Source organism: Oryctolagus cuniculus, chromosome 1, assembly GCF_964237555.1.
Source record: "Oryctolagus cuniculus chromosome 1, mOryCun1.1, whole genome shotgun sequence".
Classification (NCBI taxonomy): Eukaryota; Metazoa; Chordata; class Mammalia; order Lagomorpha; family Leporidae; genus Oryctolagus; species Oryctolagus cuniculus.
The window spans coordinates 3,225,457-3,293,448 of record NC_091432.1 but is presented as its reverse complement, the minus strand read 5'-3'; the positions used below and the strand labels follow the sequence as shown (position 1 = coordinate 3,293,448).

The 67,992-nt window shown below is 66.4% G+C and overlaps 2 protein-coding genes across 5 annotated transcripts; one reads left to right on the top strand and one right to left on the bottom strand.

Moving 5' to 3' along the window:
- The first annotated feature begins 43,541 nt into the window (after positions 1 to 43,541).
- Positions 43,542 to 49,649, top strand: CCND1 (cyclin D1). Its single transcript, XM_070063766.1, has 5 exons — positions 43,542 to 43,887; positions 45,097 to 45,312; positions 45,781 to 45,940; positions 47,985 to 48,133; positions 49,153 to 49,649. Exons 1-5 carry the CDS (start codon positions 43,690 to 43,692, stop codon positions 49,315 to 49,317), a joined length of 888 nt encoding a protein of 295 aa, XP_069919867.1. The 5' UTR covers positions 43,542 to 43,689; the 3' UTR covers positions 49,318 to 49,649.
- Positions 49,650 to 58,147: 8,498 nt separating this feature from the next.
- On the bottom strand, positions 58,148 to 63,866 carry LTO1 (LTO1 maturation factor of ABCE1). Of its 4 annotated transcripts, none has more exons than XR_011384354.1 (6): positions 63,734 to 63,866; positions 63,098 to 63,203; positions 62,092 to 62,159; positions 59,242 to 59,428; positions 58,961 to 59,104; positions 58,148 to 58,533 (listed from the first exon to the last, which is right to left on the bottom strand). XR_011384354.1 is itself a non-coding variant. In XM_070063776.1 (5 exons), the coding sequence occupies exons 1-5, from the start codon at positions 63,781 to 63,783 to the stop codon at positions 59,036 to 59,038; spliced, it is 480 nt and encodes a 159-aa protein (XP_069919877.1). In that variant the 5' UTR covers positions 63,784 to 63,866; the 3' UTR covers positions 58,148 to 59,035. The 4 variants fall into 4 exon arrangements, 2 of the variants coding, with proteins under 2 accessions (XP_069919877.1, XP_069919874.1); XR_011384366.1 differs by having other exon boundaries at positions 59,242 to 59,356; XM_070063776.1 differs by having other exon boundaries at positions 58,148 to 59,104.
- Positions 63,867 to 67,992: the final 4,126 nt, after the last annotated feature.

Genomic DNA, 67,992 nt, shown 5'->3' with positions numbered 1-67,992 from the left:
TCTGGCCACGCCTCTGGCTCGGGCGCCATCTCTGCCAGGTTTTGCCAGGCTGGGCCTCCTCACCAGCACTGCCCCCCAGCCCTGAGCCCCAAGGCAGCCGCTCGGCAGACCCTCTGCAGGCCTACTAAGTGCAGGCGACGGCGTGGACCAGCCGGACACCCCAACAGCATGGAGCTGTCGCCGCAGGAAGACCCTCCCGCCCCACAGGACTTGGCGCCTCTGGGCCAGAGGCTCCGCCCAAGACACCGCCCCTAACCCAGAGGCCCCTCCCACCACTCCGCCCCACTTCATTCATCCAGAATCCTCAGTGAGGCTTGGGGAGCGCCCTGGAGCTGCGGTTATGTCACAGCTGGGTGGACAGAGGGTGATGGCTCAAGCTGCAGTCCAGCAGTGGGCGGAGCTGGTGCCCTGCGCCTGGGGCTCCGGGAGGGCCCTTCCTCCTGCCTCCCGCCGTGTCTGCCCCGTGCGTATGGGGGGCACGCTGGGGCGGGGGCCCAGCTCCCTGCATTTTGATGCAATCTTACCACACCTGCCCCGGCCCTGTTTCCAAGTACGGGCACATTCTGAGGGAGGGCCTGGGTGTGGTGGGGACGCCATCCTACCCAGGACAAGAACGTTCTAGAAGCAGGCGCTGCTCCTGGCCCGGTCTTCCTGGACCTGGCATTTCTGGTGAGGGCCGTGAGTCTAATAGGAATAGAATGTGGGGTCCACAACAGAGACGAGGAAAGGCAGGGACAGGGTACCAGGTGACGGGGCAGTCCAGGAAGGCCCCTTGGAGGAGGCGACGGGACACAGAGGGTCCCCCATGTGGAGAGGAGGGCAGTGGGAGTCCCCGGGGACCAGCTCGGTGGCCCAGCAGCGGCTGTGGAGGGAGCGGATGGGGGCAGCACAAGGGCCGGGGTGGGGGTCTCTCCTGAGCTCGCCATGGACCTGGGAGTCGCACTGCGGTTTTGGGGGGCCTCTGGGGGTGGAGAATGAGCTGAGAGACAAGTGGGAACAGGAGGGGCCGTCTCACAGAGGTCACAGGTCGCAGAGGGCTCCCCGAGGACTGGACGCCAGGGTCATGGTGACCGCCAGGGGCTCGGCCTGAGCACCTGCTGAGCGGGGAGAAGGCGCGGAGCCGGCCCACGCGGAGCCGAGCCTCAGGGCCGGGATTTCCGGGCAGGGGTGCCCCAGGGGGGCCGGTCTCTCGGGGCCCTGCCTCGCCCCCTCCCCTGAGCCTGCAGCACTGAGGGGGGCTCTGCTTCACCCAGAGCGGCTCGGGCCGGACAAGCCCCCCAGCTGCAGGCAGACACAGCTGTGCACACCGGGCCCTGTAGGTCCCTGTCCTCGTCCTCTGCAGCTGTTGTCCCGCACCGCGGTGGGCGCTGGACACCAGGACAGATGTGGAGACCCCGGGAAGACGGGGTGGAGCCAGCAGGGACGCCACTGCCACGGCCACTGCTACGGCCACCACCGCCATGGCCACCACAGCCGGGCGGAGGCCTGGAACGGATTCTCCCTCAGAGCCTTCAGAGGGATCCACTCAGTGACACCTTGACCTTGACCTTGACCTTAGCCTTGGCCTCCTGGACTGGGAGACAGTGCTTCTGAGTCTGGGAGGCCGCAGTGTCATGGCCCTGTGTCAGGGCAGCCCCGGGCTCTAACCCAGGCCCGGTACTGTGCACCCTCCGTGCTCTGTAAGAGAGCCACAGAGGCCCCGCGGGACATTGTCCCCGAGACCTACAGGCTCCGCCCGGCGTGGCCGGCCGTGAGCTGGGGTCAGGGCTCCTCAGCCTGCAGCGGCAGAGGGGGCGCCAGGGGCCGTGTGCCGGGCAGATTCTGCCTCGCCGTGTTCCCGCGGATACTTCCAGGGCCTGGACGTCACCCGAGCTCGAGCGCTCACACTGGTCCTGCGAGAGGGAGGGAGGGGGTGCAGAGTGAGGACGGGGCGTGAACAGTCCTGACGCTCGGGGCGCAGCAGCCACCAGGGGAGACAGACCCCAGGGCTCCAGCAGGAGCCACACCAGGAGCCGACCCGGGGAGATAGCGGGAGGGGCTGCCCAGCCTGGCTGCCCCAAGGTGGGCGGTGGGAGACGAGGGGCGTGGCCCCCAGGGGCCCAGGGTGTCCTCGTGGGTGGCATTGTAGAAGCTGAGTTTGCTCCTGGGCTAAATACCGCTGACCTGGTGGCTTTGCAAGGCTGAGTTCCTGTCCGGGGACTCTCAACTCAGTTTGTTACAGAGTGTCCACCCCAGGGCACCTCGGACCCCGGGATGGGGGGGGGGAGGGGGTACAGGCAGAACCTCATCTTCTGTATCATCGCGATTCTCTCCGGCGCTGCTCGGGCTGTGGGAAGGGGCCGCCTGTCGCCAGCCACGGCAGGGAAGGGAGCCCCCGAGAAGGCAGAGTAGAACCAGGGGCCTCTCGATGGAGCAAGGGACTTGCGGGCGAGCCGGGGGCCCGCGTAGCATCCCTCACCGCCAGGGGTCAGGGCAGGAACCGGAAGGAGGTGGCAGCAGAGGCAGGAGCCCGGGCACCTGAGACGACTCCGCAGGAGCCCCAGGGAAGGCGCCAGACGCCGAGGTTCAGGTGCCGTCTGTACAGCGGCCTGGGAACCGGGGCAAAGCCCCGAGGCTCTCTCTGGGTTTGTTTCTTATCTGTCAAATGGAAGTGACCCCCAGCTACACAGGGCTGTCGGGGGCAGGGGAAGGGGGTGGGGTGGACACATGCATCAGTAGATGGGACTTCAAATCCAGCCTCAAAAATGGCTGTATGGGGCCGGCGCTGTGCCCTAACAGGTAAGGCTCTGCCTGCAGTGCCGCCATCCCATATGGGCGCTGGTTCAAGTCCCAGCTGTTCCACTTCACATCCAGCTCTCTGCTGTGGCCTGGGAAAGCAGTGGAAGATGGCCCAAGTCCTTGGTTCCCTGCACCCATGTAGGAGCCCCGGAGGAAGCTCCTGGCTCCTGGTTTTGGGTCAGCGCAGCTCTGGCCGTTGGGACCATCTGGGGAGTGAACCAGTGGATGGAAGCCCTCCCGCTCTCTCTCTCTCTGTCTCTCTCTGCTTCTCTGTAACTCTGCCTTTCAAATAAATAAATAAGGAAGGAAGGAGAAGGGGCTGGACACTGAGGGCGAGGACGTGGACCGAGGGAGAGGACGCGGACCCAGGGCAAGGACGCGGACCCAGGGAGAGGACGCGGACCCAGGGCAAGGACGCGGACCCAGGGAGAGGACGCGGACCCAGGGAGAGGACGTGGACCCAGGGAGAGGACGCGGACCCAGGGAGAGGACGTGGACCCAGGGAGAGGACACAGACCCAGGGAGAGGACACAGACCCAGGGAGAGGACACGGACCCAGGGAGAGGACACGGACCCAGGGAGAGGACGCGGACCCAGGGAGAGGACGCGGACCCAGGGAGAGGACGCGGACCCAGGGAGAGGACACAGACCGAGGGAGAGGACACGGACCCAGGGAGAGGACACGGACCCAGGGAGAGGACACAGACCCAGGGAGAGGACGCGGACCCAGGGAGAGGACACAGACCGAGGGAGAGGACACAGACCCAGGGAGAGGACGCGGACCCAGGGAGAGGACACAGACCCAGGGAGAGGACGCGGACCCAGGGTGAGGACGCGGACCCAGGGAGAGGACGCGGACCCAGGGAGAGGACGTGGACCGAGGGAGAGGACGCGGACCCAGGGCAAGGACGCGGACCCAGGGAGAGGACGCGGACCCAGGGAGAGGACGTGGACCGAGGGCGAGGACACAGACCCAGGGAGAGGACACGGACCCAGGGAGAGGACACAGACCCAGGGAGAGGACGCGGACCCAGGGAGAGGACGCGGACCCAGGGAGAGGACGCGGACCCAGGGAGAGGACGCGGACCCAGGGAGAGGACGTGGACCCAGGGAGAGGACACAGACCCAGGGAGAGGACACGGACCCAGGGAGAGGACACGGACCCAGGGAGAGGACGCGGACCCAGGGAGAGGACGCGGACCCAGGGAGAGGACACAGACCCAGGGAGAGGACACGGACCCAGGGAGAGGACACAGACCCAGGGAGAGGACACAGACCCAGGGAGAGGACGCGGACCCAGGGAGAGGACACGGACCCAGGGAGAGGACGCGGACCCAGGGAGAGGACGCGGACCCAGGGAGAGGACGTGGACCCAGGGAGAGGACACAGACCCAGGGAGAGGACGCGGACCCAGGGTGAGGACGCGGACCCAGGGAGAGGACACAGACCCAGGGAGAGGACGCGGACCCAGGGAGAGGACGTGGACCCAGGGAGAGGACACAGACCCAGGGAGAGGACGCGGACCCAGGGTGAGGACGCGGACCCAGGGAGAGGACACAGACCCAGGGAGAGGACGTGGACCGAGGGAGAGGACGCGGACCCAGGGAGAGGACACGGACCCAGGGAGAGGACACGGACCCAGGGAGAGGACACAGACCCAGGGAGAGGACGCGGACCCAGGGCAAGGACGCGGACCCAGGGAGAGGACGCGGACCCAGGGAGAGGACGTGGACCGAGGGCGAGGACACAGACCCAGGGAGAGGACGCGGACCCAGGGAGAGGACACAGACCCAGGGAGAGGACGTGGACCCAGGGAGAGGACACGGACCCAGGGAGAGGACACAGACCGAGGGAGAGGACGCGGACCGAGGGCAAGGACGCGGCCTCTCAGAGCGTGTGAGACGCAGCCGTGCCCGGAGGAGGCTCCGCTCTCTTAAATTATGTGAGAAAACCGGGCAGGTCTGAAACCAACAGCCCAGGGTTCCTCTCCCTTAAGAAACAGGAAAAGGAAGAGCACGGGAGTTAATTCCCTGACTGTAACACCTGCATCCCGAATCAGACCGCTGGTGGAGCCCCGGCCGCTCCACGTCCGACCCAGCTCCCTGCTGACGCGCCTGCGGCACACAAAAGCCCCCAACAAGAATCCAGCCCCCAACTCCACCAGGCGTAGAGACAGCAGCAACGCCGCTCCCTGGATTTGAGCCCCGGAACGCAAGGCTGGTTCAAGGCCAAGTCAGCGGAATCCATGCCCCAGGGCCGAAAGGCAAACCACGGGACCCTCTTAGCCGAGGCAGGAAACGTTGGCCAGAACTGGCGTCCATTCCCAGTGGGGTCCTCGGCGGGCGTTAGGAGAAGGGCGGGACTTCCTCAACCTGCGGAAGGCCCCTGCAGACACTCTCCAACCAGCAGCGGGCACAGAGCGAAAGTCGCCCCACCGCACACTGGAGCAGGGACCCCCCCACCCCCGGCCGCATCAGAGTGGACTCTGCCAATTCAACAAGGAGTAGAGGAGTAAGAGGCACAGATCACAGAGACAGGCCTGGCCACGGGAAATCCCGAGACGTCTACAGGAAGAAGCTTCTAGAACGGGCCTGTGGGTTTGCTAAAGTCATACGACACAAAGCCGCTGTTCAAAAATCAGCCGTACTTGTATTCAAGAGCAAGGCACAGCTGGAAATCAAAAATGTAAAAACAGTGCGAGTTACGGCTCCCAGAGTGTGAACCACAGCCGTGGATCTGAGGGAGCCTGGGCGACGCCCACCTGCCAAGGGCTGTGTCTACCTGCCGAGAGCGTGTCCCCTGCCGAGAGCCGTGCCCCCTGCCCTGCGCTGTGGACCGCGCGGGGAGAAGGCAAGACCTCACAGAGGGAGCTGACGTGGACACTGAGTCAGTGTGGGGGAGCTGCAGGCCCCCCCAGACCGTGCAGAGCTCACGCAGTTCCAAACCCCCAGCCCGACGCTCTGTAGCACAGCAAACTGGTTCCGACATCCATTTGCAAACACCACCAAACCAAAGCAGCCAAAAGTGACTTTGAAAATGAGAGCAAACGCAGGTGAATCGTCCCGCGCAGCGGTGGGACGCACGAGGAAGCTGTAGGAACGAGACCAGGAGCTGTTGACGAGGACTGGGAACACCGATCGCCGGACAGACTGAGAGAGCCCGGAAAGATGCTCACACGAAACAGCCCGACGGATATTTTGTAAAGATTTATTTATTTATTTGAGAGGCAGAGTTATAGAGATAGAGGTGGGAGGAGAGAGAGAGAGAGAGAGAGAGAGAGGTCTTCCATCTGCTGGTTCACTCTCCAGTTGGCCACAACAGCCGGAGCTGAGCTGATCCGAAGCCAGGAGCCAGGAGCTTCTTCCGGGTCTCCCACGTGGGTGCAGTGGCCCAAGTACTTGGGCCATCTTCCACTGCTTTCCCAGGCCATAGCAGGGAGCTGGATCGGAAGTGGAGCAGCTGGGACTAGAACTGGCGCCCATATGGGATGCCGGCGCTGCAGGCTGTGGCTTTACCTGCTACGCCACAGCGCCAGCCCCCTAGTCCTAGGGATTCTTTAAAAGGCACCAAAGACTTCTGATGGAGAAAGGATGGGCTTTCAACAAATGATACTCGAGTACCCACATGAAGAAAGCCACAAGCCTCAAGCAGAACTTCCGACCTGGTACAGAAATGAGCCTGAAGCGGACTCAGACCCGAATGCAATGCATCGAACCCTGAAACACCCGCCCAGGCGTTCCAGGAGCACCTCCCACAGAGACGTGGCCGTGGGAGAAACGGCGGGCAAATGGGCTTCATGATAATAAAAACACGTGCTCTGAGAATCACACTGTTAAAGTAAGAAGGCGAGATAAAGATTCGGAAAAAAACCATTTGCCTGAGGCCAGCGCTGTGGCGTAGCGGGTAAAGCTCCACCTGTGACGCTGGCATCCCATATGGGCGCCAGTTCGAGTCCTGGCGGCTCCTCTTCCGACCCAGCCCAGGTGCTTGGGCCCCTGCACCCCCGTGGGAGACCTGGATTGGCTCAGTTCCGGCCACTGCAGCCGTTTGGGGAGTGAGCCAGCAGGTGGAAGACCTCTCTCTCTCTCTGTAACTCTGCCTCTCAAATAAATAAATGAACTCTTTTATGAAGAGGCATGCAGTAAGAAATGAACACCACATGTGCACAGGGCACGTAAGTGGACAGAAGTCTCCACTTAGGGGATTACTGCGCAGTACATGTGCGGGATACATTGTAGCACAGCACGCATTGCACCATAGTTATGTGCCCAAAACCAACACACAAAATTCAGTCGCGTTATAAGGGGAAAGCAATTAGAAACCAAGTCAGAAAAGGGTGCAGTTGCAACAGCCACACACATGTGCACACACAGACTCACACACACACTCACACAACTGGGGAACGCATCTAACAAGAACCGCAGCCGTGCGGAGCGCATTCTTGGATAAAGACTCCCGACCACGGCCATGAAGTTGCTGGTTTCCCTCAACCACAGGCAGATCCAGTGCAGTTCTGCTTTAGAAAGTGTGGGGCCGGCGCTGTGGTGCAGCCGGTTAAGCCACCGCATCCTATGTGGGTGCTGGTTTGAGTCCCGGCTGCTCCACTTCCAATCCAGTTCCCTGCTAATGGCCTGGGAAGGCAGTGGAGGATGGCCCAAGTGCTTGGGCCCTGCACCCACGTGGGAGACCAGGAGAAGCTCCCGGCTCCTGGCTTCGAATCAGCGTGGCAAATTGGAGAGTGAACAAGTGGATAGAAGACTCTCTCTCTCTCTCTCTCTCTCCCCTCTCTCTCTCCTCTCTCTGCTTCTCCTTCTTTCTCTGTGTAACTCTGACTTTCAAGTAAATAGATAAATCTTTTTTTAAAAAAAAGTGTGTAGAAAAAAACTGGATTTGAAAAGGTAAATTTATTTAGGTGCAAAAAAATCTGGAAACCCATGTCTCTTTTTTTTCAAAATCGGCGTTTTCCACGAACTTTGCGGAAGCCCCCACCCGTGTGCCTCATCTCTCCCCCGACGTGTTTCAGGAATTCCGGTGGTGTAGATCGAAGAGGCTCTCGGCTCACTGGCCGGCGATCCCGGCCGACGCTGGGTTTTCTTGGCTGGGAAGTCCAAGGAGGGGAACAAAGCAGCCGTCCAGTCCCTTCCACAGCCGAAATCCAGAGCAGGAAGGGGCGGTGGGGACCGCACACCTGCTATGTCCAGGGGGCTCCTCCCGGGCGAGAGGCAGTGGCAAGCCGGGGGGGTGGGTCGGGGCTCCACCCAGCGGCCTCGGCACCGAGGCGGGAGGTGAAATGCCAGGCGGATCGTGACACGTCCTGGCCCTTATGCAATCATCGCAAATAGCGTTTACAGGATTACATAAACATGGAAAATATTCACGACACGCTAAGTGGGAAAAAAATGGCACGGATACTATAATTATGATTCTAGATGCAAACACAGGAGCCTGGCACAAGGCTGCCGCAAGTCTCAGGTTTCACCCAAAGACACGTTTTGTTGGGCCTCCATTTAATTTAATTTTATTTTTCAAAAGATTTATTTGAAAGGCAAGAGAGAGGAGAGAGAGAGAGAGAGAGAATCTTCCATCCTCTGAGTCACTAACTCCCCAGAATGGGCACACTGGGATCAGGGCAGGACTGAAGCCAGGAGCCAGGAGCTTCCTCCAGGTCTCCCACGTGGGTGCAGGGGCCCAAGGACCTGGGCCATCTTCCACTGCTTTCCCAGGCCACAGCAGAGAGCTGGATTGGAAGTGGAGCAGCCGGGACTTGAACCGGCGCCCGTGTGGGATGCATCGTCCTAGGTGCACCTGCTGCACCACCACGCCTGCCCTGCACTTGACTTTTCAATTTTTTTTTTTTTTTTTTTTTTTTTTTTTGACAGGCAGAGTGGACAGTGAGAGAGAGAGACAGAGAGAAAGGTCTTCCTTTGCCGTTGGTTCACCCTCCAATGGCCGCCGCTGCAGCCGGCGCACCGCGCTGATCCTGGCAGGAGCCAGGAGCCAGGTGCTTTTCCTGGTCTCCCATGGGGTGCAGGGCCCAAGCACCTGGGCCATCCTCCACTGCACTCCCTGGCCATAGCAGAGAGCTGGCCTGGAAGAGGGGCAACCGGGACAGAATCCGGCGCCCCAACCGGGACTAGAACCCGGTGTGCCGGCGCCGCAAGGTGGAGGATTAGCCTATTGAGCCACGGCGCCGGCTTTGACTTTTCAATTTTAATTATTAGCCTGCTTAAAAGCCTGCAGATTTCCCCTAAAAAAAAAACATATTTCCAGCTGCTTTAGAAAAATGTTTAGGTCAACCAACACCCGGGCCGAGTTCCCACACAGCCAGCTCTGGTGGGAACCGCGCTGGGGCTGTCCCGGGCAGGGGTTCGGGGGGGCTCTGCTCCGCTGTGCCCAGCGCCCTGCTGCCCTCACTCTGGGGGCGCGAGGCCGGGGGCCATGCCGGTGTCTCCACACCTCCACGCGTGGTTCACGCCTTTCCAACGTCCTCACCCGGCAAACGTGCCACTGCCCCAGGAGCCCGGGCGAGGGAATCGCTGCTTCTGGTATCATTTCTTCTGGTATCATTTCTTCCAGGACACGGAGCCGGCCCGCACCGCACACTTCTCCAGGCGGATCTGGTCGCACGGATGGAGGGGCCTGGCTGGCTGGCAGGCTGCTCGGTCAGCTCAGAGCCGCCGTGTCTCCGGGAAGGGCAGCAGGAGACGCCCACTCCAGCCTCTGGTCCACGGGAGGACAGTGAGGCCCACAGGGAGGGAGGCGCCTGGCTGCGCACCGGGGCCGCAGGGGGGGCTCGTGAGCCGGCTCCCGCACAGCAGGTGTGCACGGATGCCAACACCCCTGCCGCTCTGGGTCGTCATGTAGGGTGGCGTGAGGGTCTCACGTGACCTGCCCACGCCCTCCCGTGGTCTCTGCCGATGACTGCCAGTGCCCGGTGCAGTGCTAGGCTGCATGGTGGACGGCGAGAGCGGGGAGCCTGCCCACGTGTTCCCACACAGTGTTTCCTTCTGCGGCTGCGCAGCTCACCGTGGGCGGGATCCGTGGGGGCGGAGCCGTCGGACAGCGAGTGCCCACCCAGCCTGAGTCCTCCACCGCTCTGCGTCTCCCGTGGATGAAGACTCCCAAGCAGGGGTCTGACCGATCCTTCTTGGGTTCTCTTGTGGGTGCAGGGGAAACCCCTGCTTTATCCTCCGCTCCTTGCCTGCATTTTTTTTTAAGATTTTTATTTGAGAGGCAGAGTTACAGAGAGAGGGAGAGAGAGAGAGAGACAGAGAGAGAGAGAGAGAGAGACCCTGCATCCGCCGATTCACTCCCCCGATGACAGCAACGGCCGGGGCTGGGCCAGGCTGCAGCCGGGAGCCTGGAGCTCCATCCTGCTCTCCCCGTGGACATCTTCAGCTGCCTCCCCAGGCACGTTAGTGGGCAGCCGGGTGGGAAGTGGAGCGGCTGGGTTTGACCTGCTGTGTCGCAGCGCCAGCCCAGAACAGCTTCTCTGATGGGAGAGCGGGCGTCCCGTGGAAAGAACACGGATGGGAGAATGATCACGTGTCCCGGCCTCACGCCTGCATCCTGGGCTCCGCCCCCTCCCGGCTGTCTCTCTTGGATCAGCCCGGGCACCGGGGAGGGATCAGCCCGGGCACCGGGGAGGGATCAGCCCGGGCACCGGGGAGCGATCAGCCCAGGGCACCGGGGAGGGATCAGCCCGGGCACCGGGGAGGAACAGCCCGGGCACCGGGGAGCGATCAGCCCAGGGCACCGGGGAGGGATCAGCCCGGGCACCGGGGAGGGATCAGCCCGGGCACCGGGGAGGGATCAGCCCGGGCACCGGGGAGCGATCAGCCCAGGCACCGGGGAGGAACAGCCCGGGCACCGGGGAGGGATCAGCCTGGGGCACCGGGGAGGAACAGCCCGGGCACCGGGGAGGGATCAGCCCGGGCACCAGGGAGGGATCAGCCCGGGCACCGGGGAGGAACAGCCCGGGCACCGGGGAGGGATCAGCCCGGGCACCGGGGAGGAACAGCCCGGGCACCGGGGAGGGATCAGCCTGGGGCACCGGGGAGGAACAGCCAGGGCACCGGGGAGCGGTCAGCCTGGGGCACCGGGGGAGGAACAGGAAATGTGTCCGTTTTCAGGAGGGAAGGCGGCTCAGCTCTCGGAAGCTGTGCCGAGTGTCCGGGGCAGCCGTCAGCACTCCGGAGGTTCCCGGCCGGGTCTGCTGCTGCGTCGGCCAAAGATGACTACCCTGGGCAGGGAGTGGCCGTGGGCTTTGCGGAGGGCCAGGCTGGCTCACGGAGGGGACAGAAGACGTGCGGTTGGCCCCCCGCCCCGGCCCAGCCCAGGGCTGCTCCGGCGCAGGCGCGGGGACCTGCTTCTGCCCAGGGCCTCCTGGACGCTGATAGCATCACCCACAGGCTGCACAAAACCGTTGCTCAGAGGCCGACCTGCTGCAGGGGCACTGAGTCCAGAGGCGGCCCCAGTGGTCCCTTGGGTCGCCTGTTCCCCACCCCTGTCTTGGAGGAGGAGCCCGGGCGTTGAGGGCTGGGGGGCTCTCCTGGTGCACCTGGGCCTGCCCTGCTCCCCACAAACGGGCAGAGGCAGACTGAGCATGCCGGGACAGCTCCTGCACTTCCGGGTCTGCTCTCCTTTGAAATCCAGGCGGAGGTCACCCTTGGGGAAGGAGCTGCCGGCCACCTCTGGGTGCTGCCTTCCCAGACCACAGCAGAGAGCTGGATGGGAAGTGGAGCAGCCGGCGCTGGCCCCCAGCAAGTCTTCTTGTGCCCTGCAGAGCCTAAGGAAGGCTGTGGAGCCCCCCCCCCCCCCGCCACCCTGCGATGCTCTGTGAGACACAGCCCACCGCCCTGGCGCCCAGCAGCCTGCGGCCAGAGGACGGCTCTGGCCCCACCGGGGGCTTTGTGTCCACAGCTCCAGGCCCAGTGCCCCGTGCGCCAGCGAATGGAACTCGGGCTTCTCCCCCTACCCCTCCCACCCTAGATCACAAATTTGGTCTTGCGGTGATGAAGCCACCAGCCTCCAACAGCCAGGGCAGGCTCACTGCGCAAAGCTGAGCCCAGGTTTCTCCAGGCGAGTCCACCCCTAACCAGCCAGGCCTGGGGCAGAGCCCAGTGCCCCCGGGGGGGCTGTGACAATGCAAGTTCCCGGGCCACCTCGGAGATGCTAATCCACGCCGAGTCCGGGCAGGGGCCGTGAGACTTTGATCCGGGAACTTTGATCCGGGGACCCCACTGCCGTAACTTTCCCAGCGCTGTCACCAGGGCCGACGGCGTCTCGGGTGCGTCTGGAGTTGGGGCCGTGGGTCTGAGCCCAGGAGGCAGAAATAAAGACGGCCTTTGAGTTAGTGGGATCCAGTTCCCAAACCGCACGACGCTTCTGCACACCGGGTATTTGCGGCCAAGGATCTTACCTGCCTCTCACCCCGGCAACTAAAAATACAGGGGCTGGGGGTCCTGCCCAGCGCCCCCCACCCCGGGGCCAGCGGTGAGTCACTCATCTGGGGTCACCTTCATAATTTCAACTGGAGTGGTTCAGAAGGTCGGCCGCCCCCCAGCACAGCAGGGCTCCTCACGCCTGTGCACTGTGCGTGCCCACGGCAGCGCCCGCGCCACTCACGCCCCTGCGCAGGCCGCCACGGGCCCCCCTTTCCGGGACATGCCGCACACCTGGACCCGCACGCCGCCCTGCCCCGTCCTACGATGGCTTCTCCCGCAGATCCGAGCGTCTCCTCGCTGCCGCTGAGCAGCCGTCGTCCCTGGCGGGGTGGGGCCACGGTTTGGTTGCCCGTGCCCTGGCTAGGGGACGTTCTGCATGTCCAGTCGAGGGGCTGGCAGTGCTGGGGGCCTGGCCCAGGGCCAGTGTGGCCTGGGTGGGGTGGATGCAGAGCCTGGGGCCAAGCCCTCAGTGTCCACGGTAGCTGAGCGGGGGCTCTGGGGAGAAGCCTCGAGGGTTGGGGGGTGGGGTGGGGAGCAGCAGCCGGGCAGGACTGTGGTCTCCCTGTGCGGTTAGCTGTCCCAGGCCGGGGGCGGTGGCCTGTGTCAGGTGGCTGTTACAGTGGACTGGCCCTCGCCAGGGGTCAGGGCAGCTGCCAGCCACCTCCAGCCCAGTGGAAGCCGCTGTCGGCCGCTGAGAGCTGGGAGCCACGCCCACGGAGCGGGCCACACAGTCTGGGCTCCACCACCCAGATGGCCTCCTCACTCCCCAAATCCGTGCCAGGGCTGGGCCGGGCCAGGCGGAGGCAGGAGCCTGGAACCCAGTTCAGTCCCCACATGTGCCACAGGGACCCCTGCTGCCTCCCGGGGCACATGTTGGTGGGGAGCTGGCGTTGGGGCAGAGGTGGGACTTGAACCCAGGCCCTCCCACGCAGCGTCTGAAGCCCCCGCTGCTGCACTGCCCACTGGTGGGGCGCCCGAGCTCCTGTCCTGTCGGAAACACAGCGCCCTCCCCGGTCTTACGTCTGATCGTAGTCAGGAGTCTTCCAGGGAGGAATCCCATCCTGGAGCCCCGCTCCCCTAGAACCGCCCCTGACGCCAAAGTCGGGAGCCATCCAGGTTCCCCAGAGACACACGGACGGACGGACGGATGGACAGACAGACGGATGGACGGATGGACAGACAGACGGACGGACAGACAGATGGACAGATGGACAGACAGATGGATAGATGGACAGAAGGATGGATGGACAGACAGATGGATGGATGGATGGACGGATGGATGGACAAACAGACGGACAGACGGACGGACAGACAGACAGATGGACAGCCAGGTGGGAGGGGGTCCCTGGAGGAGCTGGCTGCCATGTTTCTGCTGAAAACCCCGGAAGGTCTGCCAAGGACGGCGGCCGTGTGGCTGCGTCCAGCCCTGCCGGCCGGAAGACCGGGCGTCCTTGCGTCCTGCGGCGGCCGAAGGCGGCTCCCAGCCCCAGCAAGGCGCAGGCTCCCGCCGGCCCCGCTGGCCCTCAGCCGTCACTGGGGCCGCCCATGCGGGAGAGGCCGGGCCCTGCTGGACTCCCTGGGCCCGGGACTGCCCTCCCCGCCCCAGGCCTGGTGGCCCCTGGCTGTCCCTCTGTGACGGGGGCGTGCAGTGAGGAGCTCCGCGCTCTGTGCCCTGCTTGGCTCTTGCTGGGGTGTGAGAAAGTTCTCGATCTTTCTAGAACGGCCGCTCCCAGATGCTGCCCCCTTCCAGTCGGTGCCGCGTGGAGGCGTGCACAGACGTCAGCGCTCTACACAGACACGCGTGTCGGTCCCCTCCGTGGGGGCTGCCGGGGCCGTGGGGGGCAGCCATGGTGTTGGGGCCTCCTGACCCGTCCCCGACTACGGCGGAAATGGACAGAGGTGACCGCTAGTCTCTGAGGGACGTTCGGGCTGTGACGAGGCGGCGTGCATCCCCCCTCGCTGCCTAGAATGTCCCGCGTTTCCCAATCAGACAGGTTTTAGCGAATGTCTGTGGAAACGACCCTGGTGTGGGCTCCTTCCCGCTGTGCCGGTTCACGCGGGGGTCCCCAGTGGACCCCCTCCCGCCCCGCACGGACCTGCCCGGCCGTGCTGCCTGCTTTAAAACGCCCTGCTCAGCCTCCCACCGACTCGCTCGGAATCCTGCTTCACACGTGAGCTACACACGTGCCGCAAGGAATGCGTGGAAGAACACATGGAAGGATGGGTCTCTGTGTTGTGCAAATGACTCTGGGCTCACGCACACAGGGTCCCCCAGGAAGTCCACGGCACCGCGCGCCGCGCCGACAAAGCCGTGCGTGGATTTCAGAAAGCCTGTGCCAAAATGCATTTACTGTTTAGTTCCCGTATGTGAGCTTTGTGAAGTACCTCGTATGGATGTAGTTGTCCCTTTTTTTAAGTTTGAAAACTTATTTGAAAGCAACAGAGAGAGAGAGAGAGAGAGAGGTCTTCCATCCGCTGGGTCACTCCCCAGATGCCCACAGCAGTCAGGGCTGGGCCAGGCTGAAGCCAGGAGTGGGAGCTTCTTCCAGGTCTCCCACGTGGGCTGCCGGGGTCAAGTTCTTAAGCCATCACCACTGCCTCCCAGGATGCGTCCGTGGGAAGCTGGATCCCAGGTGGAGAAGACGGGATTCAAACCGACCTCCGGTGAGGGCTGCCGGGGCCCTGAGCCGCAGCTCGGCCCACTGTGCCGGGTACCTGCCCGGCAGTTTCGGTTCAGCTTTGCTCTTGAGTGACTTAAGCAGGCGTTCCGTCCCCGTCTGGTTGGCGTGGTCGGAACTGCACGGGGCCTGGCGCTCGCCTGAAGGAGGGTGGGAGGGGCAGGAACCGGGCAGGGCTGTGGTTAGCTGTCCCAGGCTGGGGCCGGTCTGCTGGTGGTGGCCTGTGTCGGGCGGCTGTTGCAGAGGGCTGGCCCTCGCCAGGGCTCAGGGCAGCTCCCAGCCACCTCCAGCCCAGTGGAAGCCAGGACTGTCGGCCCCTGGGAGCGGGAGCCACGCCCACGGAGCGGGCCACGTGGTCTGGGCTCCGCCACCCCGATGGCAAAGCCAGCTGCCCGACCAGCCCAGCATCCTAGTGACCTTGTCCCCAGCTTGTCCCCTCACATGTGCTGGGCTGTCTTCCCCCCGTGCGTGCCTTGCTGGCTCCTCCTCCTGACTGTGAAACCGGCTTCGCATGTGCGTGTGTGCCTGCACGTGTGTGTGCCTGCACCCGTGTGTGCAAATGCATGGTTCGGGGCGGTGACGGTGACGGTTGCTAAGGAGTCCGTTTCCCGCATGGGTGTCGGAGGCTTTGCCGTTGGTGTTTTTCCCCACTGGGACGCATGCCGTCCCCAGAGCTGCCCGCTCACCGTCCCCGCAGCTGCGTCCCGGCCCCGGCTCTCACCCGTTCTTCTTTGATTTCTCAATAATGAAAGCGTCCAATTTGCCCCTAAACACGCCCGTGACCACATCCCGACATCCTGGGCTCTGGGATTTCAGTTTCGACTTCTGCTTTGACCTAATTTAGAAAAGTGCTTGGAGCACCCTAGGGTGGGTAACAGGTGTCAGGTTTTACTGTGAACCCCAAGCCCGGCTCACTGGGGTCCCTCTGAGAAGGGGAGCTGGGGCCGCCGCCGCCCACAAGCCCAGGAGGGGCTCGGGAGGAGCGGCCCCGGGACCCCCGGGACCCGACACGGGGCTGTCCATCGCGTTTGCTGTGGCAGCCGCAGCTGATGAAGGCTGGCGGGACCCGGCTGGCGGGGAGAACCTTGCTCCCGGTAGGGGGGGGGCATCCGTGAGACCCCCGGCAGCCCCGCAGGAAGCTGTTGCCTCTCCCCCCGGCCCCAGCGATGTCACCCCCTGCCTGGGCAGACCTGCAGGCCTGGCTGGAGCGTGGGAGCCCTGTGGGCCCTGCCGGCCACGCTGCCCTGCCCGGCCCCCAGCCCGAACCTCCCCCTCCTCCCAGCCTCCATCCCCACCGGGGCCGGGGGTCTGCAGGAGCCACGTGAGACAAGTGGAGGGCGGGGCTCCCTGGGAGGGGGGCCGGCTGGGCGGGAGCAGGACCCCGGAGCATCCCCCCGCGGCGCCCCAGGTTCTGGACGATTCTGGGGGAATCTAATCCTTTTGTTCCAGATCCATCCCACCGAGCTCCCCCAGATGTGTGCGTCTGCCCGGGGGCCCTGGGCGGGCTCCATCCAGCCGCGAGGCCCACTTAGCTCCAGGCCCAGGTGGGAACTCTGCAGAGGGCTGGGGGAGGCCGGCTGGGCCCCCGACCCCGGCCACATGAGGGGCTGTGCCAGAGGAGGGGTTCCACGACCACCCCCCAGTGCGTGGCGCCCCCTGGTCCAAGCTCCCCACACAGGGGCCGGGGCAGCTGTGGCTCCCCGCGGCCCTGAGTTCCCGCGTGCCTGTGGCCAGCGGTTTGCACCACGACCCCGCCCTCCTTGAAGGCCCTGTCTACCCCGCACTTCCCACCCAGAGCCGCTGGAGGCTGCAAAGGCCCCTGCTGAGAACCAGGTGAGACCCTGACGCCGCCCAGCTCCCTGCACGGGCAGCGCCCCCTGGCCAGGGCCAGCCAGGGTGCCAGCCTCCACGGGATCGCCTCGGGGTGGGGGCAGGTGGGTGTTTCCCCTCCCCGGCTCTGCGCCCCAGTGGGACCTGCAGGAGCCAAAGGCAGCCAGGTGCTCTCGGGACCAGCCCCCCCCGCCCCCGCCCATGGTGGGGGCAGCTGGGTGCCGCCTTGAGCTTCTCCTCCGTGGCTGCACTTTTAACCCCTTGCTTCCCGTTTCCCCACTCTCTCTTCCCAAAGGCAGGGACCACACCTCCAAGCGGTCGCCCTGGCCAAGGCCTGTGTGTCGGGGGCCACAGCAGGAGGCCACGGCCTCCAAGGGCAGCTCTCTGTGTGCTCCAGAGGCGCTGAGGGGTTCCTCCGTGAGAAGGGGGTGCAGGCAGCAGGTGACCGACCAGGTGTGAGCGGGAGCCCGAGCACATGGCCAACACGGCACGGCTGGCTCACCCGGCAGGTGCGTCGGCCCGACGTAACCAGCTCTCCCGCCGCTCGCTCCCCAGCTCCAGCATCTGCCGAGCCCTCGGTGTGTCGGAGCCCGACTCGCTCACAGCCTGCAGGGAGCGAGGCCTCGTGTGCCTGTCTCTCTGGGGCCCGCTCAGTCCCCGGCGTCACGTCCTCCAGGCCCCGGGGTGCCGTCACCAGGACGAGCAGCCAGGGCCCCGCCTGCCAGGTGGGAGGGACACAGGTCAGTCTCTTCCCGTGGATGGCTGGGCGGGGGAGGGGAGAGAGACAAGTGCCCAGCCACTGTGTTAGAACAGGTGGGCGTAAAATCTACCCTCGCCCCGGCCACAGACGTGGAGCCCACATGAGAAGAACAGGCGGGAGAAAGGGATCAGAGCCATGAGCCAGACAGACGGTCCCGGTCACGGAAGACGGCCGAGGCTTTGCCCTTGTCTTGGCCTGCCACGAGAGCCGAGTGGCACCCACCCCACCGTGTGACAAACGGAGCCCGCCGTGTCGGAGGAGGCGGGCCCCAGAGCCGCAGGGAGCCAGCATGGAGGAGCGGGGTGGCCTGGAGGGCCGACGTCACCCATCTGCACCGACGCCAGAGCTGCAGGCTGCTGCCTTGTGGGGGGCCCTGCCCGCCACCGTCCCGCGCCCAGGGGAGGCTGCTCCACACGAGGCCCCTGCTCCGTGTTAGCGCACACGCCGGCCCAGACCTCCGGCCGCCACCCCACCCCACCCCACCCACCGCCACGCCCAGCACCCACCCTGCTGTGGCTGAAATTCCAAAGAGCCCGCCCTCGCCAGATGTGCCACGCACTTCCCCAGGGAGCAGCCCGCGGGGACCACACGTGGCTGGGGTCGGAGTAGGAGAAGGGCTCTGGGCGGGGGCAGGGGCGGGAGGCGCCCTGCTCCCCCGCCCCACCCCGCTCCGCCCTGCCTGGCCCTGGCTGGGTGGGGACAGCGCCATCGATGTGTGAGCGCTGAGTGGCCGGGGTCCTGGGGACCCCAGATGCTCTCTCTGCACTCTGTGCAATGAGAAGTCAGGCGTGGAGAGCGCACCGGGCCGGGGCTGGGCTGCGGGGCCTGCAGCCGCGTCCCCTATCCCCTGCGGGCTCTGACACCAACACGACCGGCCCAAGGAGGGGCCGCTGCTCCAGCCGTGTGTGTGTGTGTGTGTGTGTGTGTGTGTGTGCGTGACGCTGAACTGGGTCTGCCCAGAGCCCAGCTCCCCAGGCCCTCCTGCAGCCCGGTGATAATAACACAGGGACACTGGTTCCTGTCCCGGCCGCTTCACTTCCAGTCCAGCCCCCTGCTGATGGCCTGGGAAGCGCAGCAACGGACGCCCTAAGTGTTTGGGCTCCTGACACCCACATGGAGACCCGGAGGAAGCTCCTGGTCCTGGCTCCTGCCTGGCCCAGTCCCGGCCGTTGCGGCCGTTTGGGGAGTGAACCAGTGGATGGAAGACCTCTCTCTTCTGTCTCTCAAATAAACAAATCCTTCGTTTAGAAACATGGCGCCAGCATCCTTTTCAGATCTCTGGGTCCCTGACAACAGCTGGTCCGAGGCCGGTGCTGTGCAGAGCTGTGCTGTGCCGCGTGGGGCACGTGACGACGGAGCGCACGCGCTTGTGTTCGGTGCACACGTGGTTTGTCTCGAACGTTTGCCGTTACTGGCGGTCTGAGCCCGGGGAGCCATGGCTACGGGGCCGACCCTGGCACGGGGAAATCAGCCGGCAGCCGACGGAGCGCGCGAGCCGGCCCGGCCCCGGCCGCACAGCCGCAGGGGGACAGGAAGTGTTTGTCAGGCAGGTCCCAGTGTGCCAGTGCTGACAGCATCACGCGTGACCCACACGAACGCCTGGGCCGCCCTCCCCTGGGGAGATCATGAGAGCAAGGTGAGTGTGAAGGGGGGCTCACTCTCGGGGCTCAGCACGATTCTGCCGGGGGGCTGGAGTGTGCCCCTCCCCAAGTCCACGCGTGGAAGCCCTGACCCCCGGCGTGGCTGAGGGGCCTTTAGGGGGTAGCTGAGGTTCCATGAGGTCACGGGTGGTCCCTGACCTGATGCGAAGGTGACCCTGTAAGAAGCAGCAGGAGCCCCTCCGCCCCGTCTACTGCTCGGCAGGAAGAGCCGGCACCGAGGCGGGCCAGGGCCTCGGCTGTCCAGCCCCCAGCTCTGTGGGGAAACTGCGCAGCTGGTGTCATTGAGACTTTATTTATTCCTTTGGAAGGCAGAGTTGGGGAGAGAGGGAAGAGCCCTAAACAGCCGCATCGGCTGGGGCTGTGCCAGTCTGAAGCCAGGAGCCCGGAACTCCACCCGGGGCTCCCACGCGGGTGCAGGGGCCCAAGCACGTGGGCCATCGTCTGCTGCCTTCCCAGGCCACAGCAGAGCTGGGGGTGAGGTGGAGCAGCCGGGACTCGAACCGCTGCCCGTACTGCATGCTGGCATCGCAGGTGGCGGCTCGGCCTGCTGCACCACAGCGCCGGCCCAGTCTCTGACTTCCCAGCCACGCGGTCTGCGGTGTCGTGTGCTGCCAGCCTCCCGTCGGATGTGTGCCGGGACTCAGGTGTTCAGAACCCGCTCCTGTCCTCACCCAGGCCCCAGATCCCGGATCCCGGACCCCAGACTGCAGGCCACGGACCCCAGACCCAGACCTCAGACCCGGACCCTAGACTGCAGGCCACGGACCCCAGACCCAGACCTCAGACCCGGACCCCAGACCACAGACCCCAGACCCCAGAACACAGACCCCGGACTCCAGACCCCAGACCCCAGACCCTGGACTCCAGACCCCAGACTCCAGGCCACGGACCCCGGACCCTAGACCCAGACCTCAGACCCGGACCCCAGACACCGGAGCCCAGACTACAGGCCACGGACTCCAGACCCAGACCTCAGACCCGGACCCTAGACTGCAAGCCACGGACCCCAGGCCCTGGACCCCAGACCCCAGACCCAGACCCCAGACCCCAGACCCCAGACCCTGGACCCGACTCTGAACCCCGGATCCCGGACCTCAGACCCAGGCTCCAGACCCCAGACCCCCGATCCCAGACCCCGGGCCCCGGGCCCCAGACCCCAGACCCCAGACCCCAGACCCCGGACCCCGGACCCTGGACCCCAGACCCCCAATCCCAGACCCCAGATCCCAGACCCCCGATCCCAGACCCCAGATCCCAGACCCCAGACCCCAGACCCTGGGCCCCGGACCCCAGACCCCTGGTTCAGCACCACAGGACCCACCCCCTCACCCACGCTCAGCACCCCAAGGTGTCAGTTACCCGTGCCCAGCGCAATGTGAAGCAGTACACGGGAAAGTTCAGAGATGAGCAGTCCGTGGGCTTCCGCAGTGCGCCGTTCCGGGTGGCGTGGTGATGCCTCTCCCCTCCGCTGTGTCCCCCACCCGCCTGGTCCCCTGCTGGCGGCCTGTGTCCGGATCAGATCCACAGCTGCAGAGCTGCAGAGCCCGTGCCAGGCTCTCCCTTATGCTGCTTCTCACCGGCCCCAGAGGCCCCGGAGCAGTGACACTGGCAACTCAGAGATTCCAAAGCGGGGCCGGCACTGTGGCACAGTCAGCTAAGCTACGCCAGCATCCCACATGGGTGCCAGTTCGAATCCCGGCTGTTCCACTTCCCATCCGGCTCCCTGCTGTGGCCTGGGAAACCAGCAGAAGACGGCCCACGTGCTTGGGCCCCTGCACCCACGTGGGAGACCTGGAAGAAGCTCCTGGCTCCTCACTGAAGCCAGATCCTGGGCCTGGTTCCACAAACAAGGACACCTCACGAAACTGATGGAAAATGGAATTAAAAGTCTGAGTGCCGGGGCGGGCGTTGGACCCAGCCCTCAAGACGCGCGAGTCCCAGCTCTGGTTCCCAATTCGCAGACCGCGAGGCAGCGGTGCGGGCTCGGTGCCTGAGCTCCCGGATCCCAGCTCCTGGTTCTGGTCCTGGCCAGGAGGCCGTGCCGGCATCTGCGGAGGGACCCAGCAGATGGGAGCCCCTCTCCTCTCTCTCTCTCTCTCTCTCTCTCGCTCATTTGCTCACTCTCTAATTTACTTTTTATTTATTTATTTATTTTTTTTTTGACATTTGACAGGCAGAGTGGACAGTGAGAGAGAGAGAGAGACAGAGAGAAAGGTCTTCCTTTGCCGTTGGTTCACCCTCCAATGGCCGCCGGGGCTGGCGCACTGCGGCTGGCGCACCGCGCTGATCCGATGGCAGGAGCCAGGTGCTTTCTCCTGGTCTCCCATGGGGTGCAGGGCCCAAGCACTTGGGCCATCCTCCACTGCACTCCCGGGCCACAGCAGAGAGCTGGCCTGGAAGAGGGGCAACCGGGACAGAAACCGGCGCCCCGACCGGGACTAGAACCCGGGGTGCCGGAGCTGCAGGCTGAGGATTAGCCTAGTGAGCCGCGGCGCCGGCCTCTAATTTACTTTAAGTGTGAGTTTGTTTCGGCACAAAGCCTTTCTGAGGCCTCGCGGAGCTGATTCATAACCCACGTCTCCCTCGCGCTACAGGAACGAACGAGCTGGGCGCCAAATCAGCTGCTGCTTTCATTCGTCCACAAACGGGCTGAAGCCCCCTTCCCCCAAAAAACGGACGAGAATGCCGGGGGAGAGGCCGGGAGGCGAAGCGAGCGCCCACCTTGCTGCCCCCCGCCCCCCGCCTGCAAGCTGATGCGTCTCACCCAGGGTGCCCGCCCGGCCCCAGCGCTCAGCCGCAGGGAGGAGGAGGGACGGCCCCGGGGTTCCCAGCCGCCCCGGAAACCAGACGCCTCCAGCCGGCCCTGGGATGCTTCTAATTCCGTGGCTCACATGCGCCTTAATTAGACCCTCACTTAACGAGAGGGCAGCCCCGCAAGACGATACTGCCTGGCCCGCACAGGTATCGCACTGAGGTCTCCAAGTCGTGGCTGCAACACAGGAAGTCGCCGGCTACGCAATGTGCCCGCTGCTCCTGGGCGGAGAGCGGGCACCCACTGAGTGTCTGGGTTCGGCTCACAGACCCATCGCCATGTTTGGTTCGATGCCCGGGGGGAAAGAAAGCTCTGGACGTTTGAATTCGGGGCTTGGTCTTTCCCAGATGTCTCTGGGCTCACGTGGTGTTGCGTCAGCATTTCCCTGTCCTTACTCTGTCTTCATGCCCACGTCCAGCCTTTACCAAACGAAGGGACCAGCTTTGGGCGCGGCGTGGCCGCCACCGTGTCCTGTGCAAGTCCCGCTGCACGCCCTGGGATTCCCCACTCCCGCGACGGCAGGCGAGTGGGGTGGGGCAAACAGGAACCCCTGTTTCCGCTGAATGCATGGTTTCCACAGCGAGCGCCGCCGTACCCCACTCTGGGGAACTGCTCCTCTTTTTTTCGGGAGAAACCGCCAGAGGCGAGCGAGCGAAGTCCTCCCTGTGGGAGGACGGGGCGGGCACAGGCTCCTCCGAGCCCTGCCGCAGTCAGGGGTAGGGGAGGAGGAGCCCGGGGCCCCTTCTCCGCTGTTCTAACAGAATCGGGCAGGAGGTGAGATGTCAGGGGCTCAGCACTCCCTCTGCCCTTCCGCGCCCCCCTCGGGGCCTGGGAAGGAGGTGGTGGGGTGATGAGTCAGTGGGTCCAGCTGCCTGCTGTAGCCAAGCGGCCATGGGGGTCCTGACAGTCACCAAGGCCAGAGCCCACCGCGGGTAGGGGCCCAGGTGAAGTCCACGCCGGCTGTGGGGGACACGGCTTGCTAGCCACGGATGCCACAGTACCTGTCTCTCCATGTAAGCGTCCCCTCCCTGCCCACGGCCCGGGCCACCCCGACGTCCGTGCATCCTTGGGAAATCCAAGGGTCACCCTGGGACACTCAGCGGCGATCGGAACAGAACCAGGAGACCTCCGCTCGGTCCGGCGGCGCTCGGAGCAGGTGCTGCCAGGGAGCCGCTCCGCCTCCTCCCCCGTCCGGCCTGGCATCCTGCGCCCTCCAGAGACGGCGTTTCCCGCTCCTCCACCCTCTCCAGGGCCTCCCAGGGCCAGCCAGGCAGGGCCCCACCTCGTCCCCAAGCCCCCTTGGCTTCTGGGAGCATCCCCCAGCCTCTGACGCTGGAGGGATCCGGAGAGACCCTCCAGCTGAGACCAGCCCGTGAGGGGTGCTCTGCCTCCTTCACCCCTCCCTCTGCGAGCCCTCCCTCCGCGAGTCCTGCACGCCCAAGCCCCGCCCAGGAAACCCACCCAAGACGGTGTCCACGGGCGAACGCCGAGGGCTTGACCCCCCGGAGCCAGGGTCTTCAAAGAGGGACCCAGGTCCCGAGGTCTGACTTGGAAGAAACGAGGACAGGGACCGGGGGTGACCTCAGGGGGCGCAGACAGACGCCACTGTGGGCCTCAGGAGGAGCCAGGCCCCGGACCCCGCAGGGCGGGCGGCACCGCCCACCTTGACACCGTAACACAGCGGCTGTGCAGACGGGCGCCCCCCCCACAGCCTGTGCCCAGCGCCCCCCCACAGCCTGTGCCCAGCGCCCCCCCACAGCCTGTGCCCAGAGCCCACACACACACACACAGCCTGTGCCCACCGCCCCCCACAGCCTGTGCCCACCGCCCCCCACAGCCTGTGCCCAGCTCCCCCCACACACAGCCTGTGCCCAGCACCCCCCCACAGCCTGTGCCCACCGCCCCCCACAGCCTGTGCCCAGCTCCCCCCACACACAGCCTGTGCCCAGTGCCCCCACAGCCTGTGCCCAGCGCCCCCCCACACACACAGCCTGTGCCCAGCACCCCCCCACAGCCTGTGCCCAGCGCCCCCCACAGCCTGTGCCCAGCGCCCCCCCACACACACAGCCTGTGCCCAGCACCCCCCCACAGCCTGTGCCCAGTGCCCCCCCCACACACAGCCTGTGCCCAGCGCCCGCCCCACACACAGCCTGTGCCCAGCTCCCCACACACACACAGCCTGTGCCCAGTGCCCCACACACACAGCCTGTGCCCAGCGCCCGCCCCACACACAGCCTGTGCCCAGCACCCCCCCACAGCCTGTGCCCAGCTCCCCCCACACACAGCCTGTGCCCAGCACCCCCCCACAGCCTGTGCCCAGTGCCCCCACACACACACAGCCTGTGCCCAGCGCCCGCCCCACACACAGCCTGTGCCCAGCACCCCCCCACAGCCTGTGCCCACCGCCCCCCCACAGCCTGTGCCCAGCGCTCCCACACACAGCCTGTGCCCAGCGCCCCCACACACGGCGTGTGCCCAGAGCCCCCCACACACGGCGTGTGCCCAGCACCCCCCCCCCGACAGAAGCAGGTGCCTGTGCCCCTCCCCCTGCACACACCCCCTCCCGCCACTCCAGAGGCGTGCCTTGCCTCGCGGATGCCGGACCTCAGAAGCCGTCCACCCCGGCCTGCCTGTGCCTGAGACACGGGCTTGGGTTGGATTCCACGCCTGCCCCGGGCGGGCCACCCTCCTCGCCAGCAGACCGAGTCCAGAGGCCGCCCAGATGGTATCGCGAGCGGGCGGGGGCACAGCAGCCCCCGCTCGGGTCTGACACTGGCCCCATTTAATCGCTCTGGGGACCGAGCACGGGAACTTCGGTGTCTGCCCGGGGCGGGGCGGGGGGGCCTCCGAGGAAGTCGCCGAAGACGCAGGTGAAACCCAGCACCCGTCTCTGTCTCCGTCCCCCAGGGGCTCCTTATCTGGCTTCCCTCAAGATCCCTGCAGAAGCCCGGCTTCGGGGAGCCTGCTCCCCCCAACCCCTACCCCAGAGGCCAATATCGGCTCTCACGGACCCCAAGCTGTCTGCACCGCAGACGGCCGCCCCCCTCCGAGAGGCTAGGTTTTTTTTTTTTTTTTCTGCGTTGAAATGGATCTTTTGAGAGCCAGCCAAGAGGAAAGAACGCAGAGGATGGAGGGCAGTGGGTACCATGGGCAGGGAGGTCCTGGGCCGTGAGGCTCGGAGCTGCCCCCAACCCCGCTGCCTCCCATGACCTCTGAACCTCGCCGCCCAGAAGCCACCCATTTGTTTATCTCGGGGACGTCCCTTCTAGGCCGGCGGGAGCAGGGTTTTGCAGTCAATGCACGGGCCCTCCCTGCCCCTGCATCCCTAAGGACACCCAGGGCTGTCTCACACCTGTTGGGCACCGGGCAGAGCAGGTGCAGAAGTCACAGGTAGACCGGGCCTGTGCACCGGAGACTCCCGGCCACACCCAGCCTTAGCCAGAGCCAGGCGCCCTTGGAGAGGGACTTTCGGGTCTCCTCCTCCCGCCTCCGACCCAAGTCCGCTCCGTGCGATGCTGGGTGCTGGGTGCTTTTGTCACGAGTCTTGCTACTTGCCGGACTCTCAGGAAGCCTAAGAAGAAAGGACGGGTGCAGCCTCCTGCTGGGACCGTGGCAGGTCCACCGCACACCTGCGGCTCCTCCGCCAGGCCCGGGGAGGAGCGGGTCAAAGTCCCCGGGACCAGCCTCCCGCCGCGTGATGTTTCAACACGGCTCCTCCCACGGACACGGACCGGTGTGGTCACGGAGAGCCCCGGGGGCCTGGTTTCGGGGTGCATTAGTATCCACGCCCGCCCACCCGCTCTGATCTGCTGGCATCCGAAGAATCTGGGCAAGCAGAGTCGGAATCCACGGCTCCGGGCCATGGCCGGGTGTGCCGGAACAAGCCTCAAATGACCCAGCTGAGAAATGGGTCTAATTACCCCTGCCGCCCCGGGCGCGGGTGGGGCTTCTTTAGCTCTCGAAAGCGGTTCTGAGAGCGGCAGATGGAGAGGGGGACGTCTCCCTCCCCACCAGCACAGGCGCGGGCGCCCCCTGCACGTCAGCCCTCGTGGCCACGCCCCCACGCCCCCGGGCAGGAGCCTGCGCCTCTGCCTCTGCCTGCAGCCGTGCGTCCTCCTGAGCTCGTGAGCGGCCCCAGCGCCACAGCACCCTGTGCGGAAAACCGCGGTCCTGGCGCCGGCGTCCGCGGCTGCCAATCAAATGATGCCGGCCGGCGCCCCGGCTCACTGGGCTAATCCTCCGCCTTGCGGCGCCGGCACACCGGGTTCTAGTCCCCGTCGAGGCGCCGGATTCTGTCCCGGTTGCCCCTCTTCCAGGCCAGCTCTCTGCTGTGACCAGGGAGTGCAGTGGAGGATGGCCCAGGTGCTTGGGCCCTGCACCCCATGGGAGACCAGGATAAGCACCTGGCTCCTGCCATCGGATCAGCGCGGTGCGCCGGCCGTGGCGGCCATTGGAGGGTGAACCAATGGCAAAAGGAAGACCTTTTTCTCGGTCTCTCACTGTCCACTCTGCCTGTCAAAAAACAAACAAACAAAAAAACGATGCCGCTCTCGGCTTCCCTTTCCCGCACCCTGGTACACGCAATGTAAAGTGCGCAATGGCTCTCGCCGACCTGGGTCCCTGACACGGGGATCCGGGACACGCAGAGTCCCACGTGCGCCCCCTTTTCAACACAGTTCTCTGGCGAGGATCACAGGAAGACGCCCCCCACCCCCACCCCACCCCTCCCCGGCACTGGTTCATTTCTCATTCCTATAACAAACCGCCTGGGCTCCCGGGTTCTAGTCCCGGTTGGGGCGCCGGTTCTGTCCCGGTTGCTCCTCTTCCGGTCCAGCTCTCTGCTGTGGCCCGGGAAGCCCCCCGCGTGCCACGCACCCCCCCCATGCCCTGCGAAGACCCCCACGTGCTACGACTCTGCCTGGGCCCGTGCAGCGGGCGGCCCTCGCCCACCCCAGCCCGTTGGGGTCGCCGAGGAGGCCTGGTTCTGTGTAAGCCGGGCTCCCGGGCCTCTCACTGTGGCAGCAGAACACCGACAGGGACCGGTGCACTCCTGTGTGGCCCCCGGGGGCTCTGCCGCGGGAGCTGCGTGGTCTCCGGGCAGGGCTGCTGCGGGGAGCCGCACCCAGCACCTCCCATTTTGGGGGGCTTCCTCCTGCAGTGCCAGGCCAGGGCACAGGGACCCCAAAACTCCTAGCCCTCCGTGGCTCACCTGTCAGAAGCTCCCACACTGGGGAGGCCAGGGCAGTCCTAGGGCCGCATCCCGGGGGAAAGGAGGGGAGGAAGGGGGACCTAGCCCTCCTCCCTCAGCCCTTCTAGAACAGTTGGCGTGGCCCCGCCCACCTGCGTGTTGGAACCTGCACCCCAGGTCCGCACCTGGGCGGCACGTGGGGGTGAGGCCAACTGCAGTTTGAACACCCGCTGGCCCCAAAGTCACGCGGAGTTGAACCCCCAACGTCAGGGCCGCTGCTGACCACGCCCACACACACGTGGGCGCCGGTTCCAGTCCAGCCCCCTGCTAAGGTGCCTAGGAAGGCAGCGGAAGATGGCCCAAGTTTCTGGGCCCCTGCAGCCACGTGGGAGACCAGGATGGAGTTCCAGGCTCCTGGCTCTGGCCAGGGCTGGAGGCCGTTGTGGCCATTTGGGGAGTGGACCAGTGGATGGAAGATCTCTCTCTCTCTCTCTCTCTTCTCGCTCGGTTATAAAACGGGGTGGGGGGTCCCAGCCTCTGCCTGGTTCCGCTGCTGCCACCACCAGCCCCGTGCACCACGGTGATGGGGCAAAGCCCGCCTCCTGTCCCCATGAGGAGCTGACTGGTGCTTTGTGGTGACTGACAGCTGGCGTCCCCGCGGCTTCAGGAGAGGAGGGGCACCCCGAGCCGGCTCACGGGCTCTGTGTCACCACCCAGGACCACGGGCCAAGAAAGCTTCCGCGCTCTGAAAGTTAGCACTCGGGGCTGGCGCCGCGGCTCACTAGGCTAATCCTCCGCCTGCGGCGCCGGCACACCGGGTTCTAGTCCCGGTCGGGGCGCCGGATTCTGTCCCGGTTGCCCCTCTTCCAGGCCAGCTCTCTGCTGTGGCCAGGGAGTGCAGTGGAGGATGGCCCAAGTGCTTGGGCCCTGCACCCCATGGGAGACCAGGAGAAGCACCTGGCTCCTGGCTTCGGATCCCGGTTGCCCCTCTTCCAGGCCAGCTCTCTGCTGTGACCCGGGAGTGCAGTGGAGGATGGACCAAGTACTTGGGCCCTGCACCCCATGGGAGACCAGGAGAAGCACCTGGCTCCTGGCTTCGGATCAGCGCGGTGTGCCGGCCACGGCGGCCATTGGAGGGTGAACCAACGGCGAAGGAAGACTTTTCTCTCTGTCTCGCTCTCCCTGTCCACTCTGCCTGTCAAAAAAAAAAAAAAAAAAGTTAGCACTCGGAGACTTTATCATAGCAACAGAAATGGAGGGAGACACCACCACTACCACCACCACCACCCCCCCACTGACGTGCACCAAGCTTGCAGGAATCGTGGAAGACGGGAAGACGTTAAGCCAACTATTGTATTTTCACAGATTTATTTGAAAGGCAGAGAGAGAGAGAGAGAAGGAGAGAGAGACTGAAACACAGGTCTTCCAGCCACTGGTTGGCTCCCTAAATGGCCACGACAGCCAGGGCTGGGCCAGGCCAAAGCCAGGAGCCAGGGCTTCCTCCGGGTCTCCCACGTGGGTGCAGGGGCCCAAGGACTTGGCCCATCTTCCACTGCTTTCCCAGGTCATTAGCAGGGAGCTGGATGCGAAGTGGAGCAGCCGGGACTCGAACCAGTGCCTGTTAGGGCAACGGCTTAGCCGGATGCAACACAATCCAGATTCCAAATCAATTGTCATAAAAATGAGCAAACAGTGGGGGGTGGGGGGCATTGTGCCACGTGGATTAAGCCACTGCTTAAGATGCCGGCATCCCATACTGGAGTCCCGGCTGCTCCACTTCCCCTCCAGGCCCCTGCCAATGCGCCTGGGAAGGCAGCAGACCATGGCCCCAAAAGGGTTCCTGGCACCCACGTGGGAGACCCGGATGGAGCTCCTGGCTCTGGCTTCAGCCTGGCCCAGCCCTGGCCGTCACAGCCATCTGGGGAGGGAACCAGTAGATGGAAGCGAAATTCCAAGATGTCCCTTGGAAGCAGGGAGAAAGTGTGTGTGCAGGTGTGTGTGGGTGTGTGTGCATGGGCAGAGGTGCGTGTTTGTGTGTGTGCACAGGCATGTGTGCCTGGGTGTGTGTGCATTGCATGTGTGTGGATGTGCCTGGGTGTGTGTTCACATGGGTGGACGGCTGTGCCGAGCACGTGTGCACACACGCGTGATACTTGGCTCGCCCCATCAGCAGCAAGCGCAGAACACAGTACAGAACCGCAGTCGCTGCACCGAAAGTTTCGGATTTTAAAGCAGGGAAGTTGGCCGGAGCGGATTGGAAGGTCCACACGGCGCAGACCAACGAAATCATGGGTGAAGCTGACCAGCGGGGGCGGGGGCGGGGGCGGGACGCTCCTCCTCCCCGGCCCCTGGAGGAACCTCTGCCCGGCAAGCCCGTGGGCAGGGGGCGGGCGCTCGGAGAGCCCTGGAGCGCCCAGGCTAATTTGAAAATGAGGCATAAACAGCCAGACCGTCTCTTAGCCCGGCATCTACATTTCACTCACAGGCTTCCCAGCTCAACGGGGGCGAAGTGGGCAAATAAACCCCGGCATAACGAGGGTGCGGTGCGCAACGTGGGGACCTGACGCCTGCGCAGCTGCCGCGCCCGATGGAGCGCGTCAGCCCCCCGCCCCTCCCCCCATCGGTACATCCTCCGTGGGGAGGGCCCTGCAGGTCGGGGCGCTGAGCCGCTCTCAAGCGCGGGAGACCGTGCTGTGAACCGCAGGCACCACGCTGGCTGAGAAGGTTCCAGAACCCGGGTTCCTGTGCAGCAAAAAAGTCCTGGGGGGGGGGGTCTGGAAATGTGGGTTATGAATAAATTATGCATAGATTAAAATAAATTATGCACAGGTTTCTTTAAAAGGATTGCACCAAAATAAGCTTATCTTTTAATCCATTTTCCACGAGTTTTCTCTTTTTTAAGGTTTATGTATTTATTTAAAAGGCAGAGTTACGGGGGTGGGGGGTGTCTTCCATCCGCTGGTTCACTCCCTAAGTGGCTGCAATGGCCGGAGCTGCGCCAGTCTGAAGCCAGGAGCCAGGAGCTCCATCCAGGTCTCTTATACGGGTGCAGGGGCCCAAGCACCCGGGCATCCTCTGCTGCCCGCCAGGGTGCGCATCAGCAGGGAACTGGATTGGAAGTGGAGCAGCCGGGACTTGAACCGGCGCCCGTGCTGGAGGCACTGTGCCACAGCGCCAGCCCCTGGTGAGCTCTCTGAAGTTCCCTCCTCCAACCCGCCACGCCGTGAGTGATGGCGGCAGGTGCGTCTTTCTTGAATTGTTTCGGTAACATGCACGTTAATTGTGTGACGAGAAAGTAAGCCTTTCTTCCAGTGTATTTTAATAAGCTACAATAAACGGAATCGCATGTCCCCATCTGTGGAGGGAAGCAAACTCCGACTCAAGCAGCGGGAGCGTCCGTAGGAGAGAGATGGAAGGGGCTGAGTGTGTCACGGAAGTTAACTCTCCCACGACCGCACGCTTAACACAGAGCGAAACTCTGCATGAGAGCGTGGGGAACGCCGGCACATGGTCCACTCTCCACGAGGCCAGCGTCCGGGGAGGACCCACAGCGCAACCCGGGGCAGGCTCTGCTCTGCACCCAGACATCGCATCCCACACTGCGGCGCCGGCCTGGACTCCCGCTTCCCGCGAACGTGCACCCCAGGAGGCAGCGGCGGTGGCTCCGACACCTGGGCCCTGCCGCCTGCCGCTGCGTGAGCTCCCAGCTTCAGATCTGACCTGGCCCAGCCCCAGCTGCTGTGGGCGTTTGGGGAGCGAATCGGTGGGTGGGAGAGCTCTTGCTCTCGCTCTCTTTGTGTGTGTCTCTCTCTAAAAATAAGTGAATACGTGCATTTTTAGGATAGTGATTAGAGGGACCGGTGCTGTGGTCTAGCAGGTGACACCCCCACTGCCTGCATCGCCAGCATTCCATATGAGCACTGGTTCGAGTCCCGGCTGCTCCACTTCCGATCCAGCTCTCTGCTGTGACCTGGGAAAGCAGTAGAAGACGGCCCAAGTCCTTGGGCCCCTGCACCCACATGTGAGACCCGGAAGAAGCTCCGGCTCCTGGCTTCCACCTGGCCAAGGCCCTGCTGTTGTGGCCATCCGGGGAGTGAACCAGTGCATAGAAGATCTATCTCTTTCTCTAACTCTGCCTTTATTTTATTTTATTTTTTTTTGACAGGCAGAGTGGACAGTGAGAGAGAGAGACAGAGAGAAAGGTCTTCCTTTTGCCGTTGGTTCATCCTCCAATGGCCGCCGCGGCCGGTGCACCGCACTGATCCGAAGCCTTTCAAATAAATAAAAACAAAATCTTTTTAAAAAGTGATAAGAGAATATAACTTATGCACCAGAAATTCAGGGAACAAGTCGTCACGTGGAATAAAGCGAAGTCTCACTAGCAGTTAAAGAAGGCGAGAGGACAGCAGCGTTGTCACTGGACACCTGCTAGCCAGGGAGGGGGAGACCCTGTGCACGGGGCTGCCGGGGAGCAGCGGCCCACGTGGCCCACGTGGCCCACGTGGCAGCTCCCTTTGCCGGGAGTGTCCCGACAGCCAGACTATGTACACCCTTTTATACCACTGTGCAAAGTGTGTTCCCCAGACGGTGTTCCTGGAAGGTTTCCAAGAGGTGCCGGTGGGCAGCGCCGGGCAGAGCGCGCCGTGGCCGGGAGCCAGTGCGATCCGGCCCTGCACCCGGGAAATCATTGGAGCCCACAGCGGGCACCGGGCTCACGCGACCTCAGACTGCTCTCCGTGAACCGCCCCGCAGAGCCCCGGGCAGAGGGCAGGGAGAGGGGCGAGTGGACGCAACTGTTCAAATTGAGGGCCCCGCAGAGCCAGGGTTCAACGCATCGGCTGCTCAGGTCCAGGGCCACATCCTGGCTTCCAGGAGCCACAGGCCTGCTCGGCTCGCCCGGAAGGACCAGCCGTGTTTGCTCAGGGGTCGGTGGTCAGAGCTCAGAAGCCGGCAGCTCCGTTAGCACTGGCCGGGTCACGTGACCTGCCGCAGCCAAACCGGAAAGCAGCCCACAGCGGGGCCAGCGTGTGCCACCCTCGACCCTCAGAGAGGGGAAGAGGCCGGAGCTCGGTTCCTCCCCGCTGGGGTCAGCCCGGCCAGCCGAGCCCGGTCAGTCCTGGTCAGAAGGAGGGCGGGCTGGGCACGCCTCGCCCACTCTCCCAGCCTCGCGGTCCGGCCTCAGACGCCCCAGGAAGTGTCCCCCCCACCCACTATGGTCACGTCGGGTTGGGAGGAACTAGAGAAATGTCCATGAACCCGGAGCCTCAATGCGGCCCAGACACCAGCGTATGGCACACGGAGCACACAGACTCCGCGGGGAGCGCAGGCCCAGGGGCCCTGCAGGGGTGCAGGGGGGAGCAGAGCCCTCTCCCTCCCTGCCCGCACCCCTATCCTCACCCTCCAGTCACTTCCTCCTCATGCCGCCTAATTCTGCACAGCGTCTGACACACATATATGCACGCGTACGCACATACACACGTAAGACACACGTATGCAATGCACGCACATAAGACACACTGACACATGCAGACACACACATGCACACACTTGAGTACACAGAAGCACACCTACACAGACACACACGTGTGCACAAGCACACACTCACCATGGTCTTTGCCCGTCTCTCTGTGCTTTCGGAAGCGACAGAGGTGCCCAAAAGCAGTCACCAGCCAGAGAGCCGGGGGTTCCTGGTTCCGGCACCCCCGACACCGCCCTGACCTGGGGCAGAGGCGGGGGGGCCTTCCCCCTGCCGCCCCGACAGGTCTCTAACCCCCTTCCACCCATTTCCTCTCCCGGGCCCCCGCGTCTGGTAAGACCCCTGGGCGGGATCCCCGGGTCCCCCTCTTGCCGCCGCACACCTGTGGCCAGGGCATGGGGGACACCAAAGACGAGGCCCGGAGGCCCCGGGCGGGCGGAGCGCTGGCGGGAGTCCCATGCCTGGCCAAGCGCTCTGCAGGGGGATCTCCAGAACTGCGCCAAATCACAGCCTAAGGCCTCCAGACCATCTCCCCGGCAGGGACCTCCGGCGGCCGCCCCTCCCCGGAGGGAGCCCGCACAGGGAAGGCACCGACGTCTCCAATTCGGCAGAGGCCCTCGGCCGCCTGCCTCTAATTTTCCCTTTCATCTTCTCCGGGGGAGGTTTTGTGCAGGGCAAACAGCACACAGGGATGCACACAGCGGTGGCCGCGGTGGCCCTGGGACCCCTGGCCCTGAGCCTCCACCCCCCACCGCCGTCTCCCTGGGACTCCTGGCCCTGAGCCTCCACCCCCCACTGCCGTCTCCCTGGGACCCACGGCCCTGAGCCTCCACACCGCCCCCCGCCATCTCCCTGGGGCCCGCGGCCCTGAGCGCTCCACGGCTTCACCGTTTCCCACACCCGTCTGCACACGCATACACGCTCCCTGGGCCCGCCCCCTGTGTGTCCTTCAAACCTCAGCTCCAGTCCCCGAGGTGCCGGCCTGGGGTGGGGTGGACACTGGACAGCACACCCTGGGGGTCCCCAGCCTGCTCATGCAGAGACCCCGCCCAGCACGGGGTGACGCCATGCGGTGGGATCACGGTGGGCATCGTCGGGGGCCCTGGCTCAGGCCTCTCACCGGCTGCGCTCCCCGTGGCCCTGGGGCTGCAGCCGTCTCAGGACTGACCCCAGGGGCTGGCTCACACAGCTGTGGGCGGGGCTCAGGGCCCGGCTGGCTGCTGGTCCGGGGCATCAGCTCCTGGCCACCTGCCCCTGTGCACAGGACGGCCACAGCCCGGCAGCCTCTCCACGGAGCCAGCGGCAGCCGTCTCATCGCACCCCGACCTCGGACCAGCAGGTCCTCCCCACTCAGCGACAGGGGACAAAACACCCAGGCGTGGGGAGGGGGTGTGGCCTGATAGGCCATCCACCACGTCTCCTAAGAAAATAGAATGTCTGGGCCACTGCCGTGGCTCACTAGGCTAATCCTCCACCTGCAGTGCCGGCATCCCATATGGGCGCCAGGTTCTAGTCCTGGTTGCTCCTCTTCCAGTCCAGCTCTCTGCTGTGGCCTGGGAATGCAGTAGAAGATGGCCCAAGTGCTTGGGTCCCTGCACCCACGTGGGAGACCCGGAAGAAGCTCCTGGCTCCTGGCTTCTGCCTGGCCCAGCCCCAGCTATTGCTGGTGTTTGGGGAGTGAATCAGTGGATGGAAAAATCTCTCTCTGTCACTCTGCCAATCAAGTAAATAAACAAAAGTAAACTTCCTAAAGGAAGACCCAGCTAGAGGGCCGCGTCCGCCCGTGGATCGATGAAGCAGTGGCTGTTTATAAAGTGGCAGCTCTGCCCGGGTTAGTCTTGAGCCTCAATGCAATCCCAGCCGGAACCCCACGCGTGTGGAAACGGACTCAAATCCACACGGAAGCCACAGGGCCAAGAATCGCCGAGGCCGTCAGCAGGGGGACCAGCTGGACGGTGCACACGCGCCTGTTCTATGAGCCAGGGGAGCAGCCCGCCCCACGCCGGCCTCAGCCATCTGGCCCCGCCCCTTCATTAACCGCCTGGGGCAGTCCCCGCCCCCCTCGGGTCAGGATTGGTCCATGCAACAATAGCGTGGGCGGAGAGAGGGTCGGGTTATAAAGGAGGTGGCTTAGGTCCTGGGCTCTCCTGGCTCTGGAAGCCACCCCTGGTGCTGTGGGCACTGAGCCACAGAGGGGACAGCGTAAGGCAGACCAGGGTGCTTCAGAGAGTTTGCGGGAGGATGGACCTAAAAGATCAGTTTAGGGGCCGGCGCTGTGGCGAAGCGGGTAAAGCCACTGCCTGCAGTGTCCGCATCCCATATGGGCGCTGGTTCGAGTCCCGGCTGCTCCACTTCTGATCCAGCTCCCTGCTAATGCACCTGGGAAAGCAGCAGAGGACGCCCAGGAGCTTGGGGCCCTGCACCCACGTCGGAGACCCAGAAGAGGCTCCTGGCTTTGGCCTGACCGGCCTGACCACTGCAGCCATCTGGGGAGTGAACCGGCGGGTGGAAGACCTCTCTCCCTCTCCCTCTGTAACTCTTTCAAGTAAATAAAATAAATCTAAAAATTAAAAAAAAACACACACACACACACAGGGGCTTTGCAGATGAAGTCGGGTTAAGGACCTCAAGGTCGTCTTGGGTTACCCAGGTGCCCAAATCCAATGGGCATCCTTGAAGGAGAATAGAGGAGACAGACGCGGTGGAGGGGCCGAGTGAGGGCGGGGCGGCGTGGACGACGCTGCCATGAGAGGACCTGGGGGCCAGGGAGGCTGGAAGACAAAGGAGCCCCCGGAAGGCGGGTCCCACAGACACCTGCCCGTCAGAGCCCAGCCCCCAGAGGGTGAGAGTTCACAACCATGTGGGACGCGGCAGCCCCAGGAGCGTGGCCCATCTGACCCCCCACAGCCGTGTCCCCCCACCCCCAGCCCTGCCCCTCTGGGTCGGCCACTCTGCTGCGCCCCATTGCCAAGGACGACGCTACCGGGCTGCACCTGGCACACGGCTCTTCCTGGAGGGCTGGCTCTGCCGCTGCTGCACAAGCACACACACTCAGATCACGCGCACACACTCAGATCACACGCACACACACACACTCAGCTACACACACACTCAGCTACACACAAACTCAGATCACGTGTACACTCAGATCACGCGCACACACTCAGATCACGCACACACACTCAGCTACACACACACACTCAGCTACACACTCACTCAGCTACACACACTCAGATCACGTGCACATGCACACTCACACTCCTGCACGCCAGGGCCCCTCCTCGTGAGCCTCTCTCACTCTTTCTCCCTCACCACAGCCCCCAAGGCGCAGGACTGTCCCCTCACCCCAAGCCCTGTTAGCGCCTCCAGGGCACCTGCTGCCTCTGAGAGTCTCCCGAGTGCCGAGCGGAACCAGGAGAAGGGGTGGGAAGGGGCCCGGGCCCTGGCCTCTGCCACGCGGCCGGGCACTGCGACCCGGCTGCTGGTGCCTCCGGCTTCGCCTCTGCGAGAGAAGCGGCAGCAGCGGGGTCAGCTCTTGGCACAGCTGCTTCAGCCAGAACCTGCGGCGCCGGCATTCCATACACGCACCTGTTCGAGTCCCGGCTGCTGCACTTCCAATCCAGCTCTCTGCTGTGGCCTGGGAAAGCAGTGGAAGATGGCCCAAGTCCTTGGGCCCCGCACTCACGTGGGAGACCAGGAAGAAGCTCCTGGCTCCTGGCTTCACCCAGGCCTAGCCCCAGCCATTGCAGCCATTTGGGGAGTGAACCAGTGGATGGAGGATCCTCTCTCTCTCTCTCTTCTTTTCCTACTCTATAACTCTGCTTTCAAATAAATAAGTAAATCTTAAAAAAAAAAAGAAGGGGTAACAGGCTCCAGGGGCCACAGGGGTGCCCTCCAGGCTGACCTAAGCGTGCCCGACAGGAGCTCAGTGCTTCAGCTGGCTCCGGGGCCAGCGCCGTGGTGTGGCACGGTGGGTCACGACTTGTGACACTGGCATCCCATACGGACGCTGGTTCCAGTCCCAACTGCTCCACTTCCTAGCCAGCTCCCCGCTAATGCACCTGGGAAAGCAGCAGAAGACGGCCCAAGTGCTTGGGCCCCTGCACCCATGTGGGAGACCAGACGGAGCTCCTGGCTCCTGGCTTCAGCCTGGCCCAGCCCCCGCTGTCGCAGCCATTTGGGGAGTGAACCAGAGGATGGAAGATCCCCCTCCCCCTCTCTTTCTCCCTCTCCCTCTCCCTCCCCCTCCCCTTCCCCCCTCCTTCTCCCTCTCTCTCCCCCCTCTCTGTCTCCCTCTCCTTCTTCCTCCCCCTCTCCCTCTCTCTCCCCCCTCTGTCTCCCTCTCCCTCCTTCTCCCTCTCCCCCCTCTGTCTCCCTCTCCCTCCTCCTCCCCCTCTCTCTCCCCCTCATCTCTCTCTCCCTCCCCCTCCCCCTTCCCTTCCCCCTCTCTCTCCCCCCCTCTGTCTCCCTCTTCCTCTCCCTCCCTCTTTCTCCCTCCCTCCCCTCTCCCCTCTCCCTCTCCCTCTCTCCCCCCTCTCTGTCTCTCTCTCCCTCTCCCTTCCCCCTCTCTGTCTCCCTCTCCCTCCTCCTCTCCCTCCCCCCTCTCTGTCTCCCTCTCCCTCCTCCTCCCCCCTCCCCCTCCTTCTCCCTCTCCCTACCCCTCATCCTCCCCCTTTCCCTCCTCCTCCCCCCTCCCTTTTTCTCTCTGTAACTCTGCCTTTTAAGTAAATAAAAACCAAACATCTAAACAAAAACAGCTCCCCTGCTCCCTGCCCCGACTGTGGCAGATACGGAGGGCAGAGGCTGCCCAGGGCTGCGGCTGTGGCCTGAACACCACATGTCACTGTAATCAGAACTCCTGGGGGACCCCCCATGGCCCGGCTCTGGCAGGTGGGGTGGCGGGGGCATCTGCGAGCCAGGAAGGGAGAGAGCACCCAGGCCAACCTTGAACTCAAGGAAAAGAAGGCTCTCCAGAGTCTGGCCTCGATCAGCGCCCGGGACCCCGAGACCGGGGGCCCCGCCTCTCAGGTGCCCTCATTAGATCCAAGTTCCCGCCCCAGTCCCCCAGCCGTGAACAGGAGGGACATCAGAGGTTAAACAGCCGTGCAATCCGCACCAGCCCCTGAACCCGGGCAAGACGTTCGGCCGCCAAGCCATAAGCTGATGGCACTTAGCGGCCGGAACCCTGATCCAACCACGGGTGCCGCTGGGGTGGGGGCTTAGGGAGGTGGCTGTATTGGGCCCCCAGCCCTGGGATGCTCCAGGCCACGCAGGGACGGATTCTGCCTGAAAGAAGACCACCCCTCATAGCCAAGCCACTGCCCTGGGACCTGAACCTGCAACACCGCTCTCTGCGCTATTTCCCTGGAGAGACACGGAAAGCCACTGGCACCGCTGGCTTTGGCCCGGTGCCACCTGGCTTCCTGCCGTGCCACTCCATGTCCACGCCATCGGCTTCCTTTGTGACGGCCCCTTCCGCTGGGTCGGAGGGGCTCCTGCCGTGTGTGTGGGGTGGGGGGACAGGACAGCCACCGGGCCCCATCCCTGCAGCAGTGGGAACCCTTGGGCCGGCAGAAGCCCCGGCCTGACACTGCACCTGAACCCACACGCTGCTGCTCCAACGCCCCTGCAGAAAAGTCGGGGAAGAAGGAGGGAGGAGGGTCGTGCGGCTATGGAGCCCGGGCTGTGGCGCAGTGGGTTAACGCCCTGGCCTGAAGCGCCGGCATCCCATATGGGCGCCGGTTCTAGTCCCGGCTGCTCTTCTGATCCAGCTCTCTTCTGTGGCCTGGGAAAGCAGTAGAAGATGGCCCAAGTCCTTGGGCTCCTGCACCCACATGGGAGACCTGGAAGAAGCTGCTGGCTCCTGGCTTTGGATCAGCACAGCTCCAGCCATGGCAGCCATTTGGGGAGTGAACCATTGGATGGAAGACCTTTCTCTCTCTCTCTCTCTCTCTCTCTCTCTCTCTTTCTCTCTCTCTGCCTCTCCTCTCTCTACGTAACTCTGACTTTCAATAAATAAATATTAAAAAAAAAAAAAAAGAGTCGTGCTAACGCTTTTGAATTTCAAAGTTCCTTCCACGACTTAAGGCCACACCCCCAACAGCTCAGGAGCAGCCTGCGACGGAGGGGGCGGGGGGGGGGGCAGCAGCATACAGAGTCGTTCTAACACCCTCGTTCTGGTGGCCGGCGCTGAGCCGCAGCCTGTGACGCCAGCGTCCCATAGCCGAGTCCTGCTATGTCTCGGCTGCTCCATTTCCGATCCAGCTCCCTGCTAATGCCCCTGCCACCCACGAGGGAGACCGGGGTGAAGTTCCCGCCTCCCGCCCTCAGCCTGACCCAGCCCCAGCCGCTGTGGCCATTTGGGAAGAGAAGCAATGAATGGAAGATCTCTCTCTCTCTCTCTCTCTCTCTCTTGCTGTCTCTCTCTCTCTTGCTGTCTCTCTCTCTCTTGCTGTCCCTCTCTCTCTTGCTCTCTCGCTGCCTCTCTCTCTCTCTCTCTTGCTCTCTCTCTCTCTCTCTCTCGCTCGCTGTCTCTGCCACTCTATCTTTTCAAATAAACAACTGTTCTCTGCCCCTTCTCTGTCCCACAACAGACACACGAATGAATACATTGAACGGGACGGGACGTGCGCCAGGGCCCAAGCTGAATGCTCACGCCCACCGCCGCGTGGCGCTTCGCCATGGTCTCGCGAAGGCGCCGGTCACTCCCACTCCACACACACGGGGACAGAAACTTGCCGGGGTCACACAGCTACCCGCAGAAAAGTGGCACGGATTCTCGAAGCGGTGGACAATTTCAGGGTTCATGGAAGGCGCATTCGGTCTGACGGTGCCTATGCCGAGCAGGGGGCGCAGCCTCACGCCCGGGTGGGGGGGAGGGGGACGGTGGGCTCCGAGGGGTCATCGCCACGGCCGACCAACCACGTGACCCTGGAGCAGGGACCCAGCTTCCCTGTGCCTCACTCCCTCACCAGCTAGAGGCGTGAAAACATCGGGCCTGCGGAGGCCAGGAGAGGGGCGCGTGGGGCCCCTTCCTCCAGCTGCCCACGGAGACAGACCTCAGAGCAGGTGCGGCGTTGCCCTTAACCTGTAGGGACAGGTGCTGCCCGCCTAGGGTTACAGGTGCTTGGCCCTCTCCCTCCAGCCCCCCCCCCCCAGCAACCTTTCCTGCCCCGTCCCTGACCCCACAGGGGGCCCCTGGAAGGCTCAGGAGCACCTCAGAATCCCCGTGACCCAGCCACGCCTGGCCCCAGCGGACCCCAAACATCCCAGGAGCCAGGAGAGACGGGAAGCAGCGCGGATGCAGCAGCCCAGGGGCTGGCGGGGTGGCCCAGCACGCTAGGCCTCTGCCTGCAACGCCCTCATCCCGTATGTTGGAGAGTAAGTTCAAGTCCCGGCTGCCCCACATCCGATGCCGGATGCCCGTCTCTGCTACTGGGCCTGGGGAGGCAGCGGAGGATGGCCCAAGTGCTTGGGGTTGGGAGACCCAGGTGGAGTTCCTGACTTCTGGCTTCACCTACCCGGATATTTGGGGTGAGGGGTGGGGGTGTGAACCAGCCGGCAGGAGTTCTCTCGGAGCCTCTGCCTTTCAAGTAAGTGCATCTTTAAAAAATAATTTAAAGGAGTTCCCGGCATTTCAGCTCCTCCGTTTCCTGGGCTGCTGGCGGTCGCCCGTCCGGTTTTGTCGCGTTCCTCAACGTGACGCACCCAGGGGACACTGCCCACCGACTCACACTGGCACCACGACTCTCCCTACCACGAGAAAAGGCAGCCCCGGGGCCACGCGGGGAGCAGGCGGCTCCGGCACCCGGGCGGTCCGCGCGCACTCGGAGGCCGCGGGTGCGCGCCTTCTCCAGGCCTTACGGTAAGCGCGGCGCACAGGGCAACCACGTGGCGGCCGAGCCGAGGCCCGGCGGGAGCGCGCAGGGTGCACGGCGCGCACCCGCGCCTCCCCTTGGCTCGCGTGGTGGCACCGCAGGCCCGGCACGGTCACCCGGCCCTCGTGGGGACACCTCTAGCCCGGCGCCGCCACCCCAGCGGGGCTCGGGGACCGAGCGCGGCCCAGGCGGTGGTGGCTCGGGCCCGGCGAGCCCACAACCTTCCACGGGCCCCGAGCCCGCGGCCCGCCCTCCCAGCCCCCACGACGCGGGCTCCAGAGGCCTCGGGGCAGGGGTGCAGGCCAAGAGTCTCCTCCTATCTGGGGAAAAAGTTGACTTTTCCGCCACTTCCTTGAAAAGGGTCCGGAAACCCTCAGCGAAGACCCCGGCGCGGGGGCCTGGCAAGCGGGCTGCAGCGCGCGGAATGCGGACCCTTCCCCGGGCCTCCGGAATGGGCGGGGGCGCCGCGGGAGCCCACGAGGGCCGGAGCGCGAGTGTGGCCCCCAGGGGTCCCAGGGAGTGCGGCCAGGAGCCCCGCGTCCTCGCGGCGCGCGCGGGGACGGCCCAGCCCGGCAGGACCGCGGGACACCAGGGCTGCACGTGGCCTGCGGGGTGGAGGTGGGCGCCCACTCTGGGTCCGAGCCGCGCGGGGGTGCAGAGCCGGAATCTGGGGATCCCCTGGGGACGTCGGGGTGTGGGTGGCTCACGGGGCCCCTGGCGATGCGTTCTGCGGGGCGAGGAGCGAGATTTCCCACGGCCTCCAACCCCCCCTCCCAGCTTCTTCCCCCTTGGGAGCCCGTGGGCGTCCCTGGAGGCCTGCGGCTCCGGGGACAGCGGGAAAGGGCCGTCCCCGCCCGCAGCCTGCCCCGCGTGTTCCCGGGGCCCAGGGAGCGGGGTAGTCTGTGTGTGGTTTCAATTAATTGATCGGAGGCGGTGGTCGCGGCGCGGGGGGTGCGGCGTCGTCCGTCCCGGGTGGGCACCGGGACCTGGCCGGGCCGAGTCCGCAGCACGTGGGCCGCCATGCGCCGAGTGGGGGTGGGGGAGCCCTGCGCCCCCGGAACCGCGGGGCCTGCCTTCGGAAGCGTCCTCCAGGGCGACTTAAAGGCTTAACAATGGAAACCTCGCGGAGCTGGAGCCAAACAAGCCCTTTGAAGCCGCTGCCAGGTATGCGGCTGCAGGTGACCGCACCTGGGCGCGCCCGCCCGGGTCCGAGGGGGGAAGGGCAGGCGCCCGCCTCGGGGCGGCCCCTGGGCTCCGGGCCCCGCGCCCCGTCCCCAGCGCCGCGCGCCGGGCGGTGCGTGCTGGGGTCTGCGCCGCGGGACAGAGGTTCGCACAGCCGGGGACGGTGGCGCTCGGGCGCGGGGGGGAGCGGGCACGCGTCCCGAGTTACGTGGGGGCTGCTTCCCGGGGGTGGGGGGCGCCGGCCCTTTGTCTCCAAGTCAACGGGACGCCCAGAAGCGAGAGCTCTCTCGGGGCGCAGCTCCAGCTTCGTGGTGTGTTTTTTTTTTTTTTTTTTCTAACAAGTGCGGCGCTGACACCGCAAGAAAAGTTTTTAAGTTATTATTTGGAGAGGCAGACGATAAGTGCAGAAGCTGAACACCGCCTCCGTGCGCGCGGGGCCGCTCCCCGCCTGCCTGCCCCGCGCGCCCAGGCGCCGCGCCTCACGCCCGGCGGCCCGGCTTGCACTTTTGCGCCCGTCCCTGGCCCGCGCCGGCCGCCGAGTTCCGCGCGGAGATCTGCCGGGTCCGCCTAGTAACAGCGCGGCGCGGCGATTGGCTCATGCTAATTCCAGCTTCCTGCGGGGCGCGGGGCGCGGGGCGGGCTCCCCGCGGGGCCGCGGGCGCCCAGGGCCCGCGTGGGCGCGCGCCGCCCGGGGCCCCGCGCCGCCAGCCTGCGCGCGCCCACCCGAGCCCCGCCGGGCTGCGCGCGGGGCCCCGCGCACGGCCGCATGCTCGCCCGCGCCGCCGCCGCGTTGCGATTTTATGAATGAAACGGCGGCCGGCGCGGCCCGCGCCCATCCCCCCGGGGCCACCCCGAAGTCCCGGGGCTTCTCCAGTTAAGGAAAGCGCTGTTAAAAATAAAGAAAAAAAGTTTTAAAAAAGTCAAGAATGGGCAAAGTGTCCATTTAGCTTTTTAAAAAACTCAAAGAGCCCAATGGACAGACTACGCTCACTGCGTGATGCATTCTGCCCTGCGGGACCGGGGCCACGCACGCCCGGTTTCTGCTTCAAAATAGCCCGACGCGTGACTCCTCGTGGCGCCGACTCCTCGCTGTCGCCCACGGAGGCGGCCCCAGGGTAAACTCCGAGCCCCCCCACCCCGGTCGCCCTGGGCCCCCAGAACCGATGCGGGCGCGCCCGGGGGTCGCACGTAGTCCCCGGCATCAGCGACTCCCGTGCCCAGCGATTTTTTTATTATTTTTTTAATTTAAAAAAACTGGGGGGTGGGGGGCGGTTAGCAGCACCCGCATCGTGGCTTGGCCGCCTCGCAGTGGCCGCACGTGTGCTGGGCGCGAGGTGTGCGGGGGGACCCCCGCGAGGCCGGGCGGGTGCGGACACGAGGCGGCCCCGGGCGCCAGGGGCGGGACGGAGGCAGCGCCGGCCACCATTTTGGGCGGCTGCCTGTATTTTAACTATCCGAGCGAACGCGTGAGGGGCCACAGTCCCCTTGCCGCGCGCGGGGCTCGCCCCACGGGCGTGGGCCCCGACCCCCCGCACCAGCGCCGCCCCGCGTCCCCGCCAGCGCGCGGGGCCCCGATTCTACACGTGTTCCTGAAAATGAAAGGGGATGCGAGCGCCTCCCGGGGGTGCCCTCGTGGCGCTGCCCCCTCCACGCGGGTGGCCGCCCGCCCCACCCCGCCGGTCTCGGGGGCCACCCCCGCCCCCGCCCTGCGCCCCGCTTCCCCGGCGGGCGGCGGGGTGCGATTTGCATGTCTATGAGCACTCGGCTCCGGGACGGCTCCCGGGCTCGGCCCCTCGCGCGCCCGCCCCCGCGCGCGCCCCGCCCCCCGCCCCCATTCTCTGCCCGGCTTTGATCTCCGCTGAACAGCGGTCGCGTCACTCGGGCTGCTGGGGAGTTTTGTGGAAGTTGCAAAGTCCCGGCGCCTGCACAGCGCTGTCGGCGCGGCAGCGGACGGGCGGCCGGAGCCCAGCGCGCACCCAGCACCCCGCCGCCGGGCCGGCCATGGAGCACCAGCTCCTGTGCTCCGAGGTGGAGGCCGTGCGCCGCGCCTACCCCGACGCCAACCTGCTCAACGACCGGGTGCTGCGCGCCATGCTCAAGGCGGAGGAGACCTGCGCGCCCTCCGTGTCCTACTTCAAGTGCGTGCAGAAGGAGATCCTGCCGTCCATGCGCAAGATCGTGGCCACCTGGATGCTGGAGGTGCCGGCCGCGCCGCTGCTACGGAATCCGTGTTTTCCGAATAAATAACCCCGAGAGCGGGCAACTTCCGACCCGGGCAGGGGCGCGTGGGGGCTGGGGCGGCCCGGAGCGCGCCCCTCTGCAGGCGCAGGGGGAGGGGCGGCGCCGGGGGCCACCGCGGCGGGTGCGGGGTGCAGCCCGGGCGCCCTGCGCGGGCCCGGGGGGAGGGGGCGCGGGTCGGATCTTTAGGTGAATGCCCACGGACACGTATGCAAGTGCCGCTCGTGCCAGTGTTACGCGCCATCTTTGCTCTTTTATTGCAAAGCTAACGCGTTTATTAATCATTGGGGGCGGGGAGCGGCCGGCGGGGCGCGGAGGGACCGCCGCGAGGGTCCGCACGGCCGCCCGGAGCCTGCGGGAGGGGCGCGGGGCCGCGGCGCGGGCCGCTCCGAGGGACCCGGCTCGGGAATCCGGGGAGCCCCTTTGTCCCCGCGGCGGGCGCCGGGACACCCCACATGGGCGGCGTGGGCCACGCGGCGCGCCGGGCTGCAAGGTCGCGTGGCCCCCGAGGCGCCGGGGGGCTCGGCTCCGGGGGTCGTCCCGGGGCGGGCCGGGGGCCTGGGGCGCGTGCTCAGGCCCGAGGGGCGCGCGGGCGTCTTTGAGCCGCTTCTCGCAGCTCGGCGCAGTGCCCTTGCGCCCGAGGCGAAGGGGGGGGTCCCCGAGTTTGAGTTCCTGGGGCTCCCCCCGGGGCCTGCCGCGGGCTCCCGGCCCCCGGCCCAGGTAGAGCACCGCCCGAGGGTCATTTTCAGGGGTCTTCTGCGCGCCCAGTTATTTTTTTAATATTTTTAAATATTTTTTGAAAAGATGACGTCTGGGGAAATGCGGCGCGGCGGCCTGGGACGCCACCTTTGTGTCTCGCGGGCGCGGGGCGAGCGCTGCGCCGGGCCACCGCGGCCCCAGGCCCCCGGCCCCCTGCCCGCCCCCAGCCCCCGAACCCCAGCGGGTGCCGGCCCCGGATACCCCGCGCGGGCCGGGGTCCTGGGGGTCGTGCGTCCGCGCCGGTCGCGCGGGGACTTTCCCTTTCAGTTTCGGGGTGGGTGGGCCCCAGGCACGCGCGTGGCGGCGAGCGCACCCCGGGAAGCCCTCGCCGGCCCCTGGCCCGGCGCCCTCGGGCACGGAGACCCTGGCGCGGGGCGCGGGCGGCGGTCACGGCCCCGCGTCTTCCCGCAGGTCTGCGAGGAGCAGAAGTGCGAGGAGGAGGTCTTCCCGCTGGCCATGAACTACCTGGACCGCTTCCTGTCGCTGGAGCCCCTGAAGAAGAGCCGCCTGCAGCTTCTGGGGGCCACCTGCATGTTCGTGGCCTCCAAGATGAAAGAGACCATCCCGCTGACCGCCGAAAAGCTGTGCATTTACACCGACAACTCCATCCGGCCGGACGAGCTGCTGGTACCCGGGGGGCGCCCTGCGGGCCGCGGGATCCCCGCTGGGCGGGCGCGGGGAGGAGAGGCGCGGGCGGCCGGGCCGGGGCCGGGGCCGGGGCTGGGGGCGGCCCTCGCCGGCGCCCGCCGCTCGCGGTCCGCGGCTCCCACCAAGTTTTCGCCCGGCAGCGGCGTGGCCGGGCAAGCGTGGGCGGCGCGCGCCCCCTAGCGGCGCGAGCCCGGACGGCCTTCGGGCTCCAGGTGGCGGAAGGTGGCCTTTTTTTGTCCTTGCCTGCACAAGGTCGCCTCGCGGTCGCCTCCTCCCGTCTGGATCAGGGACCGTGTGCGGGTTCCTCTCCCCCACCGCGCCCCGCATTCCCTGGGCGCGCCCCTCCCTGTTCCGCCCTCCTCCCCAGGGCCCCCCCCAACCCGCGGAGGGCAGACCCCTGCGCGTGCGGCTCCTGACGCGCGCTGCGCCTTTCGCCCGCTCCCGCAGCAAATGGAACTGCTCCTGGTGAACAAGCTCAAGTGGAACCTGGCCGCGATGACCCCCCACGACTTCATCGAGCACTTCCTCTCCAAAATGCCGGAAGCCGAAGAGAACAAGCAGATCATCCGCAAGCACGCGCAGACCTTCGTCGCCCTGTGCGCCACAGGTGGGGCGCCCCGGCCAGGGCCTCGCGCCCCACCACCGCGCGCCGCCCAGGGGAGGTGGCCCCGGGGTCTCCCCGCCTGCCTGCTCTCCCAGCCTGCCTGGGGGCGGGGGGGGGCCTCTTCCAGCGACGGCCCCCTGTGCTGCGCTGGGCGCGCCTGGCAGCCGTGACCACTGCGTGCCCAGCCGGCTCTGCCTCTGCGGCCGGGCTGCCCGCCCCCACCCACCTCCACCCCTCCCCGTGTCCTCAAGGAGCCTGGACTGCGGGGGCCCCTCCTGGCCTCTCCCGGGCTGGGCCACCTGCCAGGGGCGCCTACAAGGGCGGGGAGGGGAGAGCGGCCGGCAGCGCCTGCACCACGTGCTCGGGTGGCCAGTGGCAGGCGCGCAGCCCCAGTGCGGGGGCGGCCAGCAGAGGAGCTTGGCCGCCTGAGGCCCCGCTAGGGGCGCCTGGGGCCAGCCCAGCTGAGCCTGGGAGGGGCCTCTGGCCTGGCTGCTCTTGGCGCCTGGTGTGGCACTGCCCTGGCCCCAGACCCTGCACGCCTGCAGAAGCCTGGAGGGGTCAGCTGCGCCCCCATGCAACCCCCAGCCCCACTGCTGAGTGCCAGAGGCCTGGAGACAGTGGGGGGAGGGCACAGACGCATCGCCCACCTGCCTCACCCTCGCCGCGCGCTGGGCTCCACCTCCGGCTCTGGTCCGGCCTCCCTCATCACAGCTGTCTGGGCTCACACCTGCGGGCTAGGGGTCACCCCAGAAGACAGGGGGACGGAGCCCCCCACATCTGGCGTGTGCCTCCTCCCTGGGGGTCCAGAGCAAGTCCCGGACCGGCGCAGCCATCTTCCTGGCCGGCCCCTCCCGCCTGCAGCCGTGTCCCACCCTAAGCCGCAGTCCTGCCGGGGGGGTCTCAGAAGCCGGCTCCTGAGCGTGCGAGGCCTCCCTGGCCAGGCGCGGGGGCAGGCGGGCAGGCGGGCAGTCTCCCGCCGGGGCTGCACGAGGGCCGCCTCCCAGACTGTAGGCGGCCTTTTATGGAGCTGAAAGTGGGTTTGGAGAGACACACTTCCCTGGAGATAATGGGAGGGCCGGCTCCCGCACAGCCGCCCTGCACGGAGACATGGCGGCCACAGCTCCCCGCCGGGACCCCAGGTGCTGGTGGGGAGGCGGGCGAGCTGGTGCAGGGGTGCCGCACAGGCCCCGCCTTTGGGGTGCGGTCAGCGGCCAGCAGGCCTGGGCCCCGTGCGGCACAGCTAGAGTGCAGCCTGTCCAGGTTCCCGCTGAGGTGGGGGGACGGCCCCCATGGGAGCTAGCGGGGCCTGGCCCTGGCCTCCACAGCATAGGGGGCTGGGCTGCCCAGTGCACAGCCCACGACTGCTCTGGGCTGGGCTGGGTTAGGTCAAGACGCCCCTGCAAACAAAGCCAGTTCAGGAAGGGGTCTTGCGCCCCTGAGCCCCGTGGCCACGGGGGCCAGGGAGGGAGGCGGGGACAGCCTGGCCCAGCTCCAGCCCAGGGCCCCTCACCAGTAACTCCTGGGCCAGCCAGCTGCCAGGCGCAGAGTGAGCACACAGGAGGCAGGGAGGCCCGCAGAGGGGCGCCCAGGGTGGGGGCAGCACTACAGCCCTCTGCTCTTTCCTGGACCCTGATCCCTGGGGTCCCCCACCCCCGCCTCCCAGGCCGTCCAGGGCATTGGGCCCAGCGTTGCTGGTGGTGGGCAATGGCCAAAAACCCGACCTGAGCCGAGGGCCTGGTGTGGGGCTGGCTTTACCCAGCCAAGGTGGCCGGGAGAGCCGAGCCCAGCCCTGCCGGGGGGACCGGAACCCGTAGGCCCCATCGCAGTGGCCTGGAGGGTGGCTGGTGCCTTGCACAGGCGGTCCCTCCGGGATGTGGTCCCCTGAGGGGCAGGTCTGGGGCTGACGCCCGCCCTACACAGTGGCTGGACTACCTGTTGTGAGCGCCACAGCACATGTCCCCTGCTGTCCCGCCCGCAGCCCAGGCTGCGCCCAGTGCTCGGGGGAGACCCCCCGCTCACGGGCCCCCTCCCTCTCCCTCTGCTGCAGACGTCAAGTTCATTTCCAACCCGCCGTCCATGGTGGCGGCCGGCAGCGTGGTGGCCGCCGTGCAAGGCCTGCACCTGGGGAGCCCCAACAGCTTCCTGTCCTGCTACCGGCTGACGCGCTTCCTGTCCAGGGTGATCAAGTGTGACCCGGTGAGTGGCAGCCCCGGGCGGCCCCCCTTCTCTTCACAGGGGAATCCCTCACAGAGCAGAGCTGTTGGCCGGTCAGGGACAGTTTCCCCCGGCGGGGGCCCAGGTCATCCTAGGGGGGCGGCCCTGGAAGGTTCTGGGAGTGTCCCCACTGGATGCCGTCTCATGTGCACCTGCCTGGCCCCTGTCTGGCGGCACCTGGGTCTCAGGGCATGGGGACAGCGGCTGCCCACCCCAGAGGGGCGGAGCTCACTTCTGCTGTGACCCAGCCGTGCCCCCACCCCGGGGTGGGGGAGGCAGGCCCCAGCCTGCAGGCAGAGCAGCCCCTGCCCCGGCTGGGAGCTGCCCCTCCTCTGCGGGGACCCCAGGACCTGCTCAGCTTCGCCGGCCAATACGTCACGGCCGTGCCAGCCGGCGCTGTGTCCCCGGGCTGCCCGTCCCGCCTGTGGACAGAGGCCGCAGTGACCCCGTGTGGCTCTGCAGATCCCGAGCTGAGGCTGCGCGGCCCCGGCTCCAGGCGCCGGGCCTGGAGGAGGCTGCTGTCTGGGGCGGGGCGGGGGGGCTCCCCGGGCCAGCCGCCACCCTCAGCGGGCTGGGGGGTCCACAAAGGACTCTGGTGTGGCAGAGGGCACATTCTGGAATTTTCTGTGGTGGGCAGAATGTCTAGCCCGTGTGTGTGCCGTGCCGCACACCCTCCTCCCAGCGGATGGCATGGGTTGGGGGTACGGCCACGCAGGAGCCAGATCCGGCTGCAGCCGGGTCTTGAGCCCAGCCAGGCCTCAGTTTCCCCATCTGTAAAGCATGGCTGAGCCCGGCCCCCGAGGGGACGGCTGCTTTCCAGGCCGGGGGCGGCATCCCCAACCCCCGGGGGCCCACTTCCCACTCCGGCCTTGCTCAGCCAGCGCTGAGAGAAGTCCCTGGAGCCCCGTGTGGGTGGCAGCCCCCTCCGCAGGTTGGGGGAGGGAGGCCGGGCGGGGGCGGGGCGGGGCTGCAGGCCCCTCCTCAGGCTCCGCGTCTCCCAGGACTGCCTGCGTGCCTGCCAGGAGCAGATCGAGGCCCTGTTGGAAGCCAGCCTGCGCCATGCCCAGCAGAACCTGGACCCCAAGGCCGCCGAGGAGGAGGAGGAGGAGCAGGAGGAGGCCGAGCTGGCCTGCACACCCACCGACGTGCGGGAGGTGGACATCTGAGGGGCCGCGGACCTGAGTCTCGGGAGGGCGCGTCCTTCTCCGCGTGGGTTTTTTCCCCCTTGCATCTCCAATGTAAGCAGAAGATGACCTGGAAACTACAGAGCGAGCGAGAGATAGTGTTCCGAACCCCGAGGCAGGGAGGGAGTTTTGCTACCAAAATAGAGGACTTTATACCCAATAATCAGCTAGTTTTATACTAAGTGCTTGTGTCGCTGTCAGGAATAGGCATTAACACGAGGCCAGGGTCTCCAGCAGCGGGGACTAGATTTGATTCTCTTTATGTGTTTCAGAAAAAGCAAAAAAAAAAAAAAAAAAAAAAAAAGGCATAAAAACGTTGGGAAAAAAATAGAAAAACTCAACCAAGCATCGGTGAGGTAGAAGAGAGAGCTTCTAGATAGGAACGCGGGTCCCCCGCCTCCCCCCTGCGCGGCGTGGCCGTGGCCGTGGCCTGGGCATGGACGTGGCCGGCGCGGCCACGCCCCTCCTCCCTGCATGTGGTCACTTTATAAGTCGCCTGTGTGTGTGTGTTCTCTCCTGTCCACTCTAGCCACGGTCTGTGGGGCGTCCAGCTTAGAGTAGCATGGGAGCCCCCCCCGTCCCCGAGGGGTCCCCGGGCGCCACCCCCCTCCCCTGCTCGGCTCCGTGGTCGCCTGGGCGCGAGGCGCTGGTCCGAGGCGGCCTGCTCACGGCCAGGCTACGTCCACAGCTATTTTTAATTTTTTTAATTTTTTGTGGTTTTTTTTTTTTTTTTTTTTTTTTGCCTTTTCAACCTTCTGAAACCATTCCATTTCAAGGCACTTTGGTCCGGTGGTTCCCCGGAAGCCGCCCTGCCCATGTGCGCGCGCAGGGCGGTGGCGGGAGGGCGTGCTTGGTTTTCCTGTTGTTGTTCGTGGAGTGGTTTGGGGGTATTGGCGTCCTTGTGGGAGCAGGATGGGAGGTGGTGCATGTGGCGTTGGTCGGTGAAGGGGACGTGGGGAAGGCTCCGTGCCCGCCCAGGAGGAGGGGGCTCTGCAGAGAGGCTGAGGCTCGGCCCCCGCGGGCCGCCCAGCGCAGCGGGAGGCTGTGAACACTAAAGTGTATAATTTATAGCTGCGGCTGAGAATATTTATTGCAGAACACGCTCGTGAGGCCAGTACGACGTATGGAGCGATGCCGTCCCCCTTGATGGGCGGACGCGGGCCGTGGAGGGTGGGTCCCCTCGTGGGCGTCTGCTTGGCGGTGAGCCGATGGCGGGCTGCAGGGATGTTAGGGTACTAGGAGCAGGTTCAGGTTCAAGTTCAGGTGCAGCGTGTCGTCCCCCCCCCCCCCTTTGCAAACAGATTTTCGCCCCACCCCCACCCCACCCCCGCGTGTCCTAGAATTTCTGTGCAGGAAGTAAGGGCTGGAGGGAGTTGGCGGGAGCGAGGAGGCTGAGGCGGGCGGGCGAGGACGCTGGGGAGCCCCCCGGGGACGGCGGCCCCGGCTTCCCGGCGCGGCTGCGAGACAGACCCACGGCGCTTCTCTGTGTCTCTCACGGTGTTTTGCTGCTATTGGCCGGTCCGTTGTTGGTTTTACGGTGTCAGACAAGCCGCCACGTCCTGGCCTGGACTTCTCGCACACGACTGTGGGGAGTCTGTCTGTCCGTGTCTGTCTGTCCCGCTGGGGTCCGTGGTGTCATTGTCGATGTTTCCTCCTTTCTTTGTATGTGATTCATTCTGATTAAATGTGATTATTACTGCTCTATTCCAAAAAAAAAGAGAAAGAAAAGATTCGTGGCTCACATACCTCATGCTTCTCAGCCTTGTGTAGACCCGGTGCCCGGCCGTGGGCCTCGGCGGGCGCCCACGCCCAGCCAGCTGGACTCTCAAGCCGCCTCCCGCGCCGCCACGGGGGTCGCTGTGACGCGTGGGGCTGCGCCCGTCGGCCAGGACGAGTGGAATCGCCTCTGGAAGCTGTGGGAGCTCCGGGTGTCGTCTCGGTGTGACGATGTAAAGAGACGCACGTCTCGGCAAGGCCGCACCCGCCCGTGGGCCCGCCCACGCTTTACCTCTACCGGCCGCGTCGCGGGTGTGTCCCGAGGCCGGGGCGGGTGGCAGGTCTCGGAGCGGACATGTACCCGGCACATTTCCAGCAGAAAACAAATGATGACCGTGACAAAAAGAAAAAAAAAAATGTCTAGAAATAAAATTGGTAAAACCCCAGCGTGAGTGGCACCTCCTTGGCATGGCGGCGCGGAGGGCGGGGTCACTCTGTCCTCCCGTGCTGTGGGTGGGTCGCCGGCATCCCCGGGCTGGGCCGCTGGGCTCCGCTCCTGGTCTCCGTGGCATCCGCGGTGCCGGTGAGCCCTGGGCCACAGAGAACACAGCTCTGGGGGGCCTGGCTCCGCCCCCGGAATTGGGAGCTTGTTCCCCGGAAGGCTCCGGGGGCCTGGGTCGCACCTGCCACCGGTCACCCCTGAGTGGCCAGCAGTGGCCGGGCTGGTTCTCCATCAGCTCTGGGGATCAGCGGTTCCCCCTGAGGGCGGGGTTCTAGGGCCTCTCCCACAGGGGGTCCCCAGGCTCAGTGGTGGGCAGCCTGCAGGTGAGTCTGAAGGACCAGCCGGCGGAGGTGCCCGGTGGCCATGCGGGCGGCTTGCAAGGGCTCCCGCTGCCAGCACCGCCCTTGGTCCGTGGCGGCTGTGCAGACTGCGTGGGGCCGGCCAGGGGGGAGGAGGAATCGGGGGCGGGGGGTTCCTGAGCCTGGGAGCTGTTGATTTTTTTTATCTGAGAGAGAAACATCAGGGAAAACCCCCCCCCCCCCGTCCACCGGCTCACTGCAGGCACCCAGGTCCTTGAGCCGTCACCACCGCCTCGCAGGGATGGGGGCTGCACCCAGGCCATCCCGGTGGGACACAGGGGTCCTAGCTGCAGACACCGGGGCTGATGGCGCGGGAGTGAAAGGCAGCAGTGGGCCAGGCACAGCAGGGTCAGCGTGGGGTGCGTGTGGATGCACACGGGATGAGTGGGCAGGACACACACGAGCACGGGGGACGGGTAGGGGACACGCATGGACACACGGGGACAGGCAGGATACACACATAGTCATGGGGACAGGCAGGGTACACGCATGGACACGGGGATGGGCAACGGTCACACAGGGACAAGCAGGTACACGCATGGACACATGGGGGCGGGCAGGATACACACATAGTCATGGGACAGGCAGGGGACACGCATGGACACACGGGGGCGGGCAGGATACACACATAGTCATGGGGACAGGCAGGGTACACGCATGGACACGGGGATGGGCAACGGTCACACGTGGGCACACACAGGGACAAGCAGGTACACGCATGGACACACAGGGACAGGCAGAGTACGTGTATGGATACACGGGGACAGGCGGGGCACACGCATGGACACACGGGGTCGGGCAACAGGGTACCAACGGAGCCAGCACACGGGAGTGGGCAAGCAGCAGAGGCCATCGGAGGGAGGAGGGCCCGAGGCCCCGTGGAGCTGCGCACTCGAATACAGAGGCTGCCCTGGCCCCGGCGGCTGGTCCCGAGGCTCTGTCCCAAGATCGTGCCGCCCGGGGGGGTCGCCATCGGGTCCCTGGGGCTCTTCCGGGGTTAGATGTCACCTGCCACTCCCAGGGTCTCACTCCCAACTCTGAGCTGCAGCGCCGTCGCCACCGGCACCTGTGACCCCACCGGGACCTGTGGGTGGCATCTGGATGTGACCTGTGACCTATGACCCCCCTGGGACCTGTGGCTGGCATCTGGCTGCCCCTTCACTGGGTGACAGTGTCCCAGGGTACTTGAGACACAGGGTCTCCCATGGCCCCCTTCCCGGGAGCCCCCGGCCCACGTGTGCTCACTGAGCAATCTCCTGGCAGCCGCGTCCGGCCCCCACCCTCTGGGCCTCCACGTCTCCTTCCCGCTCCGTCCAGTGTCCCGGGGAGCCGGCAGGCCCTCATCCCAGCCCTGGGCAGCAGACCCCCTGTCTGCCCTGCTGCTGCCTTTTCGCTCGGCCCGCGGGGGTCCCGGGGGTCTCCAGCTGCATGCCCAGGGCAGGAAGTCCCAACAGACGGTGGGTGCTGGCGACCTGGGCCCCGCAGAAGGGCCATGGGTGGACACCACAGGTGGGAGGGTCGCAAGGCTGAGCCGCAGTCGACAGGACGAGGGGACAGAGGCCCCAGGGGTGAGATGAGGCCCAGCAGCGTGGGCACAGGCGCCACCTTAGCTGCAGGAAAGTAGGTGGGGCTGTCGCACTGGTGGGCAGTTCCCCAGGGGACCCAAGGGCACCTCCGGTTGCCCCTCCTCGGAGCCCCCCAGGCGGCAGGGTCCCAGCCTGGCCACCGCAGCATCGGGGGCCTCCCCTCCCACCCCGGCAGCCCAGCGCTCGGGCTCCACACCGAGAGGGCTGGCGCTGAGAGCCTCCCCGTGAGGTGGGGGCTCTGTCATCCCAGGAATGCCTTTGATCAAGAGTTTATGCAAGAGGGGAAAGCCAGCCCAGGGCCTCTAATCCGTTCCCACAGCCCCCCTGGCCTGCCAGGGCCCCACGAGCCCAGCGCCACACCGCCGGGCCCCAGCAGACAATAGCCGGTGGACGGGTGGGCGGGCAGCTCCGAGGACATCCGGGGGCATTGTCACCGCCACTCCCGGGGGCACCCGAGGAGGACCTGGGAACCGAACGCGGGGGCCTCCGCCCAGGGCGCCCCGTGGGCCCTGGGCATCAAAGACGAACCTCTCCACAGCCGCTGCTCTAAGCCGAGCGGCCCCAGCGGGGTCAGCCCTGACGCGGGACCCGGGGCCCTCGGTGGGAGCAGACGGGCCAGCCAGCCCAAGTTCACAGCGCATGTGCTGTGCCGGGCATTGGGCTCAACGCCTGCCTCCTGGGGCACCGCCGTGGGCGGGTGACAGGCAGGGGCCACGCTGCCGTCCAGGTCTCTGCGGCGAGGCCAGGCCGAGAGGGGAGGTGGTCCCGGTGCAGCTTTGGGACAGAGGTGGCTATGGGCTGGACCCCGGCTGCCCTGGAGCTGGGGGGGGGGGGGGGAGGAGCCAGGCAGGTGGTGGTGGGAACCCGCGCTCCCACCACGCTCTCAGAGGCGACGCCGGGGCTTCCAGGACGGCTTTGAAGAAAGTGCACCACACCTTCCCTGCACTGCTCTCCCCCAAGGCCGAGGCACCCTGGGCTCGGCGTGGGACAGTGACCAACGGCTGTCTAAGAAGAAAGCCTGGGTGGGCGCTGTGGCAGCGCCGGTCGCCTGGTTCCAGCCCCGGCTGGCTGCTCCGCTTCCCATCCGGGTCCCGCTGATGTGCCTGGGAAGGCATTGAGATGCCGGCTCAAGTGCTGGGCCCCGGCACCCACGCGGGAGACGGGGAAGAAGCTCCTGGCTCCTGGCTTCAGCCTGGCCCAGCCCCGGGCCGTGGAGGCCGTTTGGGGAGGGAACCAGCGGATGGAAGATTCCTGTCCACGTCCCCCTCCCTCTCTGTCACTCTGCCTTTCAAATAAATGAAAACGAACTTCCCCTAAGCGTTTACTGATACGAAGGACAGAATGAGAGTTTTCCACCTGCTGGCTCACTCCCCAGATGCGCACAACAGCCGGGCTGGGCCGGGCCAAAGCCAGGAGCCTGGAGCCCCATCGAGGTCTCCTCTGCGGGTGGCAGGGGCCAGCGCTGCTGCCTCACCGGTGTGCACCAACCGGCACAGCGGCTGGGCCCAACCCAGACGCGCAGACGTGGGCTCGACCCCCTGCACCAGGACACCTGCCCCAGCTCATGTCGGGGCCCAAAACGCCTGAAATCCACACGTGGTTTTGTGGGTCACCATTTCCCTCAGTTTTCTGGGGGCCACTCGTGGGCCCTGCTGGGGACACAGCCTCTTCCCGCCTTCCCGTGCGCACCCGGCCTGCAAGGACAGAACCCCAAGGGCTGCCCGCGGCTCCCCAGGGCTGGCACCGAGGCCACCCTAGCTCGCTCCTTTGGCTCAGCAACGGACGGTTCCCGGTCTCCTTGCCGGCACTAATTCCCCCAGCAGCTCCCACCACAATGCCCGGCTCGGGCGCTCACGGGCGCAGATGCAACAGCATGCGTGGGCCCCTGGGATGAGCGGCACACCTGAGCAGGGCTGTGAGCTCGAACGGCGCCCTCGGGGCTCGGGGGGACCTTCCTGGAGCTTCCGGACAAACGCCGCCCCCTTCCCGGGGCTCCCAGCAGGAGAGCGTGGGCACCAGGTCGGCCCTGCAGGACGGCACGGGGCAGGAGTGGGTCTGCAGACCAGCTGCTGGGCCCCGCCCCTCCTGAAGTCCTCTCCCTTTTGTCCCAGGGGTCAATCACTGTCCTTTAAGACAGTCTGATGGGGGCCCTGTGTGTTGTGGTTTTCAAAGGTCCTTAACTTGGGGCCAGTGCGCTGGTCCGAGTCCCGGCTGCCCCACTGCTGATCCAGTCCCCTGCTAACGCAACTGGGAGGGCAGAGGAGAATGGCCAGAGTGCCTGGTGGAGTTCCAGACTCCCGGTTCTGGCCTGGCCTGGCCCAGTCCTGGCCATTGCAGCCATCGGGGGAGTGAACCAACAGAGGGAAGATTCTCTCTGTTTCTCCCTCTCGGTCACTCCGCCCTTCAGATAAGAGAATCCTGAAACCTACATCAATAAGTAACAGCTCCCGATCTGCGCCGGCTCAGGGCAGCCCCCACAGGGTAACTGCTCAGTCCCGGGGGGTATTTGTTTAAGACTGATTTATTTATTTGAAAGTCAGCGTTACAGTGAGAGAGGGAGAGACAGAGGAGAGAGAGAGGTCTTCCTGGTTCACTCCCCCAAATGGCCGCAACGACCAGGGCTGGCCAGGCTGAAGCCAGGAGCTCCATCCGGGTCTCCCATGTGGGTGCAGGGCCCCAGCACTTGGGCCGTCCTCACTGCTCTCCCAGGCGCATTAGCAGGGAGCTGGAGCGGAAGTGGAGCAGCCGGGACTCAAACCAGCACCCACATGGGATGACGGCGCTCAGGATGCCGGCTTTACCCACTACCCCACAGCACCGGCCCCGCAGTCCCAGAGCCTTCACTGGCCCTGCTTAGCTGGGCACTCCATGGGGAGACTTGTGTCTGGTCCACAGCGCCTGGCACGGAACCAGCTCACACGTGTGTGGAACCGCTCTACCTCAAGGGAACCGACGCTGCTAGCCAGGTCCCTCCATGTCATGGAGCACACGTGTGACCAACCTGGCACTCCGTGTCACGGAGCCCACGTGTGACCAGACTTAGAAAAGCTGCCTGACCACGGCCATCGCCCCAGGCCTGAGACGGGGCTGAGGCCCGGGGACAGGCTCAGGCCAGCCTCCCGGGTGCTCACCGTGTTGGCTCGCTGCAGGGCGTCAGCCAAGCCCCGGGAGGTGGTGGTCTGCAGGGGTGGGCGCCGAGGACTGTGCTAACATCTTGAGAAGCCAGCGCCTTCCTGGGGTGTAGGCGCCCCCACCACCTCTCGTTAGCTGGACGGCTCTGGGCTCACAGGGAGGGAGGGTCTCCCATCACTCCCTGGGGCTTCCCTAACAAACCGTCACACACCACGCAGCTGTCACACAAGGGGCTCCTGGAGGCTGAAGTGGAACAGGGGTCCCCACAGGCTCTGCCCTCCCCAGCTCCTGGAGGTGCCCGGGCACCCCAGTCCCTGCCTCTGTCACACGGCCTCCTCCTGGGCCACCACAGCTACACCTCACCTCACGTCTTCCTCACACGTGCCAAACCCCAGCTTCTGATACGGCCTCGGCCTCAGCCACGGCCACGCCACGGCCACCAGAGATCAGACCCCACAGTGGAATCCGTGAGGCGCCCGCCCGGGCTCTCACGTCCAGGCCCAGGCCCACGAGCAGTGCCCACTCCAAGATTTACCGGACACAGGGATTCCATGGGAACCAGGAGCCGTCTGGCCACGCCGCCAGGCAGGAACCCCGAGGCGAGCCAAGGCCCGGCTGGCCTGGGACGGCACGTGGGGGAGACATGGCCACCATGGTGTCACTGGGCTGCAAGAGACTGGCCGGGCCCTCGAAGCCAGCCGCGGAGTCTCAGCCGTGAAGAAAGTTCCGGCACAGGTCTGAAGCAAGGAGCGACCCTTCTGGACACAGACCCCAAGCCCCAGCTGGGCCCCGTCGCCCGCGGCAGCTGCTCCCCCACCGCAGGAGGCCTGTGTCCCGGGCAGCACCCAGCACCCTGCCCGGCTGCCCTCAGGGAGCCACACCCCCCTCCGTGTTAAGGACTGGGACGAACTCGCTTGTTAAGGACACTGCTGTCTCCAAACCGTGTCCGTGTGTCCCAGCAGGTGGACACGGCCTTGCTGCAGGACAGCAACTGCCCCGGGTGGGGGGAGGGGGACTCCAAGGCAGGCTTTGGTGGAGGGTTAGCCTCAGCTGTGCCCACCTGCTCACGTCCTGGGTCAACAGCCAAGGTCCAGCACAGCCAGGGCGGCTGCCTCAGGCCGCGGCGTCCGCGTCCCTGCGCCACCCATGCACGGATGCCGCACATCTCAGAACGCGACGCAGTTGGACACACGCCTTTAAGGAGGTGACTGACGGGGCCGGCGCTGCGGCACAGCAGGTTAAGCCCCCGCCTGCGGCACCAGCGTCCCGTACAAGTGCTGGTTCGAGTCCCGGCTGCTCCTCTTCCAATCCAGCTCCCCGCTAATGCACCTGGGAAAACAGCGGGAGATGGCCTGAGTGCGTGGATCCCTGCGCCCACGTGGGAGACCCGGATGGAGCTTCAGCCTGGCGCAGCCCCAGCTCTTGCAGCCGTTTGGGAGTGAACCAGGGACATCCCTCCCTCTCCCGCTCTGCCTTCCAATCAATGTCTTTGTTTCAAAAAAACAAGTCCCAGACAGTTTTTGCTTTAAAATATTCTATTTTTTCTCCAATTACAAAGCTAACACATCGTCAACACAGGTAATTCAGACAACAAAGATTAACCACTCTGTCATCCTGGCCGGGAGGAGCCGGTGCCGAGGGAAGACGAGCGGTGAGGAGCACTCACCGGCCACCGCCGGTCACAGTCGGGAGGACGGAGCCCGAGCCTCGTCCTCCAAATGCCACGCCGCGCCCGTTCCCGGCGCTCCTGGCGCGCCCGGCTCTCCCGCTGCAGACGCGCGTGGTGGTTGAGAGCCGCAGCCGGCTCCTCGCCGCCTTCAGCACCGGGTGGGCAGAGCTGGCCCGCGGGGCCCGTGGGAGGACGGGGCTCACACGCGACAGCTCCTCTGCCCGCCGCACCTCCCTGCGGGATGCGGTCACACCAGCGAGCTCCCCCAGGAGAAGAAACGCACAACCTGAACCCAGGGCCCCACGAGCAGGGCGCGCCGGCTCAGCCGCCCAGCTTCAAAGTGCTTCACCACCTCACCGCCCCCAACACCACGAAGCTCCCCCCGCACGGGGAGCCAGCCGGGGCCCACGCAGGCTCCGCTGGCCTCGCTCAGCCACGCGCACCGGGAAGCTCCAGGGCCAAGTGCCGCGTGGGGCGCACGGCCCAGCAAACACCCAGTGCTTCCGCACCCGAGGACACCCCGGTCTCGGCGGCCAGCGCTCGGCGGCCGGCGCTGCCTGCGTGCAGAGGCGACCTCGGGGAGGCCTCGGGGGACGGAGGCCCTTTCACGGCCACACGGGAGCGCTCCCTGCGGAACAATGAATGCCCAGCATTGTCTTGCCTTGGATCACGTGTTGAAGCACTCGGCATGTGAACATCTGTTCCCTGATGTCCCGCCTTTGTGGGTCTGTCACCCTCAAAATGAAAGTCCGGAACCCTCCCCAGGAACTTTAAAGTCCGGCTGGACGCTGAGCAGTGAACAGAGCTGGAGACAAAGGGAGAGGCGGAGGCTGAGACGCCGCGTTCGCCCTCGAATCCCGCCACTCGCGCCCGGCCGCCACCTGCTCGCTCTCCCTCCGCCGCCCGCTGGCCGGGCCCCAGGGAGGAGCTGCAGGGACAAACCTGCCGGAACTTGCCCCGGATCCTGTCCAGGTCCTCCTGGAGCCTCTCGTAGGCGGGGTCGTCGTAGGGGAACTGCTGCAGCAGGCCGATCAGCGACTCCAGGACTCTCCGCTTCCTGCCGCGAGGCACAGAACCACGTCGGTCCACCATGCCGGCCGCCTGCCCGACGCCCACAGGCGCTCCGACGCTGCGGGACACCCACAGACCCGGCAACGTGTCTCCCCCCTGCAGCAACTGTGGCCATAGCACCGTACGGGCCACGGCACTGCCCGGGCCACAGCTCAGCGGCTGTCCGGGGCACGGGGGCAGGGTGGCCGGGGCACACGCAGGTCCCTCTGCCTCTGGGACCTGTGGCTAACAGTAAGTCGCCCCCTGCACCCTGACGCCGTCACCACCGGGATGGGGAGCGCGGCGGCAGCCTCGCGGGGGACCCGAGGACAAATCCACCTCCGTGACACCTGCTCTGTCCCCAGGTGTGCCGTGAACGCCCCCTCCCCCCAGCTTCCACGGGCACTGGAGACCGGGGCCCTGAGGAGCAGCCCCCAGCCCTTGCTGGGCCACCCGCGTGGCAGTGTCAGGAGGAGCTGAGCCCCAGGACGGACCAACAGCAACACAGCGACAGGTCTCACGGGCTCGAGCTAACGGCTGCCACGGCCGACCAGCTACAGAGCTACCGTGGGGCCGGCGCTGTGGCCTAGTGGGTGAAGCCGCAGCCTGCGACACTGGCATCTCAGATGGGTACCAGTTCAAGGCCCGGCTGCTCCACTTCCCATCCAGTGCCTGCTAATGGCCTGGGAAAGCACAGGAAGACGCCCCAAGTGTCTGGAGACCCGGAAGAAGCTCCTGGCTCCTGGCCTCGGCCCAGCCCGGCCCTGTCTGGTGCGGCCATCTGGGGAGGGAACCTGCGGACGGAAGCTCTGTCTCTCTGCCCCCTGGGCTCTGCTCCGTGGCAGAGGGAAGGGCTGCGCCCACCGACTAGGCCAGGCCGCCGCCTCCCCTGGCCAGCTCACAGCGCGCGACAACACGGAAGGTGTTTTCCTGTCACTTGGAAAAACTAAAAGGAGACCCCTGTCCGCACCGCGCCCCTTAAAGATCAACCTGCTGATTTCTGAAAGGCAGCGAGAGCGAGAGAGCGAGCGAGCGAGAGAGAGAGAGAGGTCTTCCAGCTGCTGGTTCACTCCCCCCAAATGGCTGCGACAGCCAAGCCTGGGCCAGACACCAGCAGAGCCCGGCGCTCCACCCAGGTCTCCCACGCGGGGCCTGAGCCGTCGTCCTGCTGATTCCCTGCGCGGCAGCGGGACGCGGCGCCAGGACACCACAGAAAGACCGCATTGACCCACAGGCCACACCGTGCCGGAAGGCCTCAGGAAACAGAGCCCTGGCACTGCTGGCTGGGTGGGCGCAGCACAGTGGGCCCACGGGGCTCTCCTGAGCAGCCCCCACGCACCCGGTGACCCGGGAGCCCCGCCAGGGTGAGGGCTGGCAGCCTCCTGGCTGTGGGAACTCTTACACACATGCACACGTACACGCCCTCACGTGTGCACACACACACGCAGCACCCCGCCCCGGCCAGACTTGCCGCTGGGACAGCGGGGACAGCAGGCAGGGCCCTCCTCCTCCTGTGGACGGAGCCCAGAGCCCAGCTTGGCGCGGACTGCCACCCAGTGGCAGCAGGGCTGCACACAGCCGCCCACACGGCCCAGCCCCGCCCTGCACTCCCAGCCCTGGGGGAGTCCCCCAGGGTGAACCTGGGCCAGGACCCCCTCTCCCCAGCGGCAAGCCCCTCGCGCTGACCGTGAACACGGGCCGGCCCACCCCAGAAACTCAGGATGTGTCCACCAAGAGGTCGGTCACACGGACGGGTCACATGGACGGGACGTCGCCTTTCCTGCCTCCTGGTGCCCCTGCCGGCCAGGCCAGGCCACAGCGGGCAAGGAGGAAGTGCAGCCCAGAGCCGGGGACCACGGGAGGCAGCTTCCGAAGGCTGTGACGCCGCCCACGCGGCCACCCAGCACGTCCCAGAACCGCGCCCGGTGCGCTGCCTCGCTGCCAGGCTCGGCGGGCGGCGTGGGCGGGCGTTTGGCCTGCAGCAGAGGGCCTGGTCCGATCCCGCCGCCAGCCCCCGACCGCAGAGCTGTGCTAACGCGGCTCCCGGGGCAGCAGGGACGGCTCGCGCAGCTGGGTTCCTGTGGACAAGTCGGGAACAAATGGACGGGGCTCTCTCCACCTCTCTAAACTGACAGATCTAGAGGCGGGGCCAGCTTTGTGGCGCAGCATCCCACATGGGCGCCGGTTCAAGTCCCGGCTGCTCCTCTTCCCATCCAGCTCCCTGCTGTGGCCTAGGAAAGCAGTGGAAGACGGCCCGGGTGCTTGGGCCCTGCACCCACGTGGGAGACCTGGAGGAAGCTCCCGGCTCCTGGTGTCGGCCTGGCCCAGTCCTGGCCGTTGCGGCCACTTGGGGAGTGAACCAGCCAACGGAAGACTCTGTCTTTCCCTCTCTCTATCACTCTGTCTCTCAAATAAAATGAATATATCGAAAGAAAGAAAGAAGAAGGAAGGAAGGAGGGAAGGAAGGAGGGAAGGAAGGAAGGATTTAAAATAAATAAGTAAACAAAACCTAGCGGTGCGGGAGCCCCATTTCCGAGTGCCCACCACCCGGCGGCGGCAGTGGACGTCGGGGCGGGCCCACGAGAAGGCGGCACCCAGGAGCCACCTGGTATCGGTGCCGGCAAGGAGCAGATGGGCAGCACGGGGCCCCCGCGGCCACCGGCGCCCACCTCGCACACGCCCGACGCGCAGGCCTGGCCGCCCTCGGGCGGACACACAGCGGCTGCCAGGCCGCGCCCTCACCTGTCCTCGGCCGCACAGCCCCGCAGCAGGTGCCTCCACGCCAGGGCGAAGCCTCGATAGCAGCCGATCTGTGGAGCGGACAGCTGTGAGCGGGGCGGGGCCGGGAGCCGCGGTCAGCGGGGCGGGGCCGGGAGCCGCGGTCAGCAGGCCGACACCAGCGCAGCCCCAGCCCCAAGGCCCTGGCGTGTCCGGCCGCCCCCGCGGGTGGCCCACGGCCGAGCACCCAGGGCGGCTTCTCCCGAGTTCCGGACGATACTGGGCGCAACCGCCTGCTCCGTGGGGGCCAGCGTGGGCCGCGGAGGGCTCCTCTCCACCGACGCAGGCGCCCGTCTCTGGGCGGGAGCTCGGGACACCACTCGGGACACCGCACCCACGCTGCAAGCGGCTCCCTGCGGGTGCGACCCGGGCGGGGGCGCCGATGAGGGCCCCACCCGCGCGGGAGACCCGGATGCAGCCACCCGACGGAAGACCCGGATGGAGCCACCTGCACGGGAGACCCGGATGGAGCCACCCGACAGGAGACCCGGGAGGGGCCACCCGCGCGGGAGACCCGGATGGAGCCACCCGACGGGAGACCCGGATGGAGCCACCTGCACGGGAGACCCGGATGGAGCCACCTGCACGGGAGACCCGGGAGGAGCCACCCGACAGGAGACCCGGATGGAGCCACCCGCGTGGGAGACCCGGATGGAGCCACCTGCACGGGAGACCCGGATGGAGCCACCCGACAGGAGACCCGGGAGGGGCCACCCGCGCGGGAGACCCGGATGGAGCCACCTGCACGGGAGACCCGGATGCAGCCACCCGCGTGGGAGACCCGGAAGGAGCCACCCGACGGGAGACCCGGATGGAGACACCGACGGGAGACCGGGCGGCGCTCCAGGCCCGCGGCTCCAGCTGCTGCAGGCACGTGGGGAAGCTCCGTCGCCCCGCCTTTCAAGCCGAGGCCGTGGGCGCCCCCGAAACCCACGCGGCGGGGCAGAGGGAGGGGACGGCCCACGCTCACCTCGGCGCCGATCCTGGCTCCCTGCGCCGCGCCGTGGCGCCTGCCCTCGCGCACGCCCAGGCTGCTGCCGTCCTCGAAGCCTTCCCGGTAGCCCTGCCCGTGAAACCTGCGCGGAGAAGCCGGTCGGTCCCCCGAGCCCGAGGGGCAGGGCCACGCCCACGCGCAACGCCCCAGCGCCCACGGCCGCGGTGAGGGGTGGGCGACGTGGCCGAGCACCGAAACGCAGGGCGGCCCGGGGGCGCGCACCACCTCCGCCCGCGCCAAACGCACGCACGGGGACCCGGCGCCGCCCCCACCTGCGCCCCGCGCCCCCGGAGCCCCGGGGCGGCTGTGCCTGCTCAGCCGTGAAACAGGGCGAGGGCGAGCCGGCGCGCCGGACAAATGCCGGCGACAGGTGGTCCCGCGACCCCCCGCCCGCCTGTCAGCAAAGACATCCGCGGGCGGCCCCCAGCTCCGCCCGCCCCCGCCCCGGCGCCCCCCGGGGACCCCCGCGAGGAGACGGGGGCCGGCGGCGTCTGGCCCGGGTGTCTGCGGCCCCCAGATGGCCACGGCCCGTCCCCGCAGAGAGAGGGGCGAGCAGATGCCGGGGGCCGCCCCCGAGCGGGGAGGCGGGCCGGCAGCCGGCCCCGCACGCACCTCTCATCCGCCATCACAATGGCATCGAACACGTCCTCGCTCCCGGCCATGGCGCCGACCGGGCCGCCCCCGCCCGCCGCCGGCCGGCCCCGGGGACCGCGGACACGAACGCGCGCGCCGCTCCCGCGGAGGCAGCGAGCCCACTTCCGGCAGCGGCCGCGCGGGGCAGGCTGGGTAAGGACGGCGCGCGGGAAGGGCCAGATGGCGCGCGCGCGTGCGCAGTGGGCCTGCGCCGCCCGCTCCGGTCCGCGGCGTCCCGCCCGCTCGGTCGCGCGCGGCGGCGGTGGCTGCGGCGGCTCCCGTGTGGGATTTCTTTTTTTTAAACCCAAGCAGATGAAACCGAGTCGCCAAAAAGTGGCCCGGGAAGGAGGAGACAGGAAAGGCGGCCCGAGCGCCTACTCCTCAGGGCGCTCCGCCTGCGGCCTGTGGGGCGGGGGGCTCCGAGACCCTCCCCTCCGGCGGCGAGACGGCCGGGCCGAGCCCGGAGCTCCGTGCGGGTCTCCCACGCAGGTGCACGGCCCGGGGACGGGGGTCTCCCCAGGTCTGAGCCGCTGCGCCCACTCAGCCACGCCCTCCCCGGTCGCCCTGGGGCTGCGGTCACCTCGGGGGACCTTGGCCTGTTCGAAGTGTGGAGCGAGCCTGCCTCTGCCCCCCGGGAAAAGCCAGGCCAGGCCCCAAGGAGCAGAGTCCCCCCCGCTGACCTCTCGGCAGGACCTGTCCGAGCCGGACCCGCGGGCGGCCCTGCGCCCAGAAGAAGTGCGTTCTCCAGCCGGCTCCTCGGGCGCTCGGGAGGCCCCCGGGCGGGCGGGCGGGCGGGCCTTGCGCTGTGACCGTGACCTAGGGCTGAGCTCCGGCCTGGCCGCAGTAGTGGGGGGGGGGGCCTTGGCCGTGCCCTAGGGCCTGGCTGCAGTGGGGGGGGGGGGCTTGGCCGTGCCCTAGGGGCTGGTCTCAGTGGGGGGGGGCCTTGGCCGTGCCCTAGGGCCTGGCCGCAGTAGGAGGCTGGGGGCCTTTGCCGTGCCCTAGGGCCTGGCCGCAGTGGGGGGGGGGGGCTTGGCCGTGCCCTAGGGGCTGGTCTCAGTGGGGGGGGGCCTTGGCCGTGCCCTAGGGGCTGGCCGCAGTGGGGGGGGGGCTTGGCCGTGACCTAGGGCTGAGCTCCGGCCTGGCCGCAGTGGGGGGGGGGGGGGCTTGGCCGTGCCCTAGGGGCTGGCCGCAGTGGGGGGGGGGCTTGGCCGTGCCCTAGGGGCTGGCCGCACGGGGGGGGGGGGGAGGCTTTGCTGTGCCCTAGGGCCTGGCCGCAGTGGGGGGGGCTTTGCTGTGCCCTAGGGGCTGGCCGCAGGGGGGGGGGGGCCTTGGCCGTGCCCCAGGGCTGAGCTCCGGCCTGGCCGCGGCCTGTGGTCCAGAGCCGAGCTGCTGGCCGGACTGCGGGCCCAGGCTGAGTTTGAGCGTCGTGTTGGGGTCGTCTCCGTCCAGGGAGGGACCAGGGGACCACATTTCTTTCCAGAGCAGGCCCAGGGCCCGCGTGTGGCTGGACGAGGACCCACCCTGGCCGGCCAGGCAGGACTCACCCTGGGGTCCTGACCCTCAGCGCCCCCAGAGGGCGGGGGGGGGGAGCACAACAGCCCCACCTCCTCGGACAGACGGCCCCCGGCTCTGTTCCTCCCGGGGCAGGGGAGCCGCCTCCCTTCCACCCGCGGGCTGCAGGGCTAACCCGTCCCCAAGGCTGGGGTCTCCAGGGCAGCAGGGGCGGGCGGCCCCCCTGCCAGCTTCCTCCTCCAGGCAACGTTGGTGAGCTGCGTCCTCCCGCACCTCAGTTTTCCCGGCTGTGAAATGGGCGGAATCCTGGTGCCCACGAAGAGGGATGGACACTGACCGTGCGGGAAATAAACGCACCGGCGAGTGTTAGGAGAGTAACTGACACCTGAGCACCGGGTTGGGGGCGGGACAGCACCCTCCTCCCACGGCTCCCCCGCCCCAGGCTGCAGGCACGTGGTAGGGGCTTTGAAGGCGCCCACTGCCCTTCCCCTCCCGTCTGCGAGCGCGCAGGTGGGTGCCGCAGACGAGATCGCGCAGGGGGCCCGCCGGAGCCGGCGGCGGCTGCGTTTGCCCTGTGCGACCCCACGGCGGCCAGCACATGGAGCCCACCCGGGCCGGGGACACCCGGCTGCCGGCCTGGCGCACGCCTTCCCGCCTCCCGCCAGCGGGGGGCGCCCGTGCGCCGTGTCCAGGCCCACTGCGCGGCCTGGGCTCAGCGCCCCTCCCTCTCGTGGGTGTCAGGGGCCTGGGGGGGACACCCTGGGAAACCCCACTTCCCCCAGGCTGATCCTGGGCTGGGGGCGGGGCTTTGAGAATTTCACAATGAACTTTATTTTGGTACAAAAGACACGTGGACATCCATGCATGGTTTGTTCGTGAGACGCATTCCTCGCGTGTTCAGGGAGGCCCCACGCGTGACGGCCGGGCCCTGGGGTGCTGCTCTGCCGCGGTCCTGCCTGCACCCACGGGTCACCACGGCACGTCGCGGCCACGTCAGGAGGCATCGTGGCGGCCCCGCCCGAGGTCCCCTCACCCCCCACCCCGCAGGGCAACTGGCAACACAGGCTTTGGAGACATTCCACGCCTCGCCCGGGAGCACGGGGTTCCCAGGGACCACAGCTCAAGCCGGACCCCACGCCGCCACGGCCCCTCACCCACCAGCAGGCCACAGCTGCCCAGAGTCCCCGGGCACCAGTAACAGACAAGACCCAGGGTCGGTCCTGGGGCTGCTCTGCCCGCCAGCCAGCCTCTTCCAGGCAGGCCACCCGCTGCCCTGGGGGACCCCCGCAGTCTCAAGCTGCCCCACCCCAGCCCTGCCAGCCTCCCCCGCCCCCGCAGCCCGTGATGTGAGCACAGGGAGGACCCTGGGCCTGTTACAGTCAGGACCCAGCCTCCCGGAAGCAGCGGGGCCCTGGTGGACGGGTGGCCTGGCCAGCCCCTGGGGAGACACCAGATGGACCTGCGTGGGCTCCCCGAGGGCCTGTGTCCCAGTCCAAGCCCGGAACCCGGGACCACGCCTCCCCGGGCAGAGCCCTCCGCAGACAGGGAGGACTTGGGCCGGGATCACCAGCGGTACCCGCGTGGGCCTGAGTCCAAACCGAGTGTCCCTAGGGGGAGAGGAGAGGGCCAGGTGTCGGCAGAGGCAGAGGCTGGAGCCACGCGGCCACAGCCAGGTAACACCTAGGACCCCGAAGCCCGAAGGACCCTCCTCTGGGGACTGGGAGGGAGGGTGGCCCTGTCCAAGGCTGCCGCCCCAGGAAGCACTCCCTGGGGTCATAGAGGGAAAAACAGGAAAGAAAGAAGGGTCTGGAAGATGGAAGGCCCTGAGGCCAGGCTGGAGGGGGGGGCTGGGGAATGCAGGGAAGGGCAGGGCTGGGGGAGTTGAGGGAGGGGCGGGGCTGGGGGAGTGGAGGGAGGGGCGGGGCTGGGTAGTAGAGGGAGGGGTGGGGCTGGGGGGAGTGGAGAGAGGGGCGGGGCTGGGGGAGTTGAGGGAGGGGTGGGGCTGGGTAGTGGAGGGAGGGGTGGGGCTGGGGGAGTGGAGAGAGGGGCGGGGCTGGGAGAGTGGAGGGAGGGGCGGGGCTGGGGAGTGGAGAGGGGCGGGGCTGGGGGAGTGGAGGGAGGGGGGACTGAGGGAGGGGCGGGGCTGGGGAGTGGAGGGAGGGCGGGGCTGCACTCTGTCTACAGAATCCTGCTGCTTCACCCCCAGAAGCTGGTGCCGTGTCCCGTGGCGTGTCCCATGGCGTGTCCGGTGGCATGTCCAGTGCCCTGTCCCGTGCCGTGTCCGGTGGTGTGTCCCGTGGCGTGTCTGGTGGCGTGTCCGGTACCGTGTCCCGTGGCGTGTCCGGTGCCCTGTCCCGTGCCGTGTCCCATGCCGTGTCCCGTGCCGTGTCCGGTGGCGTGTCCGGTGCTGCAGTTACACACGCGGCCGGTTGGGCCTCCAGTCGCCACCCGGTTCCCCAAGCAGAGCGCCGGCCCCGGCTCCAGCCCCGGCTGCTCCGCTCTGACCCAGCTCCGGCGCATGCTGCCTGCGCCCACAGCGGTGCCCTGGAAGACGCTCCTGGCTTTGGTCCTGGCCCAGCGCTGGCCGTTCTGGCCATCTGGGGAGTGAACCAGTGGAAGGAAGATTTCTTTTCTTCTCTCTGTCTCTGTGTCTCTTTCCCTCTGTCTGTAACTCACGTTTTAAAAATATTTTATTTGTTTATTTGAGAGGCAGAGTTACAGAGAGG

Coding starts and splice junctions, on each gene's coding strand:
- CCND1 (XM_070063766.1), top strand. CDS start 43,690: ATGGAGCACCAGCTCCTGTGCTCCGAGGTGGAGGCCGTGCGCCGCGCC. Junction 45,941..47,984: donor CGTCGCCCTGTGCGCCACAG/GTGGGGCGCCCC, acceptor CCTCTGCTGCAG/ACGTCAAGTTCATTTCCAAC. Junction 48,134..49,152: donor GGGTGATCAAGTGTGACCCG/GTGAGTGGCAGC, acceptor CGCGTCTCCCAG/GACTGCCTGCGTGCCTGCCA.
- LTO1 (XM_070063776.1), bottom strand. CDS start 63,783: ATGGCCGGGAGCGAGGACGTGTTCGATGCCATTGTGATGGCGGATGAG. Junction 62,160..63,097: donor GAGCCAGGATCGGCGCCGAG/GTGAGCGTGGGC, acceptor TCCGCTCCACAG/ATCGGCTGCTATCGAGGCTT. Junction 59,105..59,241: donor TCCGGGGCAAGTTCCGGCAG/GTTTGTCCCTGC, acceptor CTTTGTCTCCAG/CTCTGTTCACTGCTCAGCGT.